The sequence below is a fragment of the Podarcis vaucheri genome (genome assembly GCF_965113315.1).
Source record: "Podarcis vaucheri genome assembly, chromosome: 17".
In the NCBI taxonomy this organism is placed as follows: domain Eukaryota; kingdom Metazoa; phylum Chordata; class Lepidosauria; order Squamata; family Lacertidae; genus Podarcis; species Podarcis vaucheri.
In genome coordinates this window covers 1,994,934-2,066,827 of record NC_138755.1, presented here as the reverse complement: position 1 = coordinate 2,066,827, position 71,894 = coordinate 1,994,934, and the positions used below count along the sequence as shown (strand labels likewise).

Sequence of the window (71,894 nt, the reverse complement as noted above, 5' to 3'; positions counted from 1 at the left end):
GATCCATCAGCCTCCAAGGGCGGACCTTCCTAATAGGTCTCCCACCTCTGCAGAGGGAAAAGGTGCTGGCATCCTAAATCTCAACTGGAAGTGATCTGAACATGACGGGACTGATGTTGATGTCCCGCCCCTCATCACCCTCTTCCTGCCCAGGTGAGAAAACAAGGTCCAGAGTGTGGCCTGCCATGGGCGTTGGGCCGGTGACATGGTGGGACAGCCCCATGGCTGCCATGAGGTCCTGAGCCGCCCCAGAGCCAACTGCCTTGGCATGGATGTTGAAGTCTCCCAGAATCACCTAAAAGTAGGGCCCATGTGCCCAGGAATCATAGGACCAGCTGGGAGGGCAGAGTTAGTTCAGGGCCTGAAGTTGCTTCATGGAGAAGCTCCCAACAATTCCTCACACGCATCCCCTCCAAGTGTCCCAATTTTATGGAGGCAGTCCTGGAATTACCATCCCGGCTTTTGTTTTGATCCCGGAATGTCCTGGAATGTCCCTATTACCCCCACCAGCACCAAGCTTGAGGAGGAGGAGGAGCTTGTCTCCAGTGATGACGATGGTGGCAGTGGCAGCTGCGAGGGAGTATCCCGTTGCCTCTCCATGGCCATCGCTGTCGGCCTCCTCCTTTGGGCAACTCATAGCAGCTGCTGGAGAGCAGGCGAGGAGGAGGAGAGGCTGCCACCGCCAAGGCCCAGCCCCAGCCCCATGGGACGTGCAGACAGAGCCCTGCCCTCCTGGGAGGGGAAGAAAGGGGAGAGCAGAACGCAATTGGTCTGGATTTTTAAAAAAATGCTTTGTGCATCTACATCTAATTTTGCCCCTTTCTAAAATGTATTTATGGCTGTGTGTTTTTCTTTTTGTAAATCTACCAAAGAATAAAATAATACAAAACAAAATTGGGATTAAGGTGTTTTCTCAGGACGGTGAAGGACCTGTGTGCTGTGTCCTGTTGGTGTAGCAGTGGTGGCCCTTGCCTTTCTTCTGACAGGAAATGGGGGGTCAAGTCCGGTCAGTTGGGGAGGAGTGGGAAATGTCCCTATTTTCATCTGAGGAATGTTGGAGGGTATGCCCACACGGCAGCAATGCACAGATCCTGCACTGCCTCACACCACCTCAGAGTGATGCAGCTGAAGAGATGGCATTAGGATGCATCCACATGAAGCTGTTTAAACAATACGTCTTTGGCTGAATGTATTTTCTTTTATGGAAAATTATCCTTGACTTCCAGTTTGGTACTTGAACATTCCTTGCAATGGTTCCCCCTTTCTTTCCATTTATATCAACCTCAACTGTGGAGGAGTAATGAAGTGCAGCCCCTCACCTCTGAAATTATCAAATCTGAATTGATCTCCTGTCAGATCCCCCAAATTGTTCTCCACGCATCATGACTTCAAATTCTCTTTCAGGATCATATACAGTGGTACCTCGGGTTACGAACAGTCCTGCTTACAAACGTTTCGGGTTACGAACTCCATAAACCCGGAAGTAGGTGTCCCAGGTTGCGAACTTTGCCCTGGGATACGAACACAATCCGCTTCCGGGGCCATGGGAGGCCTATGTAGGGAATGCGAGCTTCAGGCTAATGCTGCTTCGGGTTAAGAACAGACTTCTAAAACGAATTAAGTTTGTAACCCAAGGTACCACTGTATGGTGAAATTTCAATTCCTAGTCTCCTGAGAAACCAATAAATTGAGATTCTTTGAGATGGGTGTGTATTTTAGGATGGATGGTTCTCATCCTGTACAAGTTTTCACCAGAGTCTACACAGTTTTCATTGGCATCACAATAGCAGCTCATATTCTTCCCTCATTTAATCTGAGTTTACCCATTCTGGGGGAAATTAAATGAGTTAAAAAAGCAACAACGACTGGTATCAATGGCCCATTTGTGACATTTCAATGACCCATTTGCAAATTAAGTCCCGTCCTGGAAGCACCCTTGGATGAGGAAGGACGTCGAGAAAGTGCTACGCTGGGGGAAGGGGGAGACTGGAAAGAAAGTCATATGCAACCTACCTTCATACAGAATGTCAACCTCTGTTGAGCCATTGCCATAGACATTATGTACTAGACATCGGTAAGTCCCATTGTGGTATTTTTGCGCTGAAGGGATTGTGATGGTCTTATTGTTATCTGAGTACTCCACGCCAGTCTGGGAGGGGAGATCCCATGAAAACTCTGGAAAGGGCTTTCCCTCTGCATGGCACTTCACCACAAGGGCTGCACCAGTTTTGTACACCGTAAAATTTGTTGAGATGTTCACATTGTATGGACTGGCTGCAATAAGAAAAAAAATGGTTGATGAGTAGTAATGGGGGACTTCAATTACCCGGATATTTGTTGGATGTCAAACTCAGCCAAGAGCATAAGGTCAAACAGATTCCTCACTGGCCTTGCAGACAACTTCGTTGTCCAGAAAGTGGGAGAAGCAACAAGAGGAACAGCCATTTTAGATCTGGTCCTAACCAATGTTGATGACCTGGTTAGTGGGGTAGAAGTGGAAGGTTCATTAGGCGCAAGTGATCATGCTCTTCTGAAGTTTACTATACAGCGGAAAGGAGCAGCCAAGCATACTAGGACTCAATTTCTTGACTTTAAGAAAGCCGACTTCATAAAACTTAGGGAAGTGCTGGGTGAGATCCCATGGACAGTAATACTAAAAGGAAAGGGAGTTCATGATGGCTGGGAGTTTGTTAAGAGGGAGATAGTAAAAGCACAACGTCAGGCAATACCAATGAGACGGAAACATGGAAGGTGCCTAAAGAAGCCAGGGTGGCTATCTAAAGAACTTTTAACTGAGTTAAGATTAAAAAAGGATGTGTACAAAAAATGGAAAAGGGGGGAAACCACCAAAGAGAAATTCAAACAAATAGCCAGCACGTGTAGACACAAAGTCAGAAAAGCTAAAGCACAGAATGAACTCAGGCTTGCTAGAGAGGTTAAAAGCAACAAAAAAGGCTTTTATGGGTATGTCCGTAGCAAAAGGAAGAACAAAGAAACAGTGGGGTCACTCAGAGGAGAAGATGGTGAAATGCAAACAGTGACCCACGCCCCCCTCCTCTTTGCAGCGGTGATACCAGGGCTCCCCGTTAAAGGGGTTTTTGAGGGGAGGTTTTGACCGTACGCCTAAAGGTCATCATTGCTCTCCCCTGCGATGGCGGCGTAATGGGGGCGGCTATCTCTGTTTGAACATATGTTCTCCAGAGCCGGCCCATCCCCCCCCCCACACACACACTGGATAACCCTGATGCTCCCTAGGTCCCCGGCAGGGGACTGGGAGGGCTAAACGCCCAATGCCTGAGCCAAGGTCAACCCACATCTGAAACATAATAAAGTTGTGGCCAATTTTAATCCCATACCACGTTGTCTTGAGTTGTTATTCCACATGGGGGTCGCCCAGGGTTTGGGGGACTCCGCCTGTCCACACAAAGGAAGATTCAGCACATTGAAGCCTATTCTTGCTTAACTTTGTTGTACTCCATTACCCAAACAGGGGGGTGCCTTGCTGGAGCCTTGCAAATAAGCTCACAAAAGATAGTAGCTTTTTACTTTGGCTTCTTTTACTAGCCCCATGCCGTAGCATCCTGATCGCTGCCTGGGCCAGGCACAAATGGGGGGAGCCCACCGCTTCCACACTGCAGCCGGCTGGCAGCGTTGAGCTGCCTCTCCAACTCTTGCCCTGGGGGTGTTGCTGCGCAGATCGCAGCGTCGGAGGAGGGCCCTGTGGCTGCTCTCCGATTCTTCTGGGGTGCAGCTGTGGCCAGGGGATGAAGCTCCCTCCACACAGCTCCCTTGTGTGCCAGATGCCATCGTCAGAGAGGGGGGCATAAAAAGGCTGGCCCAGTCAGGTCTTTCTCTGTCAAGGTTCCTGGTTGAGCCCCTTAAAAAAATGTGCCTGGGCGGTGACCTCCATGCTATGCCACTGTACTAGCCTGCTAAGTGAGCAGCCTGCTTCTTCCACAGCCAGCCAGTATGGAAACACAATGTCCGAGCCTCTTAACAGCCCTGATTATAAAAAGCTCAACAACTTTGGTCTGCCCCAGACACCGGCCGGAGTTGCTACACCGCTGCTGGTCCTCAACTCCTCCTATCAGGTAAGGAGGGTGAGCTGAGTCTGGCTGCCTGGATGGAGATGAATTCTCCCCAGTCCATCCCCTGAGAGTTGAAGCAGCTTGAAGGTGATACAAGGTGAGAGCATGTTTGCCCATAATGTTCAGGCCCATCCCACAATTCTCAAACAGGTTTTGTAGAGTTTTATATTGCCTCAAAAATAGACAATAATGGGACAAAAAATAAACCACAGGCAACAACAGTTTTGCTAATATTGTAATGTATAAAGCCCTAGACAGCTTAGGTAACACTTTCTCCCGTATAGTTCCTTGGTGGGGCCTTCTTGGTTAGACCACAGCCTGCAGATGCCCTTCTTGAAGTCACCATGGAAACGGCCTTCTCAGTTTGGGCTCCCATCCAATCGTGCTTTTCCCTCCAAAGGGCATTCAAGTGTACGCAGTACCAGCGCCTTTTTGTTGTTGTTACAGTAAGTGCCACACTTTTTAACCACTACAACTTCATGGTGAGTAGTGGCACCTATTCCCCCCCCCCAAAAAAAAAACCACTACCCAACTCCATGGGCATAGCTGGGGGGGCAGGGAGGGGCAGCTGCCTCCCCTAAATCAATAAAGATCAATAGTAATACATAGGTAGCTGAGGTTCTTCCCCCCCCCCAACAAAAACCCTGGCCACGCCCCTGGCCAGCCCTATGCAATAACATGCCCTTGAAGCACCAACAGCAATGTGCTTCATCATTTATAGAATACTTTTTTATTTACACTGGTCTTAGGGGCCCAACAAGATTAAATGGGGAACAATAGTTAGTGGTGGGTGCTTTATTATTTATTGTTTAATGGACTGGCTTAAATGAATTTGTATTTCAGCTGGTTGTAAATTGGGTGGCATATAAATGCGTTTTAACACGTAAATAAATAAAATACTCAGCTACAGAAGTATCCTAAGCCCTCTAGGCTAGAACAAATCGTTAGATACATGTGTGCATAAATTATTTCCAAACCGGCCCTCCTAGCCCTGAACACGTGGCAAAACCAATCAGATGCATAGCAAATAGAACTTACCCACAATCTTCAAGGTTCTGTTTGCACTTTTTTGCAGTACTTCTGAGCCCACCTGGAGGTCAGCTTCGCAGAGAATGACATCCCCATCCTCCTGAGGCTTAGCCAAAAAGCTGTACTCCACAGAGAGGCTGTGCTCCCACTTCAGGATATTACTGCCCTTTTTCAGGAAGATGCTGACATTAGATGGGGAGCTGGAACCTCTCACTTTCAAACTCGGGATGCTGCATACAATTTTCTCCCAGTGATTAGCCACAATCTTGGAAGTAAGGTTGAGAACTGGGGTTGAGAACTCTGGGGGGAAATAAAGATATGAATGGCCACCATCTGAAATGGTAAGTGAGGACTAAGTGGAATTTGCTGCCAAGGAGTGTGGTGGAGTCTCCTTCTTTGGAGGTCTTTAAGCAGAGGCTTGACAACCATATGTCAGGAGTGCTCTGATGGTGTTTCCTGCTTGGCAGGGGGTTGGACTCGATGGCCCTTGTGGTCTCTTCCAACTCTAGGATTCTATGATTCTATGACTAACTAGTAAAGAGGCCTAGGAAATCTACAGCTCCTGGTTTTCTGAAGTTGGAAATGTTAACCATCCCAGTCGTTTAAAATAAATATAGACAACAATTTCAGGGCAATGGGAGGGAAAACTCTGCATGACAACTGTGCATCCTAACCTAATCAAATAATGGTGGACAAGGATGAGCTCCGGTTGGTTGGTTGGTTGGTTGGTTGGTTTGTTGGTTGGTTGGTTGGTTGGTTGACTGACTGCTCTTATATACTGATTTTCAGGGCAAAGGCATTCAAAGGAAGTTTACAAAAGATAATTTATCTACAATAGAGGGATATAAACAAGTATCAAAGCCTTCTTTTGAAAGTTCAGTTTGTTTTCAATAAAATATTTTCTTTATAGGAAACCACTACTCAAAAGTTCAGCCCAAGCCATCCTGCTGTTCCAGAGGTTGGCCAAGGCTTTGACAGGAACGCCAGTCATATCAGGCAGAAAATCCTCCAGAGCTGTCTGGAAACTACATGGATCCCACAACCTCTGAAGGTGGGTCCCTTGCCTCTACAGAGGGGGAAAGATGCTAAAAGCCTAAAACTCAAGTATTGCACTTGGGCAAAAAAAATGAGAGGCACAAATACAAGATGGGTGACACCTGGCTTGAGAGCAGTACATGTGAAAAGGATCTAGGAGTCTTGGTTGACCACAAACTTGACATGAGCCAACAGTGTGACGCGGCAGCTAAAAAAGCCAATGCAATTCTGGGCTGCATCAATAGGAGTATAGCATCTAGATCAAGGGAAGTAATAGTGCCACTGTATTCTGCTCTGGTCAGACCTCACCTGGTGTACTGTGTCCAGTTCTGGGCACCACAATTCAAGAAGGACACTGACAAACTGGAACGTGTCCAGAGGAGGGCTACCAAAATGGTCAAAGGCCTGGAAACGATGCCTTATGAGGAACGGCTAAGGGAGCTGGGCATGTTTAGCCTGGAGAAGAGGAGGTTAAGGGGTGATATGATAGCCATGTTCAAATATATAAAAGGATGTCACATAGAGGAGGGAGAAAGGTTGTTTTCTGCTGCTCCAGAGAAGCAGACACGGAGCAATGGATCCAAACTACAAGAAAGAAGATTCCACCTAAACATTAGGAAGAACTTCCTGACAGTAAGAGCTGTTTGACAGTGGAATTTGCTGCCCAGGAGTGTGGTGGAGTCTCCTACTTTGGAGGTCTTTAAGCAGAGGCTTGACAACCATATGTCAGGAGTGCTCTGATGGTGTTTCCTGCTTGGCAGGGGGTTGGACTCGATGGCCCTTGTGGTCTCTTCCAACTCTGATTCTAGGATTCTAGGATTCAACAAGAAATGATCTGACCACTTTCAGATCACCCTCTTCCTGCCCAGTCAAAAAGACAAGATTCAGAGTGTGACCTACGATGTGCGTTGGGATGATGTTATATTGTGACAGCCCCATGGTTGTCATGGCAGACATGAAGTCCTGAGCATCCTGAAGCAGTGGCATAGCATGGAGGGGGCACGACCAGGCAGCCCCCCCCCCCATGGCAGGCTCCCTCATTGTGATGGCCCAACACCGCCAGCCACCACAGCTCCACTCCCGGATCAGACCTGACCCAGGAGTGGATTTGCCACCCCTCTTCTTGGCTGTGCACAAGTATGCCCCCCCCCGCTCCACTTTGTGAGAAAAGATGCAGCAAGCTCCCTCCACACTCCACCCCAGGCAGTGGTAGCATATGCTTTGCTGCTGCCCTTAAGTTATGTGCTCCCAGAAGGTGTTTTGTTGTAAGATTGGTGCTGCTAATACTACATGCAGCATGATTTTTGTAGAGCAGAGGAGCCGCTAAGATCATGTGCCCCAATCACCAAAATGTATTGGGCGGGTCTTGGGTTTCCCTCCCTCTTTCCTCAGGCCTCACAGCCATGTTATGCAGCATACCATGTCTAATAACATGTGTACTCTGCAATTTTGTTTTAGGGTAGTGGGATGACACGGAAACACAGGACCTATTTTGCCCCCTCGACATTATGTGTGTGAGGAAGGAGGCTAAATTACATAACCTCCAGATGCCTCCCCGCTGTGAAATTCTGTGCATACTCACGGTAAACATAGATGACCACATTGGTGTTTAAGGAATCAAAGCCTTTTCTTTGGACTATGCATATAGGTTGAAGTTCCCATTCAGACACATTGGTGATGTTTAGAGAAATCCACCCATTGCCCTTCTGCGTTCCTCCTCCAACAGACACCTCCCAGTCCAACTGGGTGTAGTTAGCACACGTAGTTGTGCAGTTCAGATTCACAGAACCTCCAAATTCCACAGCAGGTGCCTCAGGGTGGATAGTCACATTGCAAGTGTCAAGGAAGTGCACTGTAAGAAAGAAAGAAAAGATATGGGGAGGACCGGCTGCAGAGAATACTGCTGGCAATCGCAGCATTATTCAGCAAGAACGTGTTGCAATATGATGCAGTTACCATTCCTGGGCCATAGCTATTTCCCATTATTAATATTTTTTATGAAATTTCTCTACTGCCCTTCATTCTAGGTTCACGGAGTGGTTTACAATATAAAAACACAAAAATACATACCACTATAACAAAAACAATCACCCACACACAGGGTCAGACTACATGACCCTTGGTTTCCCTCCCAACTTTATATTTCTATAATTCTATTATTCTAAAAGGCCAAAATTATTTAATTAGCCAAAAGTCTGAGAGAAGAGAAATTATTTAAGAGTAAATTTGTTTGAGGGTTTGTAGGAAGTTGGGGCCAAATTTCATGCTAGTTAATACTGCTATTAGATACTTCCATTCTAAGCAATCAAAGGCTTTAAGGATGTCTAGGGACATGATGGTCGGGAGTTTGGTCTTTCTACTGTATTCTATCAGAGTGGGTAATTTCCTCATGGGATCTGGTAGGTTGTGACCAGGGACAAAGCCTGCCTAGTCCAAGGCAATTCATTTGTGTAGGAAGATTTTTAGGCGGTTAACCAGGTTTGATGTGGACTTCTTAGTCTTGGTTTATCGATGAGATTGGGCAGTATGATTCTGTTTTTATTTTTTTGAAAATATTTTTTTATTTTTGTAAATAGAAATTTACATTCAGAAAATTTGTATAATCATTTTGTGAGATTCTCTGAATTCCGTGACTTCACCCCATCCCCTACCTGAGTCCTTATTTCAATAATTAAGACTACATATCAATACGTTCTCCACTATTTTTATTTTTCCAAATTGTCCATAATCTTTGTTACTTTACAAGTGATTCTTATAGTCCAGCAAAAGTTTTGATTTGCTTGCAGTGGTCTCCTAAGTAAATTATAATATTTTCCCCATTCCTTTTTTGAAGTCCTTGACTTCTTGGTTCCTGAGTCTCCCGGTTAGTTTTGCCATTTCAGCAAAGTCCAGCAGTTTGGATTGCCATTCTTCCCTCATCGGGGTTGTGGCTTCCTTCCATTTTTGGGCTAGTAGCATCCGTGTTCTCGCATGCATGAAAACTCTTTTCTGGTCTTTTGGAATCTCGGTACCTGTAATTCCTAATAAAAAGGCTTCCGGGGTTTTTTAGCAGAAGTTATTTTAAACATATTTTTTTTTAGTTCATTGTATACCATTTCCCCAAAAGATTTTGTTGTCTTACATGTCCACCACATATGAGAAAGTTACCTTCCTTTTCCGTACATTTCCAACAAATATTTGAACTTGTTTTATACATTTTGGGTAGTTCAGTAGTAGTTAAGTACCATGGATAAATCATTTTCATATAATCTTCTTTCAGCGTACAACATGCTGTAAATTTTAAATCTATTTTCCAGAGCCTTTCCCAATCTGCCATTTGTATATTATATCCCTTAGCCCAGTTTATTATAACCAGTTTAACCTGTTCATCTTTTGTATGCCATTCCAGGAGCAAATTATAGGTTTTTGACAGAATTTTGGTAATACTTTCTAAATTTTATATCTGGTAACTAAAACCTTTCTTTTTATCTATAGTAAAAGTATCATTTAGTTGAGAATAGAATAGAATAGAATAGAATAGAATAGAATAGAATAGAATAGAATCATAGAGTTGGAAGAGACCACAAGGGCCATCGAGTCCAACCCCCTGCCAAGCAGGAAACACCATCAGAGCACTCCTGACATATGGTTGTCAAGCCTCTGCTTAAAGACCTCCAAAGTAGGAGACTCCACCACACTCCTGGGCAGCAAATTCCACTGTCGAACAGCTCTTACTGTCAGGAAGTTCTTCCTAATGTTTAGGTGGAATCTTCTTTCTTGTAGTTTGGATCCATTGCTCCGTGTCCGCTTCTCTGGAGCAGCAGAAAACAACCTTTCTCCCTCCTCTATGTGACATCCTTTTATATATTTGAACATGGCTATCATATCACCCCTTAACCTCCTCTTCTCCAGGCTAAACATGCCCAGCTCCCTTAACCGTTCCTCATAAGGCATCGTTTCCAGGCCTTTGACCATTTTGGTAGCCCTCCTCTGGACACGTTCCAGTTTGTCAGTGTCCTTCTTGAATTGTGGTGCCCAGAACTGGACACAGTACTCCAGGTGAGGTCTGACCAGAGCAGAATACAGTGGCACTATTACTTCCCTTGATCTAGATGCTATACTCCTATTGATGCAGCCCAGAATTGCATTGGCTTTTTTAGCTGCCGCGTTGAAGAAGGAGCAAAAAGGGTTTTCTCTTGTGTGTTTGTGTTTGTGTTTCTTTGTGGCTGATTAGCTGTTCTCCCTGTGCAAAGGTCAGAGGGGGCAGGGTTTCTGTTGAGGAAGGTGATTAGCTGTGGGAGGAGCTTATCAGAGCTATCAGGGCAGCGCCGCGCGCCGCAGTTTGATCCATCTTTTAGATTTAGGGGAGCTAGTCTCAAACGTTTGTTGGGGGAGACCTAGGTTTTTTGTGGGGGGAGTTATTTGTCCTGTCTTCACGCTTTTTATTATGGAGGACCGCTGTAGCCACCCCCAACGACACAATCTCAAGATGGAGGCGGAGGGAACAGCTGCTATCGCCTGCGGTTCCTGCGCAATGTTTGCCATCTTGCCAAAGGTTGCAGGCAGCTTTACCTGCAGCAATTGCATGTTGATTGCCCTCTTAAAAGACAAAGTCCAGCAACTGGAGGAACGTGTAGCTACGCTCCAAAGAATTAGAGAGCTGGAGCTCTTCTTGGAAGCAACAGACCACACCGTCTCCATCAAGGAGGAGACAGGGGACTCCCCTGAGAAGGAGGCTAGTTCACCAACACAGGAGCCAGATATATGGAGAAACGTGACTCAAAGAAGTAGGAGGCCCAGGGTTCATTCTGATTGTTTAGAATTACACAATCGCTTTGAGGACCTCTCCCCTAACATGGATGACGAAGAGCAGACTCCATTTGAGGATCTCTCCCTCATTTCAGTCGATCAGGTACATGAAGACGAACAGCAAAGTCAGTCCTCAGGGAATGTGCAGGCAACCTTGGAACGGACAGCTCATGGAAGAACCCCGACCAAACCTAAGAGGAGGCGTGTAGTGGTGATAGGGGATTCCCTACTGAGGGGAACAGAAGCAGTGATCTGTGGGCCTGACAAGATGTCTCGGGAAGTGTGCTGTCTCCCCGGGGCTAAGATCCAAGATGTAACTGAACGACTGCAAGGAATCATAAAACCCACTGACGAATACCCCTTCCTCTTGGTTCATGTGGGAACCAATGACACTGCAAGCAATAGCCTCCAGAAGATCAAAAGAGACTACGAGGCTCTCGGCAGGAAATTGAAGCAACTAAATGCACAAATTGTCATCTCATCTGTCCTCCCAGTTGAACGACGTGGCCCAGGGAGAGAGGGAAAAATAGTGGAAGTGAACAGCTGGCTTCACAGATGGTGTAAACAGGAACGGTTTGGATTCTTAGATCACGGACTGCAGTTTCAAATTGTATATATATGTAAATTAACCATATATCAAACAGATGACACAAAGCCTCATTACAAAACAAAACATGAACCCTAGGTCAGCACCTGGAACCTCTGGAATCTTGCACCACCAGAGATTTGGGTGATGTGCAAGAGTAGGGACTTTTATCTGGTAGAGATTCCTAGTCCCCTTCCCCGCACTACAGTTCTCGTGTTTCCTTTGAAGTACGAGTATGGCTATAAAAAAGGATTTAACTGAGTCCAGACACAAATAGGCAGCCAATGAAGTAGAAAAGAGGACTGGACCTATTCCAGTGGCTCAGCCTAAGAATGCAAGTCTCTCCCACACCTCGTGATTGAAGTATGTATCCATCAGTTTCTCATTTTTCCAACCTTAAGTTCAGTTTTCCAAGTTTCCAAATAAGTTTGCAATATTAACAATAAAGACCTCATGATAATTCAGCAGTATTTTTGTGTGAATATCTCCACAGTCAGATATATTAGACATGTACAATAACATCATACAATACTACAAAAAATACTATAAATATTTTTAAAGTAATTTTGCCTAATATACATATTTTTGAAAAGCAGTTCCCCCTAATATGCCTCTGGGGTGTTAGGTGAGGGGCAGTCTGTTGGGGGGGGAAGCATATTGTCTGAAATAGTCAAAAGGCAGGAGTCTTGAAACTGGATATGAAAAAGACACAGCAGCTGGATTGGCTTGGCTTGGCTTGCTCAGTGGTGAATCCAGTGCTTTGGCACTCGGGCTCCTTTAGAAATCTAATGGGCAGATAGGAGATCTCTGTCTCCTATCTCCTATCACAGAAAAGTCATCAATTTCCAGTCCTCTTCCTTCCAAGGAAACTAAACCAAGGGTCTCTCCAGGAACCAGGAACTGTCTCCTTACTCCCATAATAATTCTGCGGCCTGCCACCCTGGCCTCCGAGGGGGTGTGAGTTTCCAGGGGTTCCAGGCACTCACCCAGAGCTCATGTTTCTTTTTGGAATGAGTTTGTTTTTCTCAGATTGGACCTAGTACAGGGGTCTGCAACCTTTAAGACAAAAAGAGCCACTTGGACCTGTTTCCGAAGAAAAAACAACTGGGAGCCGCAAAACTCATCATTATAAAAATAACCTTTTTGTCACTTTTTTATTATTTCTTTGTTTGACCCCTCAGAATTACTCCTCCTCATAGAAATAAACGTTAAATTAACAAGTTACCTTTGTGTGTGTGTGTGTTCTTCACTCCCCTTCAAAACAGTGACCAGCGTACATGCCCCCTTTCAATGCAGTGACCAGCGTACATGCCCCTTACAATGTAGCGGGCAGGTGGGCGGGAAGGTGACGTCGGGACGGTGCATGACTAACGCACGCACCGCCCCCATGTGACGTCACAGCCAGTACAGCGCCCGCCACAGTGGGGAGTGTCGGGGCGCACAATGCGCCTCCTCCCCTCGCTAGTATCCGCCCCGGAGTCGCGGCAAAGGTGTAAAAGAGCCACATGCGGCTCCGGAGCCGCGGGTTGCAGACCCCTGACCTAGTATAAATGAGATTGTATCTTGGCGTCCAAGATTTTTCCTTTTATACCTATTTTTTTTCCTTGCCACCAACACTTCTGACACCTCATCCATCACATAAGACATTTTCCATTCCCCCATTTGTATTTGGGGATCTTAGGATGCTTTTAGAAAGACATTTAGTGTGGGAACAGTGTGCCTTAGTCATGCAGTACCCACACAACATTCTCATCCTCAAAATGCCAGCCCATAGCACACACACACAATTTAATCTGGATTTACCCTTTCTATGGAAACGACAATACACTTTTTAAAAAACTGTTGCAACAACTCACTGGCAAATATCTCAATAATCTGTTTGCAAATTAAGCCCCCATCGGGAAGCACCTTTAGATGAAGCCAGTTTCCAGATGCCTCCACCAAGGGAACACAAACTAGACAGCTCTCCTTGGCTTTGGAATGTAAAGAGTTTTCAGGATGACTCACCCATAGGCAACCAGAAGATGAGAAGCACAGCAAAGTTCAGAGGCAAGACAGATATCATCTTCACCAGGACAGGGCAGAAAAGATGACCATTGGGAGTTTGATGGTTTTCCAGCTAGCTATATGGAGCCAGAACAGTCCAGGGAAGTCTAAGCTTAGCCACGTTTTATTTAACGTTTTGGTTCAGGAAACATGCATATCCTTTAACCGGCTGACTCACCGCCCCACCCAAGCACTTCCTCCCTTCGAAACAAAAATATGGCTCTGAGGAAATAGCTCTGAGGAATATAAAACTGAGTGTAGGGATAAGTGTTCAATGGCCAATATAGTTCCTTGAGTTTCAGAACAGGTCTGGGGGAGCTCTGGCCTGCCAACTACTGCGTCTGCTGTTCGACTCTATCTCCCATCAGCCCCAGGCAAGACGGCCAGTGGTCAACAATGATGAGAACAGCAGTCCGGTGGCATCTGGAGGACCACAGGCTCCCCCATCCCTGCTTTGAAAATCACTCAGAAGATGTGGTCCTACCAGATGCAGTTTTGACAAGGCATGTATGCATATTGAGAATTACATTTTCCTCACCTCTGTAGCCACACATACACACACTTCTGTTTTTCTAATTTCAGCCTGTCAGCTCAAATAAACTTGCAAAGCATGTCCGTGAGGTGGGGTCCTTCACTGCAAGCGGAAGTCAGATCATCATACTACAAACAGCTTCCACACTGTTTCCAAATGTGCTCCCACTGCCCAACAGTCCTCTAGCTGCATGGAAGTGGTTCTGCAATGACAACCTCAGGGTCAGGCCATGGAGAAAGGACTTCCAGTTCAAACGTCACTAGTTCTCACTCTGTACAACAGGCACAAACTAATCAAAACCCACAGGAAGTGTGAAAACTTACAATATATTAAACCCAAGTCGCATCTGCTTGATCTTTTTCATGCGTCTGTAGGGCAACTGCTGATGGGAATCTGGAGTGGGGAGAATAGTGTTGCCATCATGCTTCTAGACTTCTGAGAGGCATCAGGCAGGTCACACTGAGAAGAGGATGCTGGACTGCTTGTGAGCCCATGTGCTAACCCCTCCGGCTCAGGAGCCAGCCCGTAAATAAGGAGACACAACAAGAGATGTATGGGATTAAATGAGGCCACAATTTCATTGACTTCAGATGTAGGAATCCTTGGCTTAGGCACTGGACCGCATCCCTCTCAGCCTCGTGGGTCTGAGGGTGCGCAGCGCAGACAGGTGTTATGAGGGGGGCTGCAAAATGAGAATTTTCATAGCGTACCCCCCACTTCACCCAATGTAGGGAGTTTAACCTTACACCGCCACTCTGGGCCAGTGACTCCTGCAATCAAACCTTTAACAGGCCCTGCAAATGTCGCTGCATGGGGGTGCATTAAGAATGCTACCCCCCATTCCGAAGATAGACTATAGGATTCTGCCCAGGACCTAAAAACTGCCAAAAAACTGACAATTGCTATGGGGAAGGCAAAACCTGCCAAGCAGGGGAAATTCCTTCCTGGCTCTGGGACACAGAAACCATTGTGCAACCAGAGCAACACCCGCGGACCTAGGGAGGAAAGGGTTAGCCTGCAAGAAAACCACATGACAGTTAGAGGGAGGGAGGGGTGAGTGATGCTCCAAATGGAGAGGTGGTCAGCTGGAGGCCCACACTACCTGGTCTTTGCTCTGCCCCCCAGCCAGCAGCTGATTGAGTGGGGAGGGCAAGAGCCAGCAACAAAAGGGGGTTTCACCTGGCACAGGAAGCCTGCACAGGGTCACCAACCCCACCCACTGATTTGATGAGTGAGCAGTAATTATCAGCACAGCAAAAAATCATTGAAATTAATCTGTTGCTCTTCCAGTCTACAGCTCTGATACTGTACAAGCACACAAAATATTGACTGTACTGATAAAAGTTTTCAGATCAACTTACCGAAAACAAAAATATGCTTCTTACAAAATAACTAGCACAGTTGCCGCTTTTTATTCTGGCTCTGCCCCAATGTTTTTAACACAACCCTGAAACAAAACAAACTATAGGAAATGAAACTTTTCCTGACCTGGCAGGTGAAAATAAGGGAGCAGTTTCAGCTCCTTAATCTCTGTGTCTCAGGATGGAATCAGGATGCTGGAATAAAACCTGTCAGCCATAATACACTGCTAGTACAGGCTGTCTCTGTGGACTTTGGGAAGGGTTTTTTCTTTCCCAACTGCAGTGAATCTTGGAAGTCTTTGCAGGCACTCTGTGTGCTTTTCAAAGGCAGACTTGCAAAAGTTGTGATCTCTCAAGCCCAACACAGCCCACCTACAAGGTAGGCCTACAAGGACTCAATGGGCCTCCTAGTTTTGCTGCCTTCCTAGAAATGGAAAAATGGGAGTAGGGAGTTGGGTCAGCTGCCAGGTCACAATGCATGGTGGATGAGCTGTATTCAGTCAGGTGGCGCATAAAACATCTACACCTGTTTTCATCTGAACCAGAAAGTTCCCAAACCCCAAAGCTGATATTCTCAGATTCTAAATTCTGCACAATATTCCTTGGCACACCCAGGTGGGGAAAAGCCATTTGGCAGAAGGGTAAATGAAACTTTTATTTCAATTACTCAGAAGTCTATGGGTGTTATGTACTGAAGTTCTCACCCTGGGCCAGCAGGGGGATACTGTAGATAGTTATGCAAATGAAGGATCGAAAGTGACGTTCAGTGATTGGATAGTTTGTACAGTATGCAAATGAAGGATCGAAAGTGACGTTCAGTGATTGGCTAGTTACAGAAAATGGTTACTGTTGCATTCTAGTGGAGCTCTAGATCAGTGTTTCCCAACCTTTTTTGGGCAAAGGCACACTTGTTTCATGAAAAAAATCTCGCGGCACACCACCATTAGAAAATGTTTAAAAAATTAACTCTGTGCCTATATTGACTATATATAAAGTAACTCTCTGTAATAGGAATCAAATAAACACAAAGAAAGTATTTTATAATTACTTTATTATGAAATAGTAAGTTGCAGAATTTATTCAGCATGCAGAAAATGGCCTTTTGGGGGGTGAATGTGGATGAAGCAGGAAGAGAACTTAAAAAAAAGGCATGCATGAAATCTAGCTCCAAACACACACACACACACTTTCCCCAAAGTGGTTGATGACGCAGGATATTTCCACATGCTTCTAAAATGCACATTAAATAAAATGAGAGAGAGGAGTGCACGCACTCACCTGCCAGCCTCGGAGCTGTGGAATGCAGCGACATGAAGCAGTCTGTATCCTTCCAGGCGCCAACTCAGACCTGCCGTGCTGTTTCGTTCCCCCGGCGTCGCTGCCTTCATCCAGCCGGATGCCTCTCCTGCCCAAGGGACGTGTCAGCAGCCACCCGGCGTGGGGTAGAGGCAGGACGGCCCCACTTCCTGCTGCCCACAAGGCTTTGGGGTGAGAAACACGGAGGGGCAGGAGAGTGGAGGTTCCCTTAATTGGAAAAAGCAGGGAGGCAGGCTGCTTGATGCCTGCTGAAGGGAATCCCGAAGGCGCGATCGCGCACGCGCAGGCCCAGTAGCGAGCGGCGATGGGATGTGGTAGCAGCGGCGGCACACGAAGTCCCCCAGGCAGCGGAGCAGCTCGCCTGTCGAAGCCTGCACGATCACCCGCCAAGGGCCCCTGCTTGGTGCCGTCGGATGTGGGAGCTCGCTCGCTCGCCGCCCCGCGTGTGCTCACCGAGCATGCGCAGGCCCAGTAGCGAGCGGCGATAGGATGTAGCGAGCGGCGATGGGGCTAGCCGGAGAAGAGAGGGCGAGCCCCCTCCGCTCCGGCCCTAAAAAGGGCAAGCCACGCCCCCTCCAGCCAGCCGATTGGCTGGCCAGGAGGCGTGGCCAGATGGGATTCCCCTGCTCTCGCGGGGGCTGAGATGGGATTCCCCGCTCACGTGGGGGTGGATGGGATTCCCCGCTCACGTGGGGAAGGCCGTGATGCCCGCAACCCCACCTCCTGGGGCAGGCCCAGTAGCGAGCGGATGCGCAGGCCCAGTAGCGAGCGGCGATGGGATGTGGGAGCTCGCTTGCTCGCCGCCCCGCGTGTGCTCGCCGCCGCCGCCCCGCCTCTCACCGCCCGCCTCGCCCGCCTCCACGGAACACAAGGCAAAGTTCCACGGCACACTAGTGTGCCGCGGAACAGCGGTTGGGAAACACTGCTCTAGATAAGCAGGCTGACTGAGCACCTTAGTTCAGTTCTGTTCCAGCTTACAAATAAAGAGCTGCTTTGGAAGAATCGCTATGTCGTCTGATATGTTCGCCCACAACTTAACACTGGGGATCCCTGATGTGAGAATAGGGCCTGCCCCGAACATCACAAAGAGAATGGATGTGCCACGTAAAAGCTGGCCGTGGAAAATTTCAGAACCTGAAATTGGTTGTGTAACAGGCACATGTTCTTCCAGCAAAAAGGGGAAGGAAACAAGCTTAAGACCTTGCGATCCCTAAAAGGCAATGAGTTAAATGGGTAGTATAGATTGGACATTGTATTAGAGATGTGTTGTTTTGTGACAGGAAGATTGTAAGCCAAGCCTCCGGAGGAGGGGCGGCAGTTAGGGCTTAAAACCTTCAGGCACTGCTTGAACGGGGCTCTTCGGTCACACGGGGATGTGATGGGAGCCCGCCTTTGCAAACGCGATCCAATAAAAATACTTGGTTAACCAAGCTAAAGGTCTCAGTCCGTTTTTCCACGTTTAAGATATTCTCACAATTGTGGCGCCCAACGTGGGGCCCCTTACCGTCCAGCAGGGGAGTCGGTGGAGACGAGGGGCTTGAGGCGCCTTTCCTTGATTTCAGGGAAGTCCGTCCTCTCCACCTGACCCGCCGTGGGTGAAAGGGGCTAGACGAGACCCACAGGAAAGTAGTGATCGGTAGGATCTCCGCCATTTGAAAAAAAACGGGCAGGAGAACTTGCAGGGACGCCTGCCTGTCCACTACCTGACGGAGGACTGGACTGACCGACGGGGTGAGTAGAAGGGAAGAAGCAAAAGGGGGACTGGAAAACTGGGAGGGGGACAGAACTCCCTGGTGAAAGAGAAGTCCAAACGGACGCGTGAGAGTGGACCGGATTCCTGGTAGTCCGGCGGGAGGATTAGCTTGCGGTTCCGTCCTCCCGCGAGGGAAACGGCCAGGCGATTCCGCGTGTTTGTGTGTGTGATTGGGGAGTATTTTTGTGACGATGGGGAAGGGACAGAGTAAGTCCGCCCGCAGAGGACGGGAATCTGAAAGAGAGGCGGCAAATGACGCCGGAAAAAGAAAACGTATAGACCCCAATTCACCCCTGGGACAACTTCTGCAACAGTGGTCCGAGGAAAATTTACAGAAATATATCCGGAACCTGGTTAAAATCACCATGATAAGGTTCTGCCGGGATCTGTGGCCCGGTTATCCAATTGGCCCAGATGGGGGCTATCGTTGGAACCCGGAGGGGGAAGTGGATAAATATTGGATGAACCAGTTAAGAGTCTATTTACAGAACAAAAGCAAGAAGGTGGAGAATGACTATTTGGAGGTTTTTTTATCATGTACAGTTCATAGGACCTGACCCCCCCCCCTCTGGGTTCCGGCAGTATCCCCTCTCGGTCGACTCGGACTTGGAGGACTTGGTCCCTCCGGGGCGACGCCCGGGTCCGACCCCACAACCGGAACCGGGACCACAGTTGGGGTCGGGCACGGAAGCCTCCGGAACCCAACCCAGTGCTCCGGAGACTGAGAAGGGGTCGGAATCCGAAAAGGAGCCCCCTCCCCCTTATTCTCTGGACCACGGACGTCTGAAAAAGGAACTAGAAAACCTGAATAAGGATCTACAGAACTTGCCCATGGACCACACCCATGGGTCAGGTGGACGGAAGCGTCCGCCGGCAACGCAGGGAGGGACACCCATAGCTGCAGTTTGGCCATCTCCCGCCAGTTCTCCCGGAGTGAATAATTACCCTTTGAGGGAGGTCCCGGGAGGGGTAAATGATGGAGGAGCAGCCGTAATGGTTCACGTAGTAAGCCCCTTGAAGCCTAGTGAACTGCGGGAGCTGAAGAAAACCCTACCCAAATTACATGAGAACAGCCAGGAGGTGGCGGAACAATTAGAGTTGTGGATGGGACCACACACCCACACGTATACGGAATTAATGTATATATTGGGGTACTTGTTCACTCCGGAAGAAAGACAAATGATCCGCACAGCGGCCATTAGGGCATGGGATGCAAGACACCAAGGGGCGGCGGGGGCCGTAGCGGGAGACGCAAAATTTCCTCTGGCAGAACCTGCATGGGACATAAACGTTCAGGCTGATCGAACTAGGATGAATGATTTAAAAGACATGATATTGGAGGGCATACGTAAGGCGGTCCCTCAGACAAGAAACCTTACAAAAGCCTTTGAGGTCTGCCAGACGAAAGATGAATCGCCCGGGGATTTCGCGGGTCGTATACGGGAACACCTGATCAAATATTCAGGAATCCAACCGGATACTGAAGCTTTTACCAACCTCCTGCGCATGCAATTTGTAACAAAGTCCTGGCCGGACATCCAGAAGAAACTACAAAAATTGGAATGGCAGGACGCCACCATGACCGAACTGGTCAGGGCGGCACAGCAAGTGTTCGTTAATAGGGAAACGGCGAAAAACAAACAGAAATGTCAGATGATGGTGTCAGCCTTTCAGGCAGCGGCAAATAAACAAACGCCGCAAGGGAACCCGGGAAGGGGGGTTCTCCCCTTTTCGGAAAGGAGGGGACAAAGGGGAGGGAGGCCGGGTCAGAGGACAGGAGACCGTCTGACTTGTTTTCGGTGTGGAAAGATGGGACATTTTGCCAGGGAATGCAGAGCCCCTCAGCCGATGGGACTGAACACAGGGAAGGAAGAACGGACGATTCCGGCGGACCGGATGGTCTCGGGCGACCCAGATCCCACCGAAGGACTCTACACATTGTTTGACCAGGGGTCCTCCGACTCTCCTTTAGGGGCCCGAGGAGAGCCACTGGTGAACATATTGGTGGGCCCCCACAAGCAACCCTTGACGTTCTTGGTAGACTCGGGAGTCACCCGGTCGTCAGTCTATCAGGAAATCAAGGGAATAAGAAAAACGGGGAGAACTCTACGAGTGGTGGGGGTGAGCGGGTCTCCAAACGAGGTAGACATACTAGAAACCACCACCCTGAGTAGGGGAAATCAGACGATACAGGAAAATCTCCTGTACGCCCCCATGTCAGGAGTCAACTTGTTAGGAAGAGACCTGATGGTAGGTTTGGGGTTCCAATTATTTGATCTCCAAGGAGAGATCCCAATGTACACCCTACGTGGGGAGGATGAGGAACAAATATCACCTGAGGTATGGGCGGATGGGGAAACAGTGGGGAAAATGGACATCAGCCCGATAAAAATCCAGGTTCAACCCGGAATAGTCAAATTATGGACCCCTCAATACCCCATGAATAAAAAGGGGCGGGAGGGACTGAACCCCGTGGTGCAGAAACTAAGAGACCAGGGACTGTTGGAACCCACGATGTCACCATTTAACTCACCCATCCTTGCGGTACCCAAGAAGGATGGGACTTATAGGATGGTACAGGATTTACGAAACATAAATAACATCGTGGTTCCCCGCTTTCCCGTGGTCCCGGACCCCTACACGATTTTGAGCCAGGTCTCGCCAAGTTCAAAATGGTACACAGTAATAGACCTGAAAGATGCATTTTGGGCTTGCCCTTTGGCGGAGGAGAGTAGGGGCTTGTTTGCCTTTGAGTGGGAGGACCCTGGAACCGGACAAAAACAGCAATTTCGGTGGACGGTCCTCCCTCAGGGATATACCGAGTCCCCCTTGTTGTTCGGGCAAGCCCTAGGTGAAAAGTTGGTAGGATTCCTCCCGGCCCAAGGGAATTCCCTGACCCAGTACGTGGATGACCTCTTGCTGTCGGGAGAAAAGAGGGATAAGGTCAGGATGGACTCAATTAAGCTGTTGAACGCCCTCGGGAGCTGGGGACTGAAAGTGTCAAAGGAAAAACTGCAATTTGTAGAAGAAAAAGTGAAATATTTGGGACACTGGTTGGAAAAAGGAACTCGGAGGCTGGACCCTGATCGTGTAAAAGGGATCCTGGAATTAAAAGCCCCGACCACAAAAACGGATGTAAGGCGAATGATTGGACTATTAGGATATTGTAGGCTGTGGATAGATCAATACGCCAAGGTGGTGCGGTTTCTGCATGAAAAGACACTTGGGGAAGGGGAAAAGGTGACCTGGGAAGAAAATGATGAGAGAAAATGGGAAAAAATAAAAGAACTGCTGACACAAGCCCCGGTGTTAGCACTGCCCAACCTAAAACTGGTATTCCACCTTTATGTGACAATAGCTCCACAAGTAGCAATCGGGGTCTTGGCCCAGAAAAGAGGGGGGCGGTTTCAGCCGGTGGCATTTCTAAGTAAAACACTGGAACCTGTGATTAGGTCCTGGCCCACCTGCATTCAGGCTGTGGCGGCCGCTGCTTTATTAGTGGTGGAAAGCAGGAAACTAACATTTGGGGCTCCAATAATAGTGCACAGTCCCCACCAAATTTCCTCCATTCTCACAAACGTGGCAGCCACCTGGATGACGGAGGGACGTTTGGTGACTTACGAGACAATTCTTAGGACTAGCCAAGACATTGTGATAGGGACGGATAGAAATTTAAACCCTGCCGAATTCCTTGCGGGCGCCCGGAAAGAGTGGGAGGGGGACGAACACGATTGCAGAGAATCTATAGAAATAGTCTCAAAAGTAAGGGAGGACTTGGAGGAGACGCCGCTGGAAAGAGGAGAAAGATGGTATACAGATGGGTCAAGTTACGTGAAAGAAGGAAAAAGGAGATCTGGGTATGCGGTTGTGACTGAGGAGGGCGAACTCATAGTTGCGGCAGCATTGCCAGGGACGTGGTCAGCTCAAAAGTGTGAAATCATGGCTCTCATGCGGGCTCTTGAAGAAGCACAGGGATTAGAGGTAACAATTTGGACGGACTCCCGGTACGCTTGGGGGGTGGTTCACACGTTTGGAAGAATGTGGAGAGATCGGGGATATATAAAAGCAAACGGAAAGGAAATAGATCATTGGAAACTAGTGGACCGCCTTCTTAAAGCCTTAGTGGTCCCCTTGAGGATCGCTGTAGTACACATCCCAGGACACGGTAAGGGAAGGAGTCCCGAGGAGGAGGGAAACCGGTGGGCGGACAAACGGGCGAAAGAAGCCGCAGAGGAAGGGGAATTGGAAGCAGGAGTTAAGGAACTGGCTCTAAGGATCCCCATGGTCGAAGGACCAGTAAAAGGAGGTGTTTTTACGAAAGAAGAAGAGGAACGCCTGCAAAAATTGGGATGTACGCGCGGGGGGACTGGAGAATGGAGAACAGTCGAAGGGCAACTGGTGGTGAATAAAAACACAATGAGAGGAATATTGGAGAAAATCCATGAAAGTAGCCATGGAGGAACTGAGGCCATGATTAACACCGCCAAGGCTCTATATTGGAGTCCAGACATATGGGCGATGGCGCATGGGGTGGCTTGGAAATGTTTGATATGTCAAAAAGTGAATAAAACCAGGGCAAAGCAACGGGAAAAAGGGGGTCGCCCCCTAGCTGTTTGGCCCTTTCAGCGGGTCCAAATAGATTTTACAGAATTGCCAGAGAAGGGAGGGATGAAATACCTGCTGGTACTGAAAGACCACCTTACGGGCTGGGTGGAGGCGTTCCCCAGTCGAAGGGCGACTGCCCAAGTAGTCACTAAGATCATCCTGGAACACATCATTCCCAGATATGGAATAATGGAGGCAATGGATTCTGACAGGGGAACCCATTTCACCCAACAGGTGCTTCAGGAAGTAATGCGGGCTTTGGGGGTAAGATGGGACCTACACACCCCTTGGCACCCCGAGAGTAGTGGAAAAGTGGAGAGGGCAAACGGAGAAATTAAGAAACATTTGACAAAGCTGTATTTGGAAAATGGGCTACCTTGGACTAAAAACCTCCCTCTGGCCCTTATGAGAATTCGAACAACCCCGAGAAAAGACACGGGGGTCTCCCCATTCGAGATGTTAATGGGAAGGCCCTATTTAGCCTGCTTGGGAAATCCCATTCCGGAGTTCCGAGACATGTTTTTGAGGAAATACTTGAAGACATTGTCCCAGTCTTTCTTGTCTCTTCACAGACGAGGTCTTCTGGCGCAGAGACCACCTTTCCTTGGAAGCCAACATCCCCACCAGCCTGGAGACTGGGTGCTCATAAAAACCTGGCGGACTGAGAAGCTAACCCCGGCTTGGGAGGGACCGTATCAAGTTCTGCTGACAACTGAATCGGCAGTGCGGACCCGAGAGCACGGGTGGACACATTATCACCGGGTTAAGAAGGCACCACAGGATTGGACCGCTCGGGTCGACCCTAGCAACCCGCTAAAAATCACGATCCGACGAACCTAGGTAAGGGGGGATGAGCTCGAGGAGGAGAAGGATGGACTGGCCAAAGATGACCTGGACACTTTTGCTGTGGGCCACGGCTGCAATCGCGGACGAACAGGCCTGCACGGACTGCATCCAAGTTACCAAAACTGGGACTGTTGTCACACGGACATTGATGTATTATAATGTTGCTCCGGAATGTGAAAAAAAACTAGGACCCTGTGTCCATAACCAAACCCAATATTTCAGGTGCAGAACTAAGGAAAACAAGACCGAGTGTTATGAGCCCCTAGCAGTAGGGCCCATTACATCCAGTATATATGTGTATGGGTATAAGGGAGGGACGGCAAACAAGGCTGGAGAAAGAGCACATATGTTTACCCTGGCACAACAAAGGCGAGGGTATATAGCCCACAACATCACGAGGGGTGCAGATAAGGTACATGTTTGTTTTGATGCATGCACTGCCATCACAAAGGGACAGGGGCCTGACGATCAAGCCGGAGTTACCTGCGGGTCACTGAGCTGGGAAAGATCTTACCTCCAGGAAAATAAGTATTTATTCCAGCAAATTGCCGGCTCTAACGTGGGGGCCACCTGGATGATCAATTATTGGTATACTCAGGGGGTTGATGAATCACCTTCGTATCAGGGTCCGGAAGGTGTCAATATTACCCGAGCAGGAATTTCTACGACCTGTAGCTCGGGGAAATGCAACCCTGTGTGCCTATGGGCTAAGGAATTGCCCTCCACTAGCCCCAAATATATCCACTTGGGGTTGGGGATAGATGGAACGGGGAAGGATCCCTATGGGTATTTAATCATAATAATTCACACTACCAAGGTAAGCAAAAAACCTATATCAGTATATGAAAGTTTTGAAGAGGAAATACAGCAACTAAACAATTTACCTTTACCCCCAAAAGCATATAACATGTTTCTAAGCCTGGCTGAAACCATAGCCAAAGAACTAACAGTAAGGAATTGTTTTGTGTGCGGGGGAACAAACATGGGGAACCAATGGCCCTGGGTGGCGCATGAGGTAAATTATACTGAAATCTTGAGGAATGAGAAAAATTACACGTACCATCATCCAGGTAATGAAGTTTGGCAAATATCTAATAGCCTGGTGGGAGTAGAATGCTTTGTCCGGAACAGTTCAGAAAAGAAGGGTATAAGGGTAGGAGATACCCCTTGCTTGGGACAGTGGAATGGAAAGGAATGGTGGAGCTCCAATAATGCTTCCAAGGATTGGCCATCAGCCTTAGCCGACATGACCAACATGACTTTTCTCCAGGACCCCCAGAACACCTTAAGGGAATGGACAACCCCGGATGGGTTTTATTGGGCCTGTGGGGGATATGCTTATAATCGCCTGCCTTTAAACTGAGTAGGGTCATGTGTACTGGCCACTCTTCGACCGAGCTTTTTCTTGCTCCCCTTGACAGTAAAAGCTAGGTTGGGTATGCCCGTGTATGATGAAATTGGACCCCGGAAAAAGAGGGCAATCAGCATAGGAAAATGGGAGGACAGTGATTGGCCCCCCGAAAGGATAATCCAATATTATGGCCCCGCTACCTGGGCTAATGATGGAACCGCTGGATCCTTTGGACGGGACCCCAGTTATTTGCTGAATCGTATAATCCGCTTGCAAGCTATTGTAGAAATAATAACCAATGAAACTGCTTCAGCATTAACAAAACTCGCTAAAGAGAGTGCAAAGAGTCGCACTTATATTATGCAAAACAGGTTAGCACTCGATTATTTATTGGCGAAAGAGGGCGGGGTTTGTGGAAAATTCAATTTAACTAATTGCTGCATTGAAATAGATGACAGTGGAAGGGTAGTGAAGGACATAGCCGATCGAATGATAAAATTAGCTCATGTTCCTGTTCAAACATGGGAGGGGCTGAATTTTAAGGAATTGTTCGGCTCATGGTTCCCAAAATTACCAGGGTTGCAAGCCATCGTAGCCCTAATTGGATTAATAGCCGCAGGATGTGTATTGATCCCTTGTGTGTTACCTATCTTTGTTAGGACAATCAACAACTCCCTCTCCCTGTTAGCGCAGCGGAATGTAGCCACCCCGATGATGGTAATGAGGTATGAACCTGTGCCTACAGACGAGGAGGAAGGGAACCATTTGGAATTATTGTGTGAGTTCGAGGCAAGCATGGAAAAGAGGGGGGGATTGTGAGAATAGGGCCTGCCCCGAACATCACAAAGAGAATGGATGTGCCACGTAAAAGCTGGCCGTGGAAAATTTCAGAACCTGAAATTGGTTGTGTAACAGGCACATGTTCTTCCAGCAAAAAGGGGAAGGAAACAAGCTTAAGACCTTGCGATCCCTAAAAGGCAATGAGTTAAATGGGTAGTATAGATTGGACATTGTATTAGAGATGTGTTGTTTTGTGACAGGAAGATTGTAAGCCAAGCCTCCGGAGGAGGGGCGGCAGTTAGGGCTTAAAACCTTCAGGCACTGCTTGAACGGGGCTCTTCGGTCACACGGGGATGTGATGGGAGCCCACCTTTGCAAACGCGATCCAATAAAAATACTTGGTTAACTAAGCTAAAGGTCTCAGTCCGTTTTTCCACGTTTAAGATATTCTCACACTGATAATAAAATCTATCACCTTACAGCAGCTTTCCCATAAACAGCAACAGTTTTATGCCATCTGAGCAGGAACCCAGGAAAATATATCTGACCTTTGGCTCTGAAACAGTTTCCATTAGAGGGAAAGAATTCAGCAAAACATTAGAAATAAAAGTTTGCTCTGGACAGTGCTGTTGAAATCACACACAAGCACACAGATCTCCCATAGAAACCCAACAAAGTTGCATTGGGCTTCAAAATAAAAAACTTTAAGGGTCAAGAGGCTCAAATCTCTCCAGAATGCTGGGTCAGGGTGGAGTGGGTGAAAGGAGGAGAGAGAAAATCTCAGAAAAGGTACCACTAAGTTCAAGAGGATGCCAGCATAGTTAACAGAGTCAAGGAAACTAGAGGTAAGAAGACTTAATTCGGAAAATGGAAGTCTTGCCCAAAAGAGAACAAAAAGGGACACAAGGTCTAGCAAAATAAATGCAAACAGGTTATCAGAGCAACAAAGCAAAATAATTTCAAGGAACTTTCCACCAGCTGAATAACAAGAAAAATATTTAACTATGTTAGAAGCAGGAAACCAGTTAGGGAAGGCAGTAGTGCCTTTGGAAAACAAGGGAGTTAAATATATGCTAAAGGAGAAGGGGGTGTTGTTTGAATGCAAGTGGGTTTGAAAGAACACTGCTGCTGTTCCCTCAGTGGAAGGAAGGAAACAATTATGGATTGGAGTTACTTTGTTTTTGCTCCTATTGGCAGAAACCAAAAATGCTGGAATGTGGATATCAGGGGAAAATATTTCACACAGAATTATGAAGACAAAAGTTTGAACAGACCAGTGGTTGTAAACATAAATGCAAATTAAGTGAAGGATTAACATTGGAATGGTTTATTGACTAATTAAGAAATGCAATGTGATATTAGATGATTAGCACTCCGTGAAATTCAGAGCATGGGAAGTCGCTCAAAGATATATAATTTGGCAATATATTTGGCTTTTTATTGTATTGTAATTTGGAATGTTTTAATGTGGTTCTTATTGGATTATTAAATTGGAAAACTCAATAAAACTCAATAAAATATTATATATATATAAAAAAAGGAGAAGGGGATATTTTAAAGAAGCTGGTTGAATTATTTGCATCTATCTTTACTCCAAAATGTGCAAGTCAGTTCCCTGTGTCTGAACTTTCTCAGAAGAACTGGAACAAAGAGTGTTGGCAAGAGACAAAGGACCAGGGGCCTCTCCAGATTGGTGGGTTGTTTTTTTCCCAATTATATTCTGAAACCTGTTATCAATGCAATAATATCCCATCTGCTTTATTAATTGTTCTGTAAAACTCCCCCAATGTATACTGCATTACTGCCATGGGAGCAGGCACTCTTCCATTCTAGCGCAAGAAGAGTTGCACACAAAAACAAAAACATGGAACACTGGTAGCCTAAAAGGCTGATTTCAACAGGACGTTTGCCCATGAGGAAATGAGGCTCTCTCTCCACCTGTGCAATTAAAAAAGGATCCTATTGGGTTGAAAAAGCCTTGGCAGCTGCCCAGCACCTCTGCTTAGCATGCAGATGTTGTGTGCGGTAAATGATCTTGCGAAGAGGAAACAGCAACTGTAGTTCAAAACCACAGACCCCAAGATAAACAGGCTTCCTTTTCATGAGGCTGTTCCTGTTTTGCTGCTTAGTTTGATACTACTTTACCAAACGAAGCCAAAGTGTAAAAGTGCATTAACTTTCTGTGCTGTTGCCCAGACAAAACTGCAGAAGCAAAATCAGGTCAAGCAATGAGTGCAATTCTTACCTTGGTATCATTCAGGGGTTGTCAACCTGGTCCCTCCTGCCCACTAGTGGGCGTTTCAGGATTCTGGGTGGGCGGGAGGGGGTTCTACGGCACAAGCTGAATCCTCCTTCCATCGAGCACTGGGGGGCGGTAAGGAAATTTTACCATCAAGAAAGAGGCATTAGTGGGCGGTTGGTATAAAAAGGTTGACACCCCTGATATAGTTGGTTGGAAAAGTTAAAAGTGTTAAGCTTCCGGGGTGATTGCAAGATGGCGAGGAAGTAAGAGTCTTAGCCTCCAAGAACGACTCTGCCATCAAGAGACTTTTGGGGTGCGCACAAGGACGCTGTGCCTCCAGAAAGAAGCCCAAAGAGAAGATTTGGGCGTGGAGCTTCGGCAGCGCTAAATTGCGGGTTCTTGTGTCTCCCCCACCAAAAAAAGGGGGGGGGTTGAGATGGGATTGAGCGGCAGAGGTGCAAGAAGAAAACAACAAGTCTCTGGTGGAAAGCCCTGAACTTCAGCCTCAAGCAGTAATATTTTTCAATAAATTTAAAGCCACATTGGTAAAATAAATTGAAAAATTGGAACGGGACAATTAATTGGCAAAAAACAGACAAGGTGAAAAAAAATGGAGGTTCACTTTGTGCTGTCAAAATTTAACTTGCAATTCATAGATGCCAACAAAATGATATCTTTCATGGAGCCCCAAATCGAGGGAGGTTGACAATTATTTTGTGATTCTTCCGTTTGCAAATTATTGCACCAACTGTTGTCACCTTCTCACCAAGCTGCTTGGCAATAGTCTTGTAGCCCAGTCCAGCCTTGTGCAGGTCTACAATCTTGTCCCTGACATCCTTGGACAACTCTTTGGGCTTGGTCATGGTGGCTACTTTAGAATCTGCTAGATTGATTGCTTCTGTCGACAGGTTTCTTTTGTACAGGTACTGTAACAAACTGGGATTACAGGTAAGACCTCTCCCTTACAGCGGGTGCTTCTAATCTCAGCTCGTTACATACAGTGAAGATACCAGGTAGCCAGGCATCTGGCTGGTTGATAGGGGATCAAATACTTATTTCACTCATTATAATGCACATCATTATAATGTGATGTGAGGGCGATCTGGCTGCGACATCTGTCACCCCATTGATCACCAGGGTTGATTCGGCTGATCTGGCTGGCTGGGCAGATGTCCCCTTCCTCCCTCACCGCTCCATGTGCGTCCCTCCCGAAGCTGCGCGCTCGGTGGAAGAGGATGACCATCCCAGATAGAAGGAGTGTACCGTTCTTCGGTCAAGGGTATACGATAGCTGCGCTCCCCTGCTAGAACCTCCAAACAAGCTCAAGGTCCATTTGCAGGATAATGCACATCAATCTCTGACTTTTGTCCTCTGGGTTTCTGGGGGTTTTCCTGTTGTTATTCTGTCTCTCACAGCTACAATAAACCTACCATTAAAATTATGGACTGGTCATTTCTTCAGAGGGCAAACGGGCAAATTTAGCAGGGGATCAAATACTTCCCCCCCTCACTGTAATATTGCTTTTAAAGTGCAGCAGTAGCAGCAGCAGTGGTAATATTGCTTTCAAAGTGTTGTTGTTGTTAATTAGATTATTACCCACCCAGAAGAAGAGTGGCAGTTAAAATTGACAGAATATGTTGAATGGGCAAATTTTACCATGAAATTAGAAATCAAGAAGCAGCAGATTTTAAGGATTGGAAATGTTTTCTAGAATATCTAAAGTGCTATTGCAAGCATGTAAAAACACAAGAAGGATTTGAATTAAGAACAACAGTAAAACATGTATCTGGGAACAAGAGGGGGGGGTAGGGTATAGAGTAATTAAAATAGGCAACAATATTAGAAAATGCAGTGGTGCCTTGGTTCTCGAACGTAATCCATTCCGGAAGTCTGTTTGACTCCCGAAACCATTTGAAAACCAAGACGCGGCTTCCGATTGGCTGCAGGAGCTTCCTGCACTCAAGTGCAAGCTGCTTCCAAAAAACATTCACAAACTGGAACATTCACTTGCAGGTTTGCAGTGTTCTCAGCGGCTTTTGATATTATTGGCCATGGTATCCTTCTGGACTGTCTAGGGGGGTTGGGAGTTGGGGGCACTGTTATATAATGCTCCCACTCCTTTCTTTTAGGCCATGTTCAGAAAGTGCGGGGGGGGGGGATAAGTGTTCAGACCCCTGGACTCTCACTTGTGGGGTGCCTCACGGTTCTGTCCTCTCCCCCATGCTTTTCAACATCTATATGAAGCCGCTGGGAGAGATCATCAGGGGGTTTGGACTGGGTGTTCACCAATATGCAGATGATACCCAGCTCTACCTCCGTTTAAATCAGAAGCAGTGAAGGCAGCGAGTGTCCTGTGTATCTGGAGGCGGTTGGAGGATAGCAGCTAATGGATTCAAGTTTAATTTCGACAAGACAGGAGTATTGTTTCTGGGGGACAGAGGGCAGGCAGGTGGGAGGGTACGACTCCCTGGTCCTGAATGGAGTAACTGTGCCCCTAAAGCTGTCCATGGAGGCACAAGTTAATTCTATGTCCAGGACAGCTGTCTACCAGCTCCATCTGGTAAACAGGCTGAGACATGTCTGTGCACTGTCTTGCCAGAGTGGTATGTGCCCTGGTCATCTCCCGCTTAGACTACTGCAGGCATGTCCAACTTGCATTAGGCTGCAATCTACTATCCAATATCAAAAACTGGCAGTGATCCACCACACTCTCCCATTGTCATTCTGCAGCTTAAACATATATTTGGCTGGGTAAACACTGCCAGATGGGCGGGATATAAATACAGTGGTACCTCAGGTTACATACTCCGCTAACCCAGAAATAGTGCTTCAGGTTAAGAACTTTGCTTCAGGATGAGAACAGAAATTGTGACCCAGTGGCGCGGCAGCAGCAGGAGGCCCCATTAGCTAAAGTGGTGCTTCAGGTTAAGAACAGTTTCAGGTTAAGTACGGACCTCCAGAACGAATTAAGTTCTTAACCTGAGGTACAACTGTAATAATGATGATGATAAAAATAACAAATTACCCCCACACCAGCCCCCTTCCAGGGCCCTTGGTGCACACGGGAAGCCAACACGCTCCGAAATGTCCTATTCCCCCTTTACTAGAAGAGCTCTGTGGAGAGGGGGGCAGCGGCTTACTTATGTGTAAACACAGCTAGGCTGGAGCTAGAAAGGTGGGGAATGTTCAGCATCCAGCAGAACTAGAAGGGAGAGGGCATTTTCTTTCCATGGGAACCGGCAGGAGGGGCTAACCGGGCACGTCCGCAGCTGCAGCCCATGCAGAGCCCATGCGCCTCATCCTTGCCTCCCTGCCCCATGGCTGCGGCTTGCAGGGGGTAGAGGCAGGTGCCTCGTACCTTTCCAGGCTGGCCAGCTGACTGGGCATCGGGCAAAGCCAGCGGCCGGAGTGGGGTGCTTGAGGCAGCCACGAGGCAGAGGCAGAGGCAGTGCAAGTGCCAGCCAGAATGCTTGCTGCGGCAGCACCGCAGTGAGCAAGCCTGGCTAAGCAGAGCCTCAAACACCCATGCCGCCTGCGGAGTCACTCTGCCCGTGGCCTAGCGTGTGCCAAGGGCACCTGGTGACCATGGGTGAGGCGGAGGCACACCAAGGCTTGGGTCGCGATTGATGAAAATCCATTGCACAATCGACTCATCGATCATGATCAACGTTTTGGACATGTCTGGACTACGGCAATGCGCTCTACATGGAGCTACAAACTAATCCAGAAAGCAGCAGCTAGACTGGTGATCTTGTATGATCTACACTCCCAGTACGTTTCCAAGCACAATTCAAAGTGTTGGTAATGACCATTAAAGCCCTAAACGGCCTCGGCCCTGTATACCTGAAGGAGCGTTTCCACCCCCATCGTTAAGCCCAGACACCGAGATGCAGCACTGAGGGCCTTCTGGCAGTTCCCTCACAGACGTGAAGCTACAGGGAACCAGGAAGAAGGCCTTCTTGGTAGTGACACCCACCCTGTGGAATGCCCTCCCATCAGATGTCAAGGAGATGAATAACTATATAACTTTTAGAAGACATCTGAAGGCAGCCCTGTACAGTCAAACCTCAGTTCCCAAATGCCTCCGTTTTGGAACATTTCAGCTCCCAAACGCCGAAAACCCAGAAGTGTTCCAATTTTTGAACTTTTTCTGTTAGCCGAATGTCCAACACGGCTTCCACTTGAGTGCAGGAAGCTCCTGCAACCAATCAGAAGTTGCACCTCGGTTGTTGAACATTTCAGAAGCCTAATGGACTTCCAGAATGGATTACGTTTGACAACCAAGGTTTGACTGTATCTGGAGGTTTTAAAAGTTTAATGTTTTATTATGTTTTTGTATGTGCTGGAATTATTAATATGGAAACGGTGCTGACTAGCAGAGCCCTTGGTCTGATCCAGCAGGGCTCTTTTTCCATCCATCCACCCCTTCCGAAATTCACCATACAAACATATAGCACAAAAGCATTTTGGCTTTTTTGTTTCCTCACTTGTGCAAATTCAACAGTAAGCACCAAAAATCAACTGTTTTTAAAAAAATTAAAGATTTTTGAAAGAGGAACTATGTCTCAAGATAAAGGCAGGCTGCAACTTGGGAAGACAAGTTAGCTTTAATGTTCATGTTAGGTGGGGGAAAACTCTTCCAAGGATGCAAGGAGTGAGAGGTGTCCAGCTCACAGCTGTTCAGTCCACCTTCGCCATAAAGGTTATGGGAAGTCGCTATAGGGCAACGGCAAAGGGTAGAGCAGCCTGTATCGCGAGTCATGCCACAGCAGCTTCTCTTCCAGGAAGGCAACTGTATCCAGGGTCAGCACAAGGGTCTCGTACTTCAGCATACTGTGCACATTGAGACCTGTGAGAAAAAAAGACACAGGAGTCAGGCTGTATCTGTAGTGAGACCTGGCCCCAAAGAGCGGAAGGGTAGCAATGGCAAGACATGACAAGAAGACTAGCTTGGATGCAGGAGACAGGAAGGGGGGGGGCAGTCCATCCAGAAGATCCGAGGTTCCATCCCCAGGATCTCCAGGTGGTCAGCCTCGAGTGTTTTTCTTTTTATTTATTGCATTTGACTGGCCTTGTTATGCAGTCATTGGTGCTCTACAGTCAGATATGGATATATTGGCTGCATGTAGAATGACATTATTCACTGTCAGTGTTAGCACAAGTCATAGTAAATATCCTCAGACTGTTAACTATAAAGCTGACCAATTAACTTAAGAACTTGCTTAAGAATATGCCTTTGTCCTGTGTGTGCACGCACTTTACTATACTTTGTTTCTTGTTAAAACTACAGTGTAATGACCAATAGTCATAAGCAGTAAAAGACGAAGTAAATAATATCAATAGACAGATATGGATAGATGTTTTGTGCATTGAAACTGCTGTGCTGCATGAAGAATTAGAGACTGGGTGGGATGCTTGCCGGCAACTGTCCAAGCACCCCACTCCACCCAGAGGGAGTATGCAGTGAGTCATTCTGCAGAAGGCCCCCCCCCCACTCTCCCCAGCCCCACTCACCTACGGCTGGCAGGACTGTGATGGTTTTAAGGCCTCTCGTTGCAGCTTTGATGTTCTCAGGCAAGTCATTGCTGGAAGCCAGAAAGGGAAAATTATATATGTTTTGCAGGTTCAGGTCCAGGATTTGTTGGGTACAAAATACTAGTCATTGCCCTTTACATTTTGGCTGGGCAGTATGCAGTGACCGAGAGGGGGGGTCCTCATTTGCCTCCCTCCGTACCTATCTCCTGTCCCTGCTGGAGTCTGCACTAGAGGCTCATTGCTCAAAAACTTGATTAGCAAAAGGGGCTTGAAGAGTCGCTCTGGTTCGGAAGCCTCACCAAGATTACAACTGTTCCTAAATGTTTGCCATGAAATTGTGTTGCCACAAAATAGAAAATATTGCTATAGTGCCTTAAGAAATTAATGTCTTATAGCTGTTTGCAGGCTAAAGCGCACTTTGCAGACAATAAATCTGTTAAGTCTTTAAATCAGTCTGTAAGGCAACCTTTGCCAAACGGCTGCCCTCTGGATATTATGGACTCCAATTCCCATCATCCATGACTATGCTTATGCTGCCTGGGACTGGTGGGAGTTGGAGTCCCACATCATCTGGAGGGCACCAGCTTGGGAAAGGCTGCTTAAGGCATTGCAAGTCTCTCTGCTGTTTCAATATGAAAGTGGTTTGCATGAATTTTGGTCAGAAGAATACTCTGTATAGGAATCATTTGTGGGATTGAGTGTAAGTATGTTTGAACACTTTTAAGGATCATATGAAATGTATGTTTGTATATCTGTAATATATGTGTATTAATGATGAACTATTTTAACAATAAAAACTTATTATAAAAAAAGAAGAAGAATACTCTGTATCCAACCCAGAGGCACAATGAAAAACAAGCCCAACAAATGGACTTCAACGAGGGCTTCAGGTTTCAGGGCCCTCTACTGTTAACACAGCAGTTTAAGGTAAAGGTAAAGGGACCCCGACCGTTAGGTCGTTGCAAACGACTCTGGGGTTGCGGCACTCATCTTGCACCTTCCGGGTCATGTGGCCAGCATGACTAAGCCGCTTCTGGCGAACCAGAGCAGTGCAAGGAAACACCGTTTGCCTTCCTGCTGGAGCGGTACCTATTTATCTACTTGTACTTTGACGTGCTTTCAAACTGCTAGGTGGGCAGGAGCAGGGACCGAGCAACGGGAGCTCACCCCGTCGCGGGGATTCGAACCGCTGACCTTCCGATTGGCAAGCCCTAGGCTCTGTGGTTTAGACCACAGCGCCACCAGCGTCCCACTCAACTTAAGGTAATTGTGCCCAAATAAAAAAGTGCCTAACATGAGTTTGACCAAACTGCAAGAGGCAGTGGAAGACAGGGGTGCTCTGGTCCATGGGTCACAAAAAGTCAGATACAACTAAACAACAACAACAATCAAAGTGCCTAATTTCCAACCTTTACAAGAGATATGTTCTTGCACATCTAAACAAGCGTGCAACATTTATGATGAAGGGCATTTCAAACTTGGATGAAATCACAAGGGACATGGTTGAAACTTGAGCCATTTTATGTAGAGACACATTCTGACACATAAAAGCTACCTAAATCCATAAAGGTCCAGTACCCAGTCACATGACTGAAGCTAATGCTATTTTTCTTGTTTTACATGACCAAAAAACCATCTTCCACCTTGGTTGGAAACCTTCTCCATCTCAACCTCACGGTCACTGGAATGCACCACGGAGCATCCCAAGGCATACTTTAGAGAACAAAGCAGGTTCCCAGGGGCCAGGCCTGATGGATCTTACTCTCACCCTGCGTGAACCAAACACTGAATGTGACTGCACAGTTCAAGAGATCAGTAGCGGTGGGTACTTCAAAGCAAATTGTTGGGACACTACTGATCTTTTTATTCTGGACCCTGAATAAGGTTCTGCCGAACTCTAGGGTTCCTCAGTTTGAAAACCAATGGCCTGGATAAAAGTTGTTACAAACACTTTGGCCATTTCTGAAAGTGTTCCCGTGGCTCAAGACAGCAGCAACCTTTGGTCAAACCAACATCCTCCAAAACCACATGAGTGTCTCTAAAGCTCTGACCCCAGTGACAGGCTGTATCCTCAGCCACACACCCCCCCCAAACAGAACCTGAAGAAGCAAAACTCACACATCGACAACCAGCACTGATTCTCCCCAGTGTCTGTAGCGAGCCAAGTCCATCAGATACTGTGGGTCAGAAGTTGGCATATCTAGAGAGTCTACAACATGCAGATTATCCTGCAGGCAAAGAGAGAAGAAAAGAGTCGAAGGAAATGAACAGAAGCCGGCCTGCTAAGCTACTTCTCCCATGATGTTTCTTATGTCTGCAGCTCTCTTCCAGGGCACCTGTGAGGTGTCACAAAAGCCTTTCCTGAAAATCCCAAACAAGTGTTTGTGCTCTGATGGTGTTTCCTGCTTGGCAGGGGGTTGGACTCGATGGCCCTTGTGGTCTCTTCCAACTCTTCTATGATTCTATGATTCTCAGTGACAGAGCACATGCCTTGCATGCAGAAGGCTGCAGGTTCACACCCCCCTCCCCACCCTGTTAAAAGGATGTCAGAGCTGGAAGAAACACTGTGTGAGTTGTGCAGAGCTACTGCCACTTTGAGTAGACAAAAAGCAACTTGATGGACCAGTGGTCTGACTCAAGGAAAAGACAGCAGAAGCAAAGCTTTCCTCAAATCCTTTGGCTTAACCCTTCAAATTATTCATTCTGAACTAGAACAAAGCCCAGTTACATGGAACCGCACTTGCAAGGATCTGTCATTTCTGCTTATGCTAGTCAGTAAGGCTACATGCACATTGACCACTCTGTATAAAACATTAGCAACAACTACAAAGCAGCAACAATAACAGCTGCCAACTCAGGCAGCCCTTTGTAGGGGAGAGAGAATTTTTCTGCTGCAGCAGATGAGCAGGGGTGCCTTAGCCTATAGGCCTTTTTGTTTGTCAGTAAAAGCAGTGGCAAGGGGAAGGGTTCTATTTAAAAAGACAAAAAACCCAAACTCAGACTGAAGTTCTCAGCAGCAGCAGCAGCAGCTCACAAGAGCAAGCATGGAGACAGAAGGCTGACAGTCAATCACTGGCAGGGAGGGAAGCCACAGCAGCTTGTCACTGTTGGAAATGGGAGCACACAAAAAGGGCAAGGGCACAGCATGCAGACTTCACATGGGCAATGTGGGGAGAGGCTGCCAGAGCCAGGAATACCAGAATCTAGGGCTGTTGGCCAGGTCACTGGTTTTTAAACACTGCAATACTGAGGCCCCCGACTGCTTTTCTCCACAGACCATCATATTTTCTTGCCAGCACATGGGATGCTTTTTGGAAGGATTCTGAATTAAGTAATCAAATTTCCACACATCTCCTCTGTGATTATGGACTAATTAAAATAAATGTGCATTCAGCAGAGAGCATTCCACACATAGCCAGGGGTTTCTTTAGCCACATGTAAACAGGTAGGGCCAAATATAACATGGCAACACTAATAATATATATATATATATATATATATATATATATATATATATATATATATATATGCTTTCGTAGATTTTCACGGGTACAGGAATGCAGGTTTTGGTGTCTTCGGGTGTCTTCCCGTGTAAGAGTCGGGGTGTCTGGGCGACGTTTCCTCTCTGCCCAGAACGTTGGAGGCTATACACCACACCCCTCAACAGTATTTATAGAAACTCAAACACCAGATTCTGCTCTGTTCCAGTAACAAGAAGCCGAAAGCACCAGCCTGAAGATGACGAGTGAGACCTCGTCGAAACGTCGCCCAGACACCCCGACTATTACACGGGAAGACACCCGAAGACACCAAAACCTGCATATATATATATGACCGAAAAGCAAATATATATATATATATATATATATATACGAAAGCAAATATATATATATATATATATTGGTGCCAGTCTTTCCCAACTTCATGCTCCAGGTATTCCTCAACCATAACAAGGTGAGAGCTGCCATTGCAGGGTTGTGATGGGTCCTAAAAATTTATGTTTTTATTTTTTACAGAATTTAGTTAATTCTACTCACTGGAATGAATGAAAAAATAAAAAGGGGGGGAACCAATGCAATTAAGGTAGTAGGGCTTAAAATGACCTCAGAAATGCTATTTAAATTATTTTGATCTTCTTAGTGTCTAGTCAGAACCTGCTTGTTCTGTTATGTTAGGAGAAAGGCGCATAGAGGGTAAAAAGCACAATATTTCTCTATTTCCAAAGTAACAAATCATTCACTTTCATTAGCCTCACTACTATCAGGGATCAATAGTACCCCCACAGGTTAATGAAGTGCTTTTACAAACCTGATTTGTTCCCTAGTTAGAAATCCTTGCAACCCAACTGTTCCTCTTCATGGCTGTTATTATTCTGTGCAAAAAAATGGGTTACTGTGACCCCAATTGCATCTGCAAAGGACTGCAAGCAACCTGCACCCTCACTGCAACAGGTGGACAGACCTAATGGGTTCTTCAGATTCCCTATGTTACAGGACTGCTGTAGGATATACTATGATGATGTTGTTTGGAAACCCTGTAAGTTCTACATAAATACTAAGTAATATGACTATTGCTAGACAGAGATATACAAACATAACTATGGAGTCCAGTTCCAGACCTTAAAAAACTAACCGTGAGCCAACCCTTTGACCAGTAATAACTCTTTGAATGCACAAAGAATTGTGGCTGTGTGATACCTGTGCCAGTTTGGTTGTCAATGCCACCTTGAGTCCCAGGACACGCATTTTCATGGGGATCATGTAGTAGTAGCTGGTGGGACCACGAGGGCCACAGGCAACACCACCTAAAAGCAAGAGCCAGAGAAGTCTATGGGACGTTAGTGGGAATAAACACATCATCCAATCAATCCAGGAGGGAGAGGGGGACTGACAGTTAACGAAACACCATGGGACTGCCCTCCCCGCTTGGGGTGCGGTTGGTTGGGTTTTATCTTCTAGGGATACTTACTCTATCAAAATTTCACCTCTTCCCCATACCATTTTGACCCAGGAGTCCTGGTCCAGGGATGACTTGTTAGTGAGGGTGTTACCCCTCTATTGGGGAGGCTAGTATAGGGTCTGGGATTTCCACTATTGAAGGGCTAGGGAGGAATGGCGGTGGGGCTAGATATCACTATCGGCGAAGGGTTTTGAGATGCAATGATGCTCGAACCCCTTCCAATCTACGCCCCATCCCAAGGGACGAGGGTAGGGCGAGCAGGGATTACCCACCTCCGTCATTGGTGCTGTGCAATGCCAGGTCCATAGGTAACAAAACCGCCAACATACGTGACTTTTTTGTCTCGCAGGGGATTGTCCTGGCTTGCGTGACAGAGACCTGGGTACAGGAAGGCGAAGTAGTCTCCCTACATGAGATAACACCCCCAGGTTTCTCTGTCCTCCATCAATCGCGGACTGTGGGTCGGGGGGGGGGGGAGGAGTAGCATTGTTAATCCAGGAGGATTGCTCTTTCAGAACTCTGCCAGAACTGGCGATCTCCGGCATTGAATCTGTTGGTCTCGTGTGGGGCACCAAGGAGAGCTTGGCTGTCTGGCTGGTGTACCGACCACCTAGTGCACCAGCAGCCACCCTGTCAGACTTGCTGGAGGTGGCGGCAGGCTGGGCCTTGGAGTTCCCAAGCCTACTGGTTTTGGGAGATTTCAATGTCCATGCCGATGCCGCTCCCTCCTCACAGGCTCTGGACCTAGTGACTTCCATGGCAACACTAGGGCTCTCCCAGTTTGTTTTGGGCCCCACTCATCAAGCAGGCCACACGCTGGATCTGATCTTTGGTGCTGGCATAGATGCGATCATGCTCCCCCCTGTGGAAGTGCCATGGTCTGATCACTACACTCTGAAAGCCAAGATTGACTTCCCGCTCCTCCCCTGCTCGGGTGGCGAGCCTATCTGGGCTCGCCCGCGAAGGCTGTTGGATCCTGATAGATTCCGTCAGGCCTTGCGGAACCCTGCTCCTCCTGGCGACTCATTAGATGACCTTGTCGAGGACTGGAATAACCGGCTCTTGGCAGCCATCGATGAGATCGCGCCTAAGAGCCCTCTGCGACCCCGTCGAAACCGGGCCCCTTGGTTTGCTGAGGAGCTACGGAAAATGAAGCAGGATCTCAGACAGCTAGAGCGAATATGGCGATGGACTCGTGACGGAGCCTCAAGAACATCTTAGAGGACGCAACAACAGCAGCAAGAATACTCATCGCAAAATATTGGAAGACACAAGATTTGCCCACACTGGAAGAATGGCAGACGCAACTGATAGACTACATGGAGTTGGCTGAGATGACTGGCAGAATCCGAGACCTGGGAGAAGAGGCGGCGGAAGAGGACTGGAAAAAGTTTAAAGACTATTTACAAAAACATTATAAGTTGTATGAGTGTTAAGAAAGTGCACGAAAGGAAATAACATGGCATCAGTAAATTTGGATGAGAAATATATGAGAATAAGCGGAATGATAAAGATGAAATTTGAAGTAATGTTATGCCTAAATCAAGTAGTTAAGCATTTGATAAAAATATTTAAAATTTGAGGCATAATATATGAGAATTAGAAAATAAGAATTGAAATAAGGTAATAAATTGCTATTTATAACTTTTTTATGGAGAACGCAGGAAAGGGAGATGTGAGGAAGTCCAGATAGTTATGAAAAAACAAATGTATGAACGGTTGTGATCTTTTTTATTTTATGTTTATGTTTTTGTTTACTTATGTCTTCTTTGTTTGCTACTTTTTGGTGACGGTGTTTTATATGTCTGGTGATTTTCTTTTGTTAAAAACTTGTAATAAAAATATATTTTAAAAAAGAACATCTTATAGGACACTTATGAAAGCCTATGAGATGGCTATGAAAGCTGCTAAGAAATCTTACTTCGCAGCTTCCATTGCATCCGCTAGCTCTCGCCCGGCACAACTTTTTAGATTAGAAGGACAACCAAATTTAAGCCCAGATTCGACCCACAGCTGTGAGGCATTTGTGAGCTTTTTTGCGGAGAAAGTCCTGTTGCTCCGCCGTGACCTCCCTGCTAATTTAGATACAGTGACTAAACTGGAGGCCCCTCAACTGACTTCGGGTCCAGTGTTGGACCATTTCGATCGGATACTCCCTGCTGATGTGGATAGATTCCTCTAAGTTGGTAGGCCCACCACCTGCCTCCTTGATCCGTGCCAGTCTTGGCTGATTAGGACGTGTCCAGATGCTGCGCGGACCCCCCTGGTTGAAATTATCAATTTGTCCCTTGGCACGGGGACATTCCCAGGGGAACTGAAGGAAGCAGTGGTGTGTCCGCTCTTAAAGAACACTAGATCCTTTAGACCTATCCAATTACCGCCCAGTTTCAAATCTTCCATATCTGGGTAAGGTAACTGAGAGAGCAGTTGCTGAACAGCTTGGTAGGTTTCTGGAGGAAACATCGGCTTTAGATACATTTCAGTCCGGGTTCCGTCCTGGTTGCCCTAACAGATGATCTCCGTAGACAAGTGGATTGAGGCGGGTCAGGACTGCTGATCCTTTTAGATTTGTCAGCAGCCTTTGACATGGTCGATCATGATCTTCTGGACCACTGCCTCGCTGACGTGGGGATACAGGGCATAGCCCATAAATGGCTGTGTTCTTTTATCTCTGTTCGGGGGACAGAGGGTGGCACTAGGGAGGGAAATGTCGTCGCGCCACTCCTTGGTGTGTGGAGTGCCACAGGGCGCAATCCTCTCCCCGATGCTTTTTAACATCTTTATGTGCCCCCTTGCCCGGAGCTTTGGGCTGGGCTGTCACCAATATGCTGATGACACTCAGCTCTATCTGCTGATGGATGGCCACACTGACTCGGCCCCGGACACACTGACCAGATGCTTGGAAGCTGTGGCTGGATGGTTTCGTGGGAGCCGATTGAAACTAAATCCTTCGAAGACAGCGGTGCTATGGCTGGGTCGGGATGGCATGGGGATGAGGGACCAACTCCCTTCTCTTGCGGGGGCCCAGTTAGTGCCATTGCCTTCCGTTAAGAGTTTGGGTGTAATCCTTGACGCCTCCCTTTCCATGGAGGCGCAGGTTACAGCAACAGCCAAGGCGACATTTTTCCACCTTCACCGCATCAAGCAGTTGGTCCCTTACCTTTCCCGCCCGACCTGGCCACAGTGATGCATGTGACGGTCACCTCCAGGCTTGACTACTGTAATTCGCTCTACGCGGGGCTGCCCTTGAAGCTGTCTCAGAAACTCCAGCGGGTGCAGAATGCTGCAGCGAGGCTCCTCACATGGTCTCTGCCATGGGAGCAAATTCACCCAGTGCTTTTCCAGCTGCACTGGCTCCCAGTGGAGTACAGGGTCAGATTTAAGGTGCTGGTTTTGACCTTGAAAGCCCTTCACAGCCTAGGACCCTTGTACCTACGGGACCGCCTCTCCCGGTGTGCCCCACGGAGAGCCTCAAGGTCCATAAATAGCAACACCCTAGTGGTCCCAGGCCCTAAGGAAGTTAGATTAGCTTCAACCAGAGCCAGGTCTTTTCAACACTGGCACCGGCCTGGTGGAACGCTCTGCCTTATGAGACCAGGGCCCTGCAGGATCTGATTTCTTTCCGCAGGGCCTGTAAGACAGAGTTCTTCTGCCTGGCCTTTGACTTGGAGCCAATTTGATCCCCTCCCCCTCTTTCTTTTTTCTTTTTCCTTTCTCCTCCTGTGATGAGGCTGCATTTTAATATTTTAATGTTTCAATATTTTAATGTTGTATTTTAATCTTGTTTTTCAGTTGTATTCATTCAACTTGAGAGCTTGCAGGGCAGCAGCTGAAGGAGGAGCAAAAGGGTTTTCTTGTGTGTGTGTGTGTGTTTCTTTGTGGCTGATTAGCTGCTCTCCTTGTGCAAAGGTCAGAGGGGGCAGGGTTTCTGTTGAGTCAGGTGATTAGCTGTGGGAGGAGCTTATCAGAGCTTACAGGGCAGCGGCGCGCGCCTAGCCGCGCGCGCAGCTTGATCCATCTTTTAGATTTAGGGGAGCTAGTCTCAAACGTTTGTTGGGGGAGACCTAGGTTTTTTAGGGGGGTTATTTGTCCTGTCTTCACGCTTTTTAAGATGGAGGACCACTGTAGACACCCCCAACGACACGTTTTCAAGATGGAGGGTGAGGGAACAGCTGCAGTCGCCTGCAGTTCCTGTGCAATGTTTGCCATCTTGCCAAAGGTTGCAGGCAGCTTTACCTGCAGCAATTGTATGTTGATTGCCCTCTTAGAAGACAAAGTCCAGCAACTGGAGGAACGTGTAGCTACACTCCAAAGAATTAGAGAGCTGCAGCTCTTCTTGGAAGCAACAGAGAACACCATCTTCATCAAGGAGGAGACAAGGGACTCCCCTGAGAAGGAGGCTAGTTCACCAACACAGGTGCCAGATATATGGAGAAACGTGACTCAAAGAAGTAGGAGGCCCAGGGTTCGCTCTGATTGTTTAGAAATACACAATTGCTTTGAAGTCCTCTCCCCTAGCATGGAAGACAAAGAACAGACTCCATTTGAGGATCTCTCCCTCATTACAGTCGATCAGGTATATGAAGACGAGCATCAAAGTCAGTCCTCAGGGAATGTGCAGGCGACCTTGGAACGGACAGCTCACGGAAGAACCCCGACCAGACCTAAGAGGAGGCGTGTAGTGGTGATAGGGGATTCCCTACTGAGGGGAACAGAAGCAGTGATCTGTGGGCCTGACAAGATGTCTTGGGAAGTGTGCTGTCTCCCTGGGGCTAAGATCCAAGATGTAACTGAACGACTGCAAGGAATCATAAAACCCACTGACAAATACCCCTTCCTCTTGGTTCATGTGGGAACCAATGACACTGCAAGCAATAGCCTCCAGAAGATCAAAAGAGACTACGAGGCTCTGGGCAGGAAATTGAAGCAACTAAATGCACAAATTGTCATCTCATCTGTCCTCCCAGTTGAACGACGTGGCCCAGGGAGAGAGAGAAAAATAGTGGAAGTGAACAGCTGGCTTCGCAAATGGTGTAAACAGGAACGGTTTGGATTCTTAGATCACGGACTGCAGTTTCTTGAAGATGGACTTCTGGCAAGTGATGGGCTGCACCTCACAACGGTTGGGAGGAATGTTTTTGCCAAAAATCTCAGAAACCTCATCAGGAGGGCTTTAAACTGACTAATGTCGGGGAGGGAGACAGTGCTCCTGAAGGTAGGAGTCTATCAATTGATGGAGATGATCATCCAAATGTCATAGACCAAATGGAGCAAACAGCACGCAGACCTAGTGGTGGGAGGAAAAAATCCTTAAATAAGAGACACGGGGGAATGATTAATGGACTTCAATGTCTGTACACTAATGCGCAAAGCATGGGAAATAAGGAATGTTAAAACTATGTCTGATGGAAATTAAGTGGTATTGGTAAAAAGATTTCTAAGAAAATGTAAATAGGGATTGATAATTGGAAAATTGATATTTATAATAGGTTAATATCTTGAGTGAGGATAAATGTTGGAGGGTAAGGATTTGCTGAATTTAATATCTGAACTGGAATACAAAATGGGAGGTGTGAGGAGGTCTAGAAACTAGTAAATGAAGTATAAGATTTGGAAATACTAATTTATTTTCTGTTTTGTCTTTCAGTTTTTCTTTTTGTTCTTATTTTTTCTTTTTTCTTCCCTCTTTTTGTTAACTGTTTTCTATTGTGTACTTTTTATGTGTTTTGTTTTTTTATTTTTATATTTTTGTAGTTTTTCTTATGTTTAAATTTTGGAAATTTTTATTGTTTGTGAAACTTCAATAAACATTATTATAAAAAAAAATTAAGGGAGAGAAGAATAACAGAGACCTCATTGTCGGAGTTTACTATAGATCCCCAAGCCAAACGGAGGACATAGATGATGCCTTCCTGGAACAGATGGCCAAGCATGCAAAAGGAAGGGAGATAGTAGTAATGGGGGACTTCAATTACCCGGATATTTGTTGGACGTCAAACTCAGCCAAGAGCATAAGGTCAAACAGATTCCTTACTGGCCTTGCAGACAACTTCATTGTCCAGAAAGTGGGAGAAGCAACAAGAGGAACAGCCATTTTAGATCTGGTCCTAACCAATGTTGATGACCTGGTTAGTGGGGTAGAAGTGGAAGGATCATTAGGCGCGAGTGATCATGCTCTTCTGAAGTTTACTATACAGCGGAAAGGAGCAGCCAAGCATACTAGGACTCAATTTCTTGACTTTAAGAAAGCCGACTTCATAAAACTTAGGGAAGTGCTGGGTGAGATCCCATGGACAGTAATACTAAAAGGAAAGGGAGTTCATGATGGCTGGGAGTTTGTTAAGAGGGAGATAGTAAAAGCACAACGTCAGGCAATACCAATGAGACGGAAACATGGAAGGTGCCTAAAGAAGCCAGGGTGGCTATCTAAAGAACTTTTAACTGAGTTAAGATTAAAAAAGGATGTGTACAAAAAAAGGAAAAGGGGGGAAACCACCAAAGAGGAATTCAAACAAATAGCCAGCACGTGTAGACACAAAGTCAGAAAAGCTAAAGCACAGAATGAACTCAGGCTTGCTAGAGAGGTTAAAAGCAACAAAAAAGGCATTTATGGGTGTGTTCGTAGCAAAAGGAAGAACAAAGAAACAGTGGGGTCACTCAGAGGAGAAGATGGTGAAATGCAAACAGGGGACACAGAAAGGGCTGAACTACTCAATGCCTTCTTTGCCTCAGTCTTCTCCGATAAAGAAAACAATGCCCGACCTGAAGAATTTGGAGCAAATGATTCAGCAAAGGAAACACAGCCCAGAATAACTAAGGAGATAGTACAAGAATACTTGGCTAGTTTAGATGTATTCAAGTCTCCAGGGCCAGATGAACTGCATCCAAGAGTATTAAAAGAACTGGCAGATGTGATCTCAGAACCACTGGCAGTCATCTTTGAGAATTCCTGGAGAACAGGCGAAGTCCCGGCAGACTGGAGGAGGGCAAATGTTGTCCCTATTTTCAAAAAGGGGGAAAGAGAGGACCCAAATAATTATCGCCCAGTCAGTCTGACATCAATACCAGGGAAGATTCTGGAGCAGATCATTAAGCAAACAGTCTGTGAGCACCTAGAAAGGAATGCTGTGATCACCAATAGTCAGCATGGATTTCTGAAAAATAAGTCATGTCACACTAACCTGATCTCGTTTTTTGACAGAATTACAAGCCTGGTAGATGAAGGGAACGCAGTGGATGTAGCCTACCTTGATTTCAGCAAGGCATTTGACAAGGTGCCCCATAATATTCTTGTAAAGAAGCTGGTAAAATGCGGTCTTGACTATGCTACCACTCAGTGGATTTGTAACTGGCTGACTGACCGAACCCAAAGGGTGCTCATCAATGGTTCCTCTTCATCCTGGAGAAGAGTGACTAATGGGGTGCTACAGGGTTCTGTCTTGGGCTCGGTCTTATTCAACATCTTTATCAACGACTTGGATGATGGACTCAAGAGCATCCTGATCAAATTTGCAGATAACACCAAACTGGGAGGGATGGCTAACACCCCAGAGGACAGGATCACACTTCAAAACGACCTTGACAGATTAGAGAACTGGGCCAAAACAAACAAGATGAACTTTAACAGGGATAAATGTAAAGTATTGCACTTGGGCAAAAAAAATGAGAGGCACAAATACAAGATGGGTGACACCTGGCTTGAGAGCAGTACATGTGAAAAGGATCTAGGAGTCTTGGTTGACCACAAACTTGACATGAGCCAACAGTGTGACGCGGCAGCTAAAAAATTAGCCAATGCAATTCTGGGCTGCATTAATAGGAGTATAGCATCTAGATCAAGGGAAGTAATAGTGCCACTGTATTCTGCTCTGGTCAGACCTCACCTGGAGTACTGTGTCCAGTTCTGGGCACCACAGTTCAAGAAGGACACTGACAAACTGGAACGTGTCCAGAGGAGGGCAACCAAAATGGTCAAAGGCCTGGAAACGATGCCTTATGAGGAACGGCTAAGGGAGCTGGGCATGTATAGCCTGGAGAAGAGGAGGTTAAGGGGTGATGTGATAGCCATGTTCAAATATATAAAAGGATGTCACATAGAGGAGGGAGAAAGGTTGTTTTCTGCTGCTCCAGAGAAGCGGACACGGAGCAATGGATCCAAACTACAAAAAGAAGATTCCACCTAAACATTAGGAAGAACTTCCTGACAGTAAGAGCGGTTCGACAGTGGAATTTGCTGCCAAGGAGTGTGGTGGAGTCTCCTACTTTGGAGGTCTTTAAGCAGAGGCTTGACAACCATATGTCAAGAGTGCTCTGATGGTGTTTCCTGCTTGGCAGGGGGTTGGACTCGATGGCCCTTGTGGTCTATTCCAACTCTATGATTCTATGAACTTGTTTTTATTATTGCTTGTTAGCCGCCCTAAGCCCAGCCTTGGCTGGGGAGGGCGGGGTATAAATAAAAATTGTTGTTGTTGTTGTTGTTATCTTGGCTGCACACTAGCAGCCTTCTGAAGGGACAGTGTTTGGGTACCTGCATCCCAGCCACAAAGGGAACAGCTACTAGTGTCTCCAAGGCTTACAGAGATGACATATAGCACAGTGGTTTGAGATGGAGAGAGAGATCACGCACCACCACGCCACAAAGGTGACCGGATACTGCCATGCCGGGCCCGTCCGCTGCCCTTCTGTGTCCAGGGTTTTCTGCCACCACCACTCATCTCCGCACGAGTCTTCGTGTTGGCATAACTCTGGAAAATTAAGGGAGGCGAGACTGGTGTATGCTGCTCTGGCCAAACACAATCAGAATGCTCAAAGTGCTGGGCACAATTTACCTCAGTAATTCCTACAACAACCTTGTAAGATTGTTGTCCCCAAAGGTGGTAAGGGGTGGGGGCTGAAGCTGAGAAAGAATTGCTTTCTTAATGGAATTCATGGATGTGGCAAAATGTTAAGGAGTCTTCCCAAGATAAGCAAATTGACTTTGGACTTTTAACTTCATTATGCAAAGAGTGGCCCTCCCTTTACCACTGCCTATTATTTTGCCCCCTTTCTCCCTGGCAAATTGTCTGCCCCAAATTTCTCCCTGAAAAACTCCCACTGAACAATGTTCTTCCCCATATTGCCCACCAGCTCCTGATCTTCCAATTTCTATACTTACAATTCTCTTAAAGTTCTTCTGCCAGATGGCCACTGTGTGTAGAATATCAACGCTGAGAGGAAAACACACAGACACCAACAAGAAGCAAGTTAGCAAGAGATCTGGGAAATGGGACAGCGCCACAGTAATCGTCATGATGGAAAGCAGTATGGTTAAAATGGTTCAGAATTTAAACACAAGATTTTTACACCAGTCCCTTTTGCCACAGTAACTGAAGCCTCCATTTTATCCAAGGGAAAAGATACAGCTGGAGGTGGAGGATACCAATTGAAACCTGGCCTAGGAAAGTCATGAGGAAGTAAGATTTCAACTTCTGTTTTGGTGTTAAATGCTCCCTAACCAGCTTAGCTAATACAGGCAACTCCCATTTTAGGCACGACTGATATGTGTGCAATCACACACATGCGCACAGTGGCGAACCCAGAAATGACCCAGAAATATAATCAAAGACGTCACTAAAAGGGCAGAACAGGAGCAGGGGCAGAGAGGGGTGTTTCAATTGCATGCAATTTCATGCAAGAGTGCAATGACCTAAAAAGCAACCCCCACACAAATTGGGAGTTGCCTGTAAAAACAAACTGAAAAGCCCAGCCTCCTGAAATGACAGCGCCAAATTTCAGGAACTATTCAAGGCATCTTATCCCTATGGAACATATGGACAGGCCCAGCCTGGTCTATAGGATTGCCAGGTGCTCAACTGAATATGATTCCTGAAACTTAAGATCTGCATATCAGCCTTTTACGTATCGTAACCAATACTCCGTATCTCTTTTCTGTTACCTACCCCCAACCTTCACCGCCATTCCTTGATGCATGAAATGCTTTATGAGAAATCCCCACACCCACTTTTTGACGACTGATGGTCACTTCCAGCCCATCTCTGCAAATGTCTAGTAACTGGTAATCAATTCTTACCGGGGCATTACTGCAAACACATCAGGATGCAAATCTGCCAAGCCCACATTCCTGGCGTCATGATGCTTCAGGGACTCTACCCAGGCCTGAGCAGGCGCAAGGTGTTTGGGGATGGCAATGCTGCATTTCCGTAGGATGGGCTCACTGGAGACTATGTCAGGACACTTTTCTAAAAGGAAGCAAGGGAATATGTGCAGGTGTGACTTCTTCCAATCTTGCCTGAAATAATTTCTTTGAAACTTAAAAGTAAATTCACAAAAGCATCACTCCATATACATTTTTACAAGGCCATATGCACACATTCCTGTTTTATTTATTTGGGACTCATTATTGCAAAGAAGAAAGGTAACATCTTACCCAATTTACAAATGCTTTCTTAATTGTATGCCTAGAGGAAATGCCACGTGACTCTTTAAAAGCCTGTATTAAGATTGATTCTATTTCAAACCATGACTAGAAAAATATTTGAAATGGCTAGGTGCTTTCATCAGATCTCTTTTAGGACATAACTGGACTGAAAATACTGTTTCAAACTTCTATATATCTGCACTAAATGTTTAGGTAGGCAACCCCTTCCAAGTTTGTCAGCCACATTTTAAGCATTTTAGAGCCTGTAAAGTTGTTGCTTGCAGATTACTCTAATGCTATCGCCTGAAATCGCCAACTTCCTCAGAAGCAATGGGTTGAGAACTACAGGTGCACACACAGTTGGGATTGATTCTCTTTCAAAAATTTATTCCATTCTTAATCATAGTATGTAGCAGTGATATCTGTTTACTGGAAGATTTTGAATCAGAAAAAAACTACTACCCTAAATTGATGGTGTTCTTATTTATGTTTGACTCATATTTAGTAAAAAAATAAATAAAACCACACCATATTACTTTCGGGGTGCAACAAAAGTTAGTTTCAATAGCCAGAAACATTTGATTAAATGATGAAATCAATAAAATACAATGCAACTTTAATTTTATAGTTAAATTCAAAACTTTACTTGGAAATTATTCTTACTGAAATAATTGTAAATATTTTTAAGACACGACAACTTGATAGAATTGTAGAGTTGGAAGGGACCCCCAGGGTCATCTAGTCCAGCCCCCTGCAATGCAGGAATCTCAGCTCAAGCAGCCATGACAGATGGTCATCCAACCTCTGTTTAAAAATCTCCAAGGAAGGAGAGTCCACCACCTCTCGTGAGAGTCTGTTCCACTGCTGAACAGCCCTTACTGACAGAAAGTTTTTCCGAATGTTTAATTGGAATCTCCTTTCTTGCAACTTGAAGCCATTTGTTCGAGATCTACGCTCCAGAGCAGAAAACAAGCTTGCTCCCTCCCCCATGTGACAGCCCTTAAGATATATGAAGATGACTATCATATCTTCTCTCAGTCTCCTCTTCACCAGGCTAAACATACCCAGCTCCTTCAAGCACTCCTCATCAGGCTTGGTTTCCAGACCGTTGATCATCTTGGTCGCCCTCCTCTGCACATGTTCCAGCTTGTCAAAATCCTTCTTAAATTGTGGTGTGCAGATTTGGACACAGTATTCCAAGTGTGATCTGACTAAGTCAGAATAGAGTGATACTATTACTTCCCTTGATCTGGACTATTGATGCAGCTTAAAATAGCAGTAGCTTTTTTTGCTACTACGTCACACTGATGACTCGTGTTAAGCTTGTGCTCCACCAAGACCCCATGATCCTTTTCACATGTCCTGCTAGTAAGCCAGGTGTCCCCTATCCTATATTTGTGCATCTGCCTAAGTGCAGAACCTGACATTTGTCCCTACTGAAATTCATTTTGTTAGCTTGTACCCAGTTCTCCAATCTGTTAAGATCATTTTGAATTCTGATTTTGTCTTCTGCTACCCTTTCCAGTTTGGTGTTGTTTGCAAATTTGATGAGCATCCCTTCAATTCCTTCATCCAAGTCATTTACAAAGACGCTGAACAACGTACAGCATGCATTTCCCTTACACTGTTTAAATTTAAAAAGTGAATGCACTCAGGACAGTTACCACATTAACTCTAGCATGCTCAAAGAGCTGAATACATAAATGCATGTACTTTCCAGGGGTACTCATGTGAAAAAAATGACAATATTTATTTTATCTTTGACTGCTATTAGATCCATTCAGTATGCTGCTAATTACTTGTATTAAATGATGCATTTCTAAAAATGGAATGTTTTCCACCTCACATCACTGTTATGGATCAGGCATTTCTAACACACTTGATAACTAACAGTACAAGTTTATACATGTCGCATCAGAAGTAAGCTCCACTGAGTTCAATGGGACTCACTCTCAAGTGTGTAAAGGATTACAACCATTCCCCAGTGAGGAAGTTCTAATGTTCTGCCAACAATTCTCACTGCCCCTGACAATTGGCCATGCAATCTAGGACTGATGGAATCTGGGTGCCCTACAACATCTAGAGGCAACAAGTCTGTTCTAGTCATGAAAAGGCCTTACCTTTTAATGAAGCTACATCCGTCACACTAGCTGAAACACCAGGGTTGCCTAGAAATCCTGTCTGGTTCGATAATGTACACAAAGGCTAAGGGAAGAAATAAAAATCGAGTAAGATATCTGAAGGTACCGGCAGTCCAATCAAGATAGCTCCTGTAAATGGCTGCTCATTTATCACGGAGATGGCTTATGCTTGGATCATTAGACAGAATGCCAACCTGGTGCCACCTCTCTCAACTTAGCCCCAAATCCAGTTTTCCCATGGGGTCATTTGAGATAACCCTGTACTTTTCACTGTGCACCTTCACAGTCCTAATGAAATACAGAAAAAGGCTAGCCTTGCAGATGTTTACCACAGTGTTATTCCACTAAACTGATGCATAGGGATTAGGCTGTAACTAAGGAATGCATAACTTTTTTTATCATATTAATCCCATTATCCTTATCATCATCCTTTCTCTTTAATACGCCCAATTTCCCCACACTACTGAAATGTACATATCTGCTCACTGAGGCAGAGGCCTGACATTTTTGCTTATTTCCCCCCTTTTCTTTTGCTTATGTTGCTTTGTAAAGTTCACTTGTGATGCTGTATATAAAAATGAGTGACAATACATTGATGCTTTTCGATACATGTGCTCACCATACTGTCAAAATGTTATGACTTTGCCCTAAACTCCTTTTAGTGGCACAGTGCAAAAAAGATAGCACTCCCTGTCATGAAAGCGCTCTCTGCCTCATATGTTGGATCTCCGAAAATGCTTTTGATGAGTAGTCCCCACAGACATCAAGGATGCTTTGGGTATCTCAGGACTGGAGTGGACTGGGTTTGCATAGCAGGTGGATGTGCTGTACAATCAAGTGAAGACTCAGAAAATTCTAAAAGACAGCACTATGCACTTCTTTACACAGCTGCAAATACATCTGCACAGGGCTTCACCTTGTTCTTGTTCCCTCTGTGGCTATATTCACATGTATTGAGAACAACTGACTGAATATAAAAAGTAAGATTCAAGACAAGGCAAAGAAACTCCCTTTTCACACAAAAATAATGAACTTGCTGCTGTGATATGTGGTGATCAACACTAACATTTTTTTTTTCAAATACAGTGGTGCCTCGCAAGACGAAATTAATTCGTTCCGCGAGTTTTGTCGTCTTGCGATTTTTTTCGTCTTGTGAAGCACGGTGTCGGGAAAGTTTTGGAAAAGCTTCAAAAATCACCAAAGTCTTTAAAAACCTCAAAAAAGGCTACCACACCGCGTTCTATGAGTTGCTCCTCGAAGTCAAGTCGCAACTGTATTAACGGTGTTAAGAAAAAGGAAACAAACTTGCAAGATGTTTCCGTCCTGCGAAGCAAGCCCATAGGGAAAATCGTCTTGCGAAGCAGCTTAATAATAATAATAATAATAATAATTTATTATTTATACCCCGCCCATCTGGCTGGGCTTCCCCAGCCACTCTGGGCGGCTTCCAAAAGAATATTAAAATACTATAATACATCAAACATTAAAAGCTTCCCGAAACAGGGCTGCCTTCAGATGTCTTCTAAAAGCCTGGTAGTTGTTGTTCTCTTTGACATCTGGTGGGAGGGTGTTCCACAGGGAAGGCGCCACTACCGAGAAGGCCCTCTGTAACTTGGCTTCTCGCAGTGAGGGAACTGCCAGAAGGCCCTCGGTGCTGGACCTCAGTGTCCGGGTAGAACGATGGGGGTGGAGACGCTCCTTCAGGTATACTGGACCAAGGCCGTTTAGGGCTTTAAAGGTCAGCACCAACACTTTGAATTGTGCTCGGAAACGTACTGGGAGCCAATGTAGGTCTTTCAAGACCGGTGTTATGTGGTCTCTGCAGCCGCTCCCAGTCACCAGTCTAGCTGCCGCGTTCTGGATTAGTTGTAGTTTCCGGGTCACCTTCAAAGGTAGCCCCACGTAGAGCGCATTGCAGTAATCCAAGCGGGAGATAACCAGAGCATGCACCACTCTGGCGAGGCAGTCCGCAGGCAGATAGGGTCTCAGCCTGCATACCAGATGGAGCTGGTAAACAGCTGCCCTGGATACAGATTTGACCTGTGCCTCCATGGACAGCTGTGAGTCCAAAATGACTCCCAGGCTGCGCACCTGGTCCTTCAGGGGCACAGTTACCCCATTCAGGACCAGGGAATCCTCCACACCTGCCCGCCTCCTGTCCCCCAAAAACAGTACTTCTGTCTTGTCTGGATTCAACCTCAATCTGTTAGCCGCCATCCAACCTCCAACCGCCTCCAGGCACTCACACAGGACCTTCACTGCCTTCACTGGTTCTGATTTGAAAGAGAGGTAGAGCTGGGTATCATCCACATACTGATGAACACCCAGCCCAAATCCCCTGATGATCTCTCCCAGCGGCTTCATGTAGATGTTGAAAAGCATGGGGGAGAGGACAGAACACTGAGGCACCCCACAAGTGAGGGCCCAGGGGTCTGAACACTCAACCCCACCACCACTTTCTGAACACGGCCCAGGAGGAAGGAGCAGAACCACTGTATGACAGTGCCCCCAGCTCCCAGCCCCTCAAGACGGTCCAGAAGGATGCTATGGTCGATGGTATCAAACGCCGCTGAGAGATCCAGCAGAACTAGGAAACAGCTCTCACCTTTGTCCCTAGCCTGCCGGAGATCATCAACCAGCGCGACCAAGGCAGTTTCAGTCCCATGATGAGGCCTGAAACCCAACTGGAAGGGATCCAAATGGTCTGCTTCTTCCAGGCAAAAAACCCTTTCGTCTAGCGAGTTTTTTTGTCTTGCGAGGTACCACTGTACTCTCTGTTAATTTTGCACATAGTTTAGAAACCAATAAAGCAAACATAATGGGGGATGGTGACTCACATTTTGATGCACAAGAGACATAAATAATGTAAGTGGCTAGTGTATCTTATGCTTCACAGAACAAATACAAAGATAGGAAATGAGCTGAAAAGAAGGGAAAATGGGGATACTTAAAATATTGATATAACTACAAAAAGAATACTGTCTTCACATATTACATATGTCTGTGGAGGCTGTCAAGGAGTGTAGCAGCTTTGCCCTGTTCATATATTCAATAAGATCTCTCCAAAACACCCCAAAGGCTTCTGGCTTAACCCTACCAGCCCTCTCCAATGCTGCCTTCTACGGTACTTCTGAACCATGGTAGTACGTGCTGCCATGAATAAAAAAATTAATAGCGTCTTCAATTTTATTTCCTCGTTTCCATAGCCCCCCCCCCCCAGTTAATGGGCACGGCCATTCAAATGGTGTGCAGGCACAGCGTCTTGTGATTATGTGGCGTGAGGCTTACCAGGGCCCATGGGGGCAGCCAAGGGGGGTAGATGCCCCCCTAGTTCAATAAAAAATACTTAACTGAGGCTCTCCCCGCCAAAAAAATCCGGCCTAGGCCCATGCCAGCCTCCCCCGCAATACTTTATTCCGGTTGGGGCCCCGGCTCGTTTCTATCCCCAAATATTGAGAGCAGCGCCAGCTGAAATCCAGCCAAGTACAACCCTTATTTCGTTTACAGCCCCCTGGGCGCGCGCGCCTGAGTGGCCTTTCGGAGGCCCCCGCAGCTCCCTCGCGCGCGCCCCGCTCCCTCACCCGCCAAGCGACTCCCCGACGCGGCAGCGACGCGCAGAGCCGGAGCATCACAGCAGCCCCTGTCGCGCCTTGCCCGCGGAAAAGACAGAGCATGCGCACTTAAAAAAAAGCTTTCGTCCCTGGCCGATGACGTCAGGCGCGAAAGGGGCTTTGCTTCATCTGGGCGCGCAGGAATTTTCATGAGAGTGAAGGAAGACGCCGCGCGACGGACCCTTCCGCTCTAGGAACGGCTTTCGCTACTTCCGCTTCCGGTGCTTAGCTGGCTCTTCCGTGTAGAAAGAGACGAGGGACAAGGCATTTCCGCTCTCGGGGACCGGAGTCATAAGAGACGAGAAAGCAAACAAATGGTGGACTCGTTTCTGTGCAAGATGGCGGCTGACGACGCCTCTCGTGTTCTCGTTTGCTTCTCACGCGCAGAGCTTTCCGGGCTGCCTTGCGCAGGTCGCCCTTGTGTCTCCCCGGCTGCCTCTTAGGATTGACGTGAGGCGAAAAAGGAAGCGGGGGGGGGCGCAATTGGGGCCGCCCCTCCTGGACGAAGGGCGGAATAAAACCACAAGAATAGAGGGATGGCGACGATGATAAACGATAAGGAAGTGTGCTTAGCCGGCGAGGAGGAGCGAGCTGGGCATCTGCTCCTGCCGGGTGCGGAGGCGGCGTCGGACGCCCCAGCCTGCCTGCCTGCCCGCCCCCCTCCCTGGGAAGCCCAGCACACACGGACTTGGCAGCCTTTATAAATACAGCCCTAAATACTTTCCTTCTACTCTACTGTTGTTGCATTTTGGAGGCTGTCCAGAAGGCACCCTCGTGTGTGTGTGGGGGGGTGTACTCCTTATTCATACCCCAAGTATTTAATGAGATGCAGAACACCAGTTTTCTCACAGTTCACAAACTGCCTAACACACTTTGGAAACTTACTCCCTTAATAGCACAGCCATAAGTGTCCACTCAAAAGGGAAATATTCACACTTTCTTGCAGAAAACTGATTTTCTAGATCCATTTCAATCAGTTTTGGTACAAAAACTGCTTTGGCCACACTGTATGATTACCTCTGTCAGGAGAGAGACAGTGAAAATATGTCCTTGTTAATTCTCAACCTCTTAGCTTTCAATACCATCAACCATGGTATCCTTCTGGAGTGGCTGTCTGAGTTAGGGGTGACTGGCACTGCTTTGCACTGGTACCAGTCCTAATTGGAAGGTCATTTCCAAAGAATATGCTTGTGCAGTGCTCTTCAGCCCCATTGAGACTTCAATGTGGGGTCTTCAGGGTTTAGTTTTATCCCTTACGCCACAGGTTTTCAACCTTTGAGTACACGGCTCCCTTGACTAACTACTGATGTAAACAGCACTGGGGTGGGAGTTCCCCCCCTTCACATTCCTGTAACCTACTGTTAATAAAGTGTGTGCCCAAGGACTAACAGAATAATGTACGACCTTGAAATAATCATGTAAAATGTAACACTGTATTCTATGAATGAGTTCTCTAATTAATTCAATGAATGTCTCTAAAGGGATGCTTAAGAAATACCCTATGAAATAATGTAACAGCAAAGTGAGAACTTATGTGTATAAATGTAAAAATTGTTGCCATTATGACATGTCCGATATAGGCAGCCCCACACTGCCATCTATTGAGTCTACGCCAGGGGTTGTCAACCTGGTCCCTACCGCCCACTAGTGGGCATTTCAGGATTCTAGGTGGGCGGGGTTGGGGGTTCTATAGCACAAGCTGAATACAGTGGACGCTCCGGTTGCGAATGTGATCCGTGCGGGATGCACATTCGCAACCTGCAGTGGTGCGTCTGCGCACGCGCAGGTTGCTATTCAGTGCTTCTGTGCATGCGCAAAGCATGATTTAGCACTGTATCAGGAAATTTTAAATTTCTATTTTAAAAAAAAGATTTTGTGCTGTAAACTGCCCAGAATGGGTGGGGTATAAATAAATAATCACCTCGGAAGTTGAGTCTGCCCTCCAAAGCTGGCTAATTGATGCTCCAGGCAAGCCAATAGAACTCACCAGCAGGTACTCACCATGAAGTTGTTACAGTAAGTGCCACACTTTTTACATTTGGGGGGAAAGGTACCAGTATGGTATACTCTTGAGTACCCCCAGGAAAAGCACTGATAAGGTCATAGAATTGTAGATTTGGAAAGGACCCTAAGGGTCATCTAGTCCAACCCTCTGCAATGCAAGAACCACAACTAACCAACCTCATCCTCATCCAATGCAGGAATCACAGGTAAGTTGCAGTCCATAACTTTTTACTTTGTTTAACTTACAAGAGCAAAAGGATTCTTACGAACCAGGAATCATCTGAAAAGTTTGCAAAAGTTTTCTTCAAAGGGGTGCCCAAATTTTTTCAAGAGCCATTATGGCCTAGGATCTCCAGGCCTTCCTCAGACTGAGGCACACCTGGAGACTCCCTCATTGTGCCAATTGCATGAAAATATCACTAAGCCTCAAATTACATAGAATTGTAGAGCAGGGGTCAGCAAACTTTTTCAGCAGGGGGCCGGTCCACTGTCCCTCAGACCTTGTGGGGGTCCGGACTATATTTTTTTTTGGGGGGGAGAATGAATGAATTCCTATGCCCCACAAATAACCCAGAGGTGCATGTTAAATAAAAGCACACATTCTACTAATATAAAAACATGCTGATTCCCAGGCCATCTGCAGGTCAGATTTAGAAGGCGATTGGGCCGGATCTGGTCCCCGGGCCTTAGTTTGACTACCCATGACTTCTGGGTTGGTGCCTCCGGCAATGGCGGAGTTCCTCTGATCGGGAGGAACTTGCCCTTTGGGAATTTGGGTCTGTACCGCCGCGGCGAAGGCGGAGACCCGTAAAAATCACAGGCCAGAGAAGCCTGTGAACGTGGGATGGTATAGGTGCAATTTATTCAGAACAAAAAGCAAAATTAATTGTGAACAATGTAGTGACAGAAGAGTTTAAGATTGAGAAAGGGACACAACAAGGTTGCCCAATTTCTCCATTGCTCTTTATATCGGTCCTTGAGGTTTTGTTAAATATGATTAGAAAGGACCAAGAGGTTAAAGGTATACAAGTGGGAGCTAAACAGTACAAACTGAAAGCATTTGCTGATGACTTAGTATTGACTTTACAGGAGCCAGAATCTAGTACTAAAAGGGTATTGGAACTGATTCAAGAATTCGGACAGGTAGCAGGTTTTAAGTTGAATAAGATGAAAACTAAGGTTTTAGAGAAAAACTTAACTGTGAATGAGAGAGAGAAGTTTCAGGAGGAGACAGGACTAACATTGGTTAAGAAAGTGAAATATTTAGGGGTTAACATGACTGCCAAAAATGTGAATTTATTTAAGGATAATTATGAAAAAATGTTGGACTGAAGTGAAAAAGGATTTAGAAATATGGACAAATTTGAAGTTATCATTGTTAGGCCGAATTGCTGTGATAAAAATGAATGTGTTGCCAAGGATGTTGTTTTTGTTTCAAACATTGCAAATTTTGGATAAGATGGACTGTTTCAAGAAGTGGCAGAAGGATATTTCTAGATTTGTTTGGCAGGGCAAGAAGCCTCGAATAAAATTTAAGATATTAACTGATGCCAAAGAAAGAGGTGGATTTGCCCTGCCAGACCTTAAACTTTATTATGAATCAGCTGCTTTTTGCTGGCTGAGAGAATGGCTGCTTCTTGAAAACACTGAAGTGTTGGATCTAGAAGGCTTCAATAATGCATTTGGCTGGCATGCATATTTGTGGTACGATAAGGTAAAAGGACATAAAGCGTTTAAAAATCATATTGTTAGAAAAGCATTGTTTAATGTTTGGATAAGATACAAGGATTTGTTAGAAAAGAAAACCCCAAGATGGTTGTCACCAATGGAAGCGAAGGCACAGAAAAAACTTAATATGGAGGCCAAATGGCTGTAATATTGGGAAATTCTGGAACAAGATGGAGATAGAATAAAATTGCAGAGCTTTGAAAAATTGAAAAACAAAGTGCGAGATTGGCTCCATTATTACTAAATAATGGAGGCATACAATTTGGACAAAAAAGTTGGTTTCCAGGTGGAAGAATCAAAATTGGAAACAGAACTGTTAGATCCAAAAATCAAGAATTTGTCAAGAATGTATAACTTGCTGTTGAAATGGAACACTCAGGATGAAATGGTGAAATCAGCTATGATTAAATGGGCACAAGATGTTGGACATAACATAATGATGGCTGACTGGGAACAGGTATGGACCACAGGTATGAAATTCACGGCATGTAATGCCCTAAGAGAAAATTTAATGAAAATGATTTATAGGTGGTACCTGACACCAGTCAAGCTTGAAAAAAATTTACCATTTGCCCGACAATAAATGTTGGAAATGTAATGAGACTGAAGGTACATTCTTTCACCTTTGGTGGACATGCCCAAGGATTAAGACATAGAATCATAGAATCATAGAGTTGGAAGAGACCACAAGGGCCATTGAGTCCAACCCCCTGCCAAGCAGGAAACACCATCAGAGCACTCCTGACATATGGTTGTCAAGCCTCTGCTTAAAGACCTCCAAAGTAGGAGACTCCACCACACTCCTTGGCAGCAAATTCCACTGTCGAACAGCTCTTACTGTCAGGAAGTTCTTCCTAATGTTTAGGTGGAATCTTCTTTCTTGTAGTTTGGATCCATTGCTCCGTGTCCGCTTCTCTGGAGCAGTAGAAAACAACCTTTCTCCCTCCTCTATGTGACATCCTTTTATATATTTGAACATGGCTATCATATCACCCCTTAACCTCCTCTTCTCCAGGCTAAACATGCCCAGCTCCCTTAGCCGTTCCTCATAAGGCATCGTTTCCAGGCCTTTGACCATTTTGGTTGCCCTCCTCTGGACACGTTCCAGTTTGTCAGTGTCCTTCTTGAATTGTGGTGCCCAGAACTGGACACAGTACTCCAGGTGTGGTCTGACCAGAGCAGAATACAGTGGCACTATTACTTCCCTTGATCTAGATGCTATACTCCTATTGATGCAGCCCAGAATTGCATTGGCTTTTTTAGCTGCCGCGTCACACTGTTGGCTCATGTCAAGTTTGTGGTCAACCAAGACTCCTAGATCCTTTTCACATGTACTGCTCTCAAGCCAGGTGTCACCCATCTTGTATTTGTGCCTCTCATTTTTTTTGCCCAAGTGCAATACTTTACATTTCTCCCTGTTAAAATTCATCTTGTTTGTTTTTGCCCAGTTCTCTAATCTGTCAAGGTCGTTTTGAAGTGTGATCCTGTCCTCTGGGGTGTTAGCCACCCCTCCCAGTTTGGTGTCATCTGCAAATTTGATCAGGATGCCCTTGAGTCCATCATCCAAGTCGTTGATAAAGATGTTGAATAAGACCGGGCCCAAGACAGAACCCTGTGGCACCCCACTAGTCACTCTTCTCCAGGATGAAGAGGAACCATTGATGAGCACCCTTTGGGTTCGGTCAGTCAGCCAGTTACAAATCCACTGAGTGGTAGCATAGTCAAGACCGCATTTTACCAGCTTCTTTACAAGAATATCATGGGGCACCTTGTCAAATGCTTTGCTGAAATCAAGGTAGGCTACATCCACTGCGTTCCCTTCATCTACCAGGCTTGTAATTCTGTCAAAAAACGAGATCATTATGGGAGACATTATGGGACATTATGGGAGACATTATGGGAGATGATTTATAATGAAATGAAAAAGGTATTCAAATATACCTTCCTGAAGAAACCAGAGGCCTTTCTCCTGGGCATGGTCGGCCAATTGGTGTTAAAGAAGGATAGAACTTTTTTCATGTATGCAACAACAGCAGCAAGAATACTCATCGCGAAGTATTGGAAGACACAAGATTTACCCACCCGGGAAGAATGGCAGATGAAGTTGATGGACTATATGGAACTGGCGGAAATGACTGGCAGAATCCGAGACCAGGGAGAAGAGTTGGTGGAAGAAGACTGGGAAAAGTTTAAAGACTATTTACAGAAATACTGTAAAATTAATGAATGTTAGAAGAATGTTGGAATGAAGTTATATGGCTTTAGTAGAAATGTTATAAGGAATTAAGTATAAATAGATTAAAGGGGAAAATAAGGTTAGAATGTGTTAAGATAATTATAGGATAGAAAACAGAGGAAGATGGAAAGGAATTGCTGAAACAATTAACAGAAGTCGAATACAAAAAGGGAGGTGTGAGGGGGTCGTTGAAATAAGTCAATGAAAGATAAGATACTGAAATTGTTTGATGTGTTTTAAACTTTTTTTGTTTTGTTTTGTTAGCTTAATGTGTTAGTGTTATGTAGTGTCTCTGTATTGTATTGTATTGTATTGTTCTTTTCTTTTTCTTTTGTGGTGTTTTCTTTTGTAGTGTTTAAATTGTTGGAAAAGGAATAAATATTACTTTTAAAAAAAGAGCTGTTCAGCAGTGGAACTGACTCCCCTCAGGTGGCTGTGAACTCTTCTTCATTAGAGGTTTTTAAGCAGAGCTTTGCCATCTGTTATGGACGCCTTCGTTGACCTTCCTGCATTGCAGGGATTGTACTAGATGACACTTGGGGTCCCATTTCTATTATTCTATATCCCCAAAATTAAATGCAGCCAAATATATCTAAGGAATTTTTCTTCTTCAAAGATCAGCATTGCCTGTTATGTCCTGGACACCTCCTACTCTATTTCTCCCTCACCTTACAGGAACAAAACCTTGAGTTTGGTTTCCATTGTTTATCATACTCAGAGATGGTACATTAATTTCAGTCGATCTACTCTGTGTAGAATGAAGGTGGTCTGAAGCAATTACAGTAGAGCTGTGTACACATCATACATTCAAAACACAGAGTCCTTGGAACTGTCATTTCTCCTTCACAAAGCTACAGTTCCCAGCACCCTTTACAAACCACAGCTCAAGGGATTCTTTGGGGGGGGAGCACTGTGCTTTAAATGTATGGTGTGCACAAGGTGACTCTGATGCACAAAGAGTTGCAGGCACCAGTCAGGCAATGAAGGCTAGGTACACATTAGCAGCCTTGTTAACGGAAAAATCTGAGGGCTCTTTTGGACAAAACAAAGACACCAACCAGGATAACTTGGAGCAAAACAGCAGCCTGTAGGCTTGGCCTTTATTGAACTGTTGCAACAGGGTATTCCCTTCACTTGCAAGAGAGAGGAAAGACCCAGAACAATGGGCTGCAAGACCTTATAAAAACTTTTGAAATTCCCCTCCTCTAGCTCAAGCCCACCCCCAGAAACATCATGCATACATTACAGAAAGGAGGGGTTGAGGGAGGAGTTGTGGTGGTAACCTGAGTGTCCAGTCACCTGGCTTTCCCCCTGCCCATGAGTCACTTCCAGGAGACAAAGGAGAGTTTGCAGTTTCCTGCCCCCAGAGGGAAGATCTGATTATTGTCCTTTGTTTCAGTCCGTGCTGAATCCACTACCATATGCAAGTTCTTTGTCATTATGATTGTCTTCTGTCTGGGATTATCAAGGCTGACATAGCAACTGGGCAGGGCTCCTGTGGATGTGCTGGAATGGTGAAGGGATTATGGCTGACCAGAAACCAAGCCACCCTCCTTTGATAGTAAATAGAAATGGAACAGTGCAAATCCGATGTATGGTTGATTTTCCATGAATTTATAACAGAAATGTGGCGTATGTAGTGTGTGAGTGTGTGTGAAGTTTGTGCAAACAGAATGATTGGGGTGGGGGGGTTCCTGCTACAGCCTGAAACACAGTGAAGCTGTTGGCAGTGGCTGCATCTGAAGTCACGTTTATATGTTGCTGTGCACACCAGAGATGAGGTGGAGATGTCTTCACCTGATGTGTGTTACCTGGATTGTCTCCCTGCACCTGGAACCCCACCCTGAATCTGACATCTGTGCATGTGAAATGACTGTGTGAAATGTCACACTGTAGCACCCTGCTTGTGGTTAACGCTTAGCTGGAATGAAATATTCAACGCAGCAATAGAGAAATTAAAATAATTATTTATTTGTCAGACAAATAAATGAGAGGCACAGTGGTATATGGTTACCAAGCTCTGGCCTGCTCTCCTGCCATTATGGCCAGCACTTATATTCCCTTAATCCAGCCCCCTTTGCTCCTCCTGTGGCTGCCTCTGTCCAATCAGCCTGGTTGAATTTCCTATTGGCTGATTGCTAGAACCAATCCTAGAAGATACACCCATATCCTCCTGTCCTTATATGGAACACAAAGAGCTATATATTGTTACATCTATAAATGACAAATAAGTAGTAATATATCTTACATGTGTCTCAACAAGGCATCTTAATTACCAGCTCACCTCTTGCCCTCCTTGCCCTATTGCCTTCTAAAACAAATGGTTAATCTTAAATTTTTATCTTAAACATATGTCAAGGATCTTGAGTTTCACATCAACATTGAAAGATCTCCTTCATTTGAAGGTTTCTAAACAAATGTCTGACAACTAATATATCAGGACTGCTCGGATGGCGTCTTCCTGTCTGGCAGGGCTAGGCTGGTGGCTGACTTAATTTAACTCTTACAACTATATGAAATCTAGCATTTCTTAAATCCTTTGCATAATTACATTTAAGACAATATATTTAATACATAACATAGGTAGCCTTTTAAAAGGAATAAGGCCTTTGTAAAGTAGAAAAGGAACTCAGTAAAAAGGAACACAGTAAAAAACCGCTTTAAAAGAAGCCTCTCCAGTTTACATTCCCCCCCCCTTCTCCAGCCAGCTGCTTTTCCCATTAGCTCTTCCCAACATTTATTGCCCTTTAACTCTCTTCAGTTTAAGAAAGAAACAGCTTTAAAAAGACTTCCCAAAAAATGCTTTCTTTCTGCCAGCCAGATGCTTCTCCATTTGGTCTTTAACCTTGGAAAGAAGATCTGGCTCATTTTACTGGGAGGCACATTGGCATTATTTTACTATTTACTCATTCCTAATTATTTATTTCTGCCTTTTTTATCTTCTGTAACATATAGGGTCAGTGTCCTCACTCAGTCTGTAATTCCAGCTTTTACGACTTTGAGAATTGTTTTCTGCTATCAATCAAAGGGGCCCTTGTCTAGGAGGATAAACATTACCAAGGTTGTAAACTGCTGGTCTTCTGCCTGGCTTGAAACTTTTGAAAATTTAAGCTCTCTCTTTAATATACAAGTCCTGATCAAACATTAATAAAATGCAGGCTTATGCCTGATGCCTCATTCCCCCCTTTCAAGCTCAAGGACCTTCATCCCAAGTGTCCTTGATAGCTTGACCTTCATCATATTCCTGAGGTAAAGCTCTGTATAGGGCCATGATATGAGGTAGAGTTTCATTTGAAACCATCTTGCTAATTGTACTTCTAAAACATGAAATGATACATGGCATCATACATAAAACCATTACCACTACTGTCAAGAAAAACAAGCAAGACAATAGTATCCCTCTGAGTCCTGTGACATTAGGTAACCAATTGGTGAGCCATCCCATATCCCATCCTTCCCATGTTTGTACTGGGACATGTGCTATATTCTCCATCTTTGTGGCCAACACACGGATTGCCTCACCATTATCTGAAATGTTAAAGCAACAGGCATTCCCTATCAAGTTCAAGACTCCACATAGGCCTCCCTGCTTGGCAAGTACATAATCCATTCCCATTTTCAGCTGCAAAATGGCGGCTCTACTTTCATCCAACTGTTGTGCAATAAGTCTCAAACTCTGGGCCGTTGCATTGGTTACAAGTTCCACTACTGCTTGCAATCAAATTATTCTGTTTAGATTATAAATAGGATCCCGTGCCCCTTGTATGAGCTCACCAGGATTCCAGGAGGCAGGATCATAATAGGCTATAATGCGCTCTGGTGGCCAATCATCAGTACCGCTCCAACTTTGGGTACTTCCTCCTGCTATATGAGAAATATCAGCGTTTCTTCGTGTTCGCTTGGCCAAATTAGTGGGCATAATCCACATTGGTGGTAATACCCATCCCAGGAAACAAGTCCCACTCCATTTGGAGGGGAGTTTCTTGTATGCCCATTCTCCACATATCCACCACAACCATCGGGTCTGAGGTTTTTGGTACGTGGAGTACAGAAGGCGAAATAGCAAAAGAGGTAGAGAGTTCACAGTGCAGTATGTTAGATTGCCTTTTTCTGTCACAGTTATGTTCCATACCACTTTCCATGCATGAATAAAAGGAGGTGCACAGGGCAAGGCATTCCGAGTTCGATAGGTAGTACCGTGTGCCCAGGTATTCTTAATATTATCCCAAGTATAGCGACAATGAGAAGAGCCTATCATGGTAGAATCAGCTGCATCTGATGATTTATGTACACAGAATTCCCCTTGTACAGGTATAACTCGTATTGGTTTAGTTGAGTTCCATCCGGGGAAATTCTGTATTTCTGTTTGGTGTGGTATTTCGCTTACCATACCAATGGCATCTAATGGTATCGGTAATAAGGGCATACCTCCCTCTGAATCATCTGGCCCAAGAGAGCAAACAAGGCAATTGGTCCTATTTGCAACATTGGCTACCATTTCAGCTAAACCTACCCACATATTGTGGTCATGGCGGAATCCATATTTAGTCAATTTGGTCAGATTCAAGGACCCTTCCCCTTCCCAAGGGATCAGGATTAATAATAAAATCATGTTGATGTCTAGCATATGCATTCCTTCCACAAAAGATTACCTTATTGTGATAGCAGATAAATATTAGTCCCAATATAATTCCCCCAGTGACAGAAATGGGGAACCACCAAGACCAAAACATATATCCCGAGGATCCCCAATGAGTAATATCTCTGATAATTGTTCCACAAGGGGGGGGCAGTCAATTAATTGTATAAGAGAATCTTTCCTTTCACAATCGCTGGTTCAGATGCTCCTCAAGCTTCAGGCGTGCGCAGGTCAGCCAGCTTCCAGGTTGTGGCTGCAGCAGGCCGGTCGTCTAATGTTGCCCGTGACCTAGCCCGTTCCCGGTAGGGCTAGATACAGGTGTTTTTGGAGAGAGTCAGTTTAAGAGGATTAGAGGGGTCACCTTTGCACGTCCAACTGCCTTCGGACTTCTTCAAACGGGAGTGATGAATCCAGGGGGTCACCTCAGCTACCTTCACCGCTGTTGGAGTAGAGAGCAAGACGGTGTAAGGTCCACGCCACTTAGGTGCAAGTGGATCACGTTTCCACTCTTTCACCCATACGCTATCGCCAGCCTGGAACTGATGAATCGGCTCGGCAATGCTGCACGGCGTGCGCTCGAGGGCCCACCTGTTAAGAGAAACAAAAACACGGGAGAGAGATTGCACTTGTCCCTGTGTCACATGGTCTCCTATTTGTTTAAGGTCAACTGAAATATCCTGAACAAAGGAGGGCGGTCTCCCATACAGGAGCTCAAAAGGTGACAACTTAAGTCTTTTTGTGGGTGCACACCGAACACGAAACAGTGTTATGGGTAACACATCTACCCATCCCAATCCCGTTTCCTGGGTTAATTTTGCCAATTGGGTTTTCAGAGTCCGATTCATTCTTTCAGTTTTCCCTGAACTCTGAGGCCTATAGGCTGCATGCAGTCTCCATTTCACTTGTAGGACTCGACATACTTCTTGTACTACTTGATCAATGAACGCTGGCCCATTATCACTTCCAATGCATCTAGGTAACCCAAATCTCGGGATCAATTCAGTGAGGAGTCTCTTAGTTACCTCTCGTGCCTTTTCAGTTCGGGTGGGAAAAGCTTCAACCCATCCGGTAAGAGTATCCACAAACACAAGGAGATACTTGAATCCCTTAGAAGGGACCAGCTCTGTGAAGTCCACAATTAGGCTTTCCATGGGGACATATCCCACATGTTGGATTCCAGGAGGTTGTACCGGTCCCTGCCTGGGATTGTTTTTAGCACAAAGAACACATTTCTGTGAAATGCAAGTTGCTAATTGTGATAGATTAATAATATACAACTTCCGACTGAGACTCTCTCTGGTTGCAGTACCGCCAAGGTGAGTAGATTCATGATAATTTCTTACAATTGTGCCTGCTAGGTGATGAGGTACATAAATCCTATTGTCCGGCAGGATCATCCAACCGTCCTTCACAACCGCTCCTTCCTGTTCAGCCCACTTCCTCTCTTCTGGGGTATAGTGAGGTTTAACTTCTTCTGGAACTACCTCTGGTATGAGGGCTGCTATAAATCCTCCCACAGGCTTTTGGGCTGCCTCTCGGGCTGCTTTGTCAGCAGCATGATTTCCTCTGGTTATTGGATCCCTTCCTCGTCCATGACCTTTGCAGTGCATTACAGCAATCTGTTCTGGAGCCCATACTGCTTCTAACAGGATTTCTACTTCAGGTCCATATTTCAAGGCCTTCCCGTGGGCTCCTATTAGACCTCTTTCTTTCCATAGAGCTCCATGTGCATGCAGGGTTAAGAAGGCATATTTAGAATCAGTATAGATGTTTGCCTTACATCCGGCTGCCAATTGCAGAGCTCTAGTTAAACCTATAAGTTCAGCTTTTTGTGCTGAGGTGCCAGCAGGCAAAGCTTCAGCTTCCACAACTTCCTCATTGGTGACCACAGCATATCCTGCTCGTCTGGCACCTTCATGCAGGTAACTGCTACCATCAGTATAATATACAACATCTGGATTTTTCAATGGTTCATCTTTCAGATCGGGTCTACTGGAATAAACTTCATCCATTATTTGGAGACAATCATGTGATTCTTCATCATCTACCTCTGGTAGGGGCAGCAAAGTCGCTGGATTGAGCATATTCACTACTCGTAGATGAATCCTGGGATTTTCACACAATAGGCCTTGGTACCTAGCCATCCTTGGGTTCGTTAGCCAATAACTACCCTTATATTCCATGAGTGTCAGAACAGCATGAGGTACATTCACGTACATCGTCTGGCCGAAGGTAAATTTATCAGCTTCTTTGACAAGGCTTGCAGTGGCCGCTACTGCCCTTAGGCATGGAGGCCATTCTTTTGCTACTGAGTCCAATTGTTTTGACAAATAAGCTACTGGACGGTTCCAACTTCCTAATCTCTGGGTCAGGACTGCCGCTGCAATCCCATTCTGTTCATGTACATACAGCTGAAAGGGTTTTTCTGAATTAGGCAGTCCAAGGGCTGGGGCCTCCATAAGTCGTTGTTTGATAACTAAAAAGGCTTGTTGCTGCTCAGGTCCCCATACGAATGGGTCCTTTTCTGCACCTCGAGTGCTTTCATGTAAGGGCTTGGCCAGACTGCTGAAATCAGGTATCCATAGTCTACAAAACCCTGCTGTTCCCAAGAATCCTCTGAGTTGTTTCCTTGTGGTAGGTTCCTTGATAAGGCAAATAGCTTCTTTCCTCTCTGGTCTCAATGCTCGTTGTTGGTGTGAGATGTCAAAGCCCAAATATTTGACCTTTTCTAAACATAACTGTGCCTTTTTCTGGGAAACTCGATAGCCAAATTGCCAGAGCAAGTGGAGCAGTTCCTCTGTACCTTCTTTACAGGTATCAAAATCCTTTGCTGCTAGTATAAGGTCATCTACATATTGCAGAACCACCTTTTCTCCAGGTATTGAGGGGTAACTTGTTAGATCCTTCGCCAAGGCAGTGCCAAATAAAGTTGGGGAATTTTTGAATCCCTGGGGCAATCTTGTCCAGGTTAGCTGGCCTTTTGTTCCTGTCAAAGGGTCTTCCCACTGGAAGGCAAATATAGGTTGGCTCTGTGGTGCCAGCCGGCAACAGAAGAATGCATCTTTCAAGTCCAATACAGTAAAAAATGTTGCTTCTGGTGGGATCAAACTCAGCAAGGTGTATGGGTTTGGTACATTTGGGTGCAAGGTCTCGATAGCCTGGTTTACGAGCCTCAAGTCCTGCACTGGCCTGTATTCATCTGTCCCAGGTTTTCGAACAGGCAAAAGGGGTGTGTTCCATTCTGATTGGCAGGGCTTAAGCAAACCATATTTTAATAGGCGGTCCAAATGTTTCTGGATGCCCTCTGCTGCTCGCCGGGGTAAAGGATATTGCTTTACAGATACAGGGGTAGCCATAGGTTTTAAGGTTACTACAATTGGAGCTATATTCTTGGCCATTCCTGGTGGGCTATTTTCGGCCCATACTCCTGGTGGCACCTGTAGGGTTCGGAGGAGCTTGTTTAACTCTGTATCCAATGTGGGTTGGACTTGCAGGGCTGACATTAGGCGCCATGATTGTTCCTTAGGTACTGAGAGGGAAATTATTCCTGCTGCCTTTGATGGCAGTTTCATTTCTGGACCTCGAGGAGTGAAGGTGATTTGGGCCTGCAATTTGGACAGCATATCTCTACCTAAGAGAGGTATTGGACACTCAGGTATATACAAAAACTGATGGGTTAAACGATGTCCCCCAATCTGGCATTCCAAAGGTTGGAGGAAAGACCTCTTAGCTGACTGACCAGTGGCACTTTTAATGACTACACTTTTGGATGCCTTTTTCTGCACTAGTTCTGGGAGTACTGAGTATTCAGCCCCAGTATCAATCATAAAGTCTATTAAATGGCTTCCTAATTGAATCGTGACCGTGGGCTCCTGGAAGCCTAACTTTATGGAGTCCGGTCTTTCCTAGTCTTGGGTAAAATCCTCCTCTGCCAGTCCAATGAAATTGTCTCTACTCTGTCCTTGTCCAGGTCTCTGATATCTTCCATTTCGGATCATTCCCCGTCCCCGTCCCTGGTTTCTTGGGCCGGAGCCTGGGCCTGGGCCTGGGCCTGGGCCTGGGCGTACTTCTTCCAACCTCAGGGGTTCAGGACATTCCCGCTTCCAATGACCCTCCTTCTTGCAATTCGCACATTGATTCCTTCCCAGTGGTGGATTCCTTCCCCGCCCTCTTCCTCCATTTAAGGGGCGGTAGTCTTGCTTCACTGCTGTGGCCAGCATTACCATCTTTTCCTTCTGCCACTTCTTCTTCTCTTGTTTCTCAGCCTCATCCCTATTCCGATAAACTCAGCGTGCAATGGCCATAATTTGGCTCATCAGCATCCCTTCCCATCCTTCTGATTTCTGAATTTTCTTACGAATGTCAGAAGCGCACTGGGCCACAAATGTAGCAGTAATCATTCTACTGTTTTCAGGGGCTTCAGGGTCAAAAGGAGTCCATATACGATAGGCTTCTTGCAGCCTCTCTAAAAAGTCTCCTGGACTCTCATTTGGTTTCTGTTCTACTTCTGAGACTTTAGACATATTAGTGGGCTTCTGGCATGCCCTGCGGATACCTTGCACAAGCGTCTGGCGATAGGTGGTAAGTCTGGCCAGGTGAATTACATTGTTTGGATCCCAATTAGGATCTTCCAAGGGAAAGTGGTCTTGGAGATGACGGTCAATATTATAAATATTTCCCACTCTGGCCTGCTCACGCAAATATATCTGTGCCTTTTCAATTATGTCTCTCCTTTCCTCAGTGGTGAACAGAGTATTCAGGAGCTGGCGGCAATCTGTCCAAGTAGGACTATGAGTGTTTATTATTGAAGTCACCAAGTCCATCATAGCCTGAGGTTTTTCTGCAAAAGATGGGGTGTGTGTTTTCCAATTCATCAGATCCGTAGTTGTGAATGGAATGTACTGGAGGGTCGAAGTTCGAGGTGGCCGTGGTCCGGGTTGCCCGTTAACCAGCACAGGCTCCTCAAGTGCATCAAATACTCTTCTGAGAGGGGCTAGTACGTGATCTTTCTCTTCGCTTTGCTCTAGGGGCCTCAAATCATAGGGGATGGTATTTGTCCCAAGGCGTTCTTTTAGCAGCCTTATACGCCTGGCTGTATTGCTTGCTGACCGATTAAGGTCTCCCTGTAACTTCTGTAATAATTCTCTAGGACTTGGATGTACAGGAGTTTGGGGTAGGCAATCAGTTATTCCACTAAAAGAGACTGTAGATGGAGTTCTACTGGGACTCACAGGTGGAATAACCACTTCTGCTTGGGCTTTATTATAGGCCTCCAATGCCTCCTGAAGATATTTATCATAATCTATCAAGGAATCAAGTTCTGTGACTCCAGCCCCATTATTCATTCCACTTTCTTGCCTTGGGGTTACAACTGGTGGAGTGTTTGGATTAGGCTCCCTTCGATGTGGAGCATAGGGTGGAGGTGGAAGCAGCTCTTCCTCTGGTCCCTCAAAAATGGGTTTGAGTTTATTTGGCAAGATTCCTTTCCTAGCTTCGGCTTTTACAGCCAATAATTTGCATCGTTGGACTTTGCATTCCCTTATCCATGGAGGATTTTTATTTAATGTGCTCAGCCAAGAATCTATATATGAAAATTGTTCTGGGCACCCTCCAGTTTCTTTGGCGATGTTAGACCAAAGTTTGCTTACTAAATTTATATCAAAGGTTCCTTGAGATGGCCATTCAGTATTTTGCTTCGGCCACTCTAATTCACATAACGTTCTCAGGCGCTCTGGCGTCATTTTGACTCCATACGCCCCTGAGAAGGCTTTCTTAAAATTATTTAACATACATTCAAGAGGTGTATTTCCCCCCTTTGAACCCCCAACTCCCATTGTATGGCCCTGTGAAGTATCCACTCAGTCACTCACACACACACTTCGTGGGTTTCCTTGCCTGGTGAAGTCGCCTTACCAGGAACCGAAGTACTGCCCACTCCACACTCAGGTCAGCTACAGATTGCTCTGTACTTTCTCACACATACAATGCGCTAGATACTTCACCACACACTACCTCCCATTCTTCCCTTTTCCCCCACCAGACCACCATCTGATATACCCAACCACCTAGCGTACTCAGTTCCCACTTACTGAGACGCAGAAGTTTGATCAAGACTTCTCTTCCTCCCAATTAATTGGAGGGCCAAAAAATCCCTTTGTGCACTTACCCTTGGTTGGTTCCGTTTCCCCCCGGTCCGTCGCCGCCAGTGAGCAGGGTATCAGACAGATGAGACTTCTACGTTCCCCTGGAAAAAAACTTTCCAGTG

General features: G+C 46.1%; 2 protein-coding genes across 2 annotated transcripts in view; both read right to left on the bottom strand.

Annotated features, from left to right (window-relative positions):
- LOC309522401 (vascular cell adhesion protein 1-like) overlaps positions 1-13,705 on the bottom strand; it is a 17,530-nt gene extending 3,825 nt beyond the window's left edge. The window contains exons 1-4 of the mRNA XM_082205629.1: positions 13,534-13,705; positions 7,735-8,004; positions 5,127-5,417; positions 2,014-2,274 (exon numbers count right to left, since the gene is read on the bottom strand). Of these exons, the coding sequence (XP_082061755.1) occupies positions 2,014-2,274; positions 5,127-5,417; positions 7,735-8,004; positions 13,534-13,591 (880 nt within the window). The 5' untranslated portion in view covers positions 13,592-13,705. The remainder of the gene's footprint in view (positions 1-2,013; positions 2,275-5,126; positions 5,418-7,734; positions 8,005-13,533) is intronic.
- Positions 13,706-32,947: 19,242 nt separating this feature from the next.
- MRPL4 (mitochondrial ribosomal protein L4) lies at positions 32,948-55,146 on the bottom strand. The gene is made up of 9 exons (XM_082205890.1): positions 54,993-55,146; positions 51,391-51,475; positions 48,923-49,091; positions 48,008-48,059; positions 47,480-47,597; positions 38,592-38,698; positions 36,013-36,122; positions 33,874-33,944; positions 32,948-33,208 (listed from the first exon to the last, which is right to left on the bottom strand). Exons 1-9 carry the CDS (start codon positions 55,083-55,085, stop codon positions 33,063-33,065), a joined length of 951 nt encoding a protein of 316 aa, XP_082062016.1. The 5' UTR covers positions 55,086-55,146; the 3' UTR covers positions 32,948-33,062.
- Between the last annotated feature and the right edge of the window lie 16,748 nt (positions 55,147-71,894).

Coding starts and splice junctions, on each gene's coding strand:
- MRPL4 (XM_082205890.1), bottom strand. CDS start 55,085: ATGCTCTGTCTTTTCCGCGGGCAAGGCGCGACAGGGGCTGCTGTGATG. Junction 51,476..54,992: donor GTCGGGGAGTCGCTTGGCGG/GTGAGGGAGCGG, acceptor TTCTTCCCTTAG/CCTTTGTGTACATTATCGAA. Junction 47,598..48,007: donor AGAAGAACTTTAAGAGAATT/GTAAGTATAGAA, acceptor TTAATTTTCCAG/AGTTATGCCAACACGAAGAC.